Source organism: Schistocerca piceifrons, chromosome 11 (genome assembly GCF_021461385.2).
Source record: "Schistocerca piceifrons isolate TAMUIC-IGC-003096 chromosome 11, iqSchPice1.1, whole genome shotgun sequence".
NCBI classification, from domain to species: domain Eukaryota; kingdom Metazoa; phylum Arthropoda; class Insecta; order Orthoptera; family Acrididae; genus Schistocerca; species Schistocerca piceifrons.
Genome location: NC_060148.1, coordinates 40,739,667 through 40,811,755, shown reverse-complemented (window position 1 = coordinate 40,811,755; position 72,089 = coordinate 40,739,667). Strand labels below are relative to the sequence as shown.

Here is a 72,089-nt window from a genome sequence, read left to right as displayed (position 1 = left end):
CTTTGTTTTTAGAAATATTTATTATTTGTTACACAAACCAGTTTTCAGCTGTTACATCATCATCAGTTTCAAAGATCAGTATGTGGTGCAGTGAAATTTTGTTGGAGCAAAGATTTTAAACTAGTGCATGTGGAGTGTATCTCTACTTTCAAAGGTAATCTACAAAATATTCTAACAAGAGCTGATGGAACAATCAATCAATGCAAATAAATTTAAGTGTCAGGAAATCTTTACTGAAGGTATTTGTCTTGAATGTAGCCTTGTATGGAAGTGAAATGTGGATGGTAAGCAGTTCTGACAAGGAGAGAATAGAATCTTTGACAGAAGGATCTTGAAGATAGATGGGTAGATAGAGTAACTAATGAGGAGGTACTGAACACAATTTGGGAGGAAAAAAATTTTGACATGGTGAAAAGAAGTGATCAGTTGATGGGACATATTCTGAGACATCAAGGAACCCTCAAATTGTTAACATAGAGAAGTTCACGGGCCAAAAATTGTTGGGGCAGATCAAGAGATGAATTACAGTACACAGGTTGAAATGTATGAGTGGGTACGCAAAAGAACCAAACTGGGCAGAGCATTTATAGCACTGCATTTTGCTGCTAGGAGCAGCATTCCAGAGTCTGGAAGCCAAGTACTGTTGCTGAAGGAGGTCAGGGCTGGTTTTGACAGAGTTTATAGTGACAACTGTTTCGTGTGACTGTCGTTTTTGTAATTGCTGATTTTCGTGAACAACATGCAGCAGTGAAATTTTACTTTTTGCTGGGAAAAAGTGAAACAGAAATTCTTAAATTGTAAAAAGCAGTGTACAAGAATGATGCTATGTGGAAAACTCAATTGTGACTGGTTTTCCCATTTCAAAAACAGTGAAATGTCACTTGCTGACAAATCTCATTCTGGTCATGCTTCCACGGCTTTAACAAACGAAAAAGTTGAAAATATTCACGCAATTGTGATCAGAGATTGACGACAAACCCTCAAAAAAAAAAAAAAAAAAAAAAAAAAAAAAAAGTGGAGCTGTCAGGACTGACTTTAAGTTCACTGCAATGAACTGTGACAGAAAATTTGGGAACGAAAAGGATGGCTGCCAATTTTGCGTCACACTTTCTGACTGCCGAACAAAAATAAGGTCACATGGAAGCGTGCTGTGCTTTGAAAAAAGAGTCTCGAAATTATCCAAACATTTTTCAAAAATTATCACAGGGGATGAAACTCTGTGCTGTTAAAGTGTCAGGATTGGTGAGGAGGGGAAAGCAGTGGACACTCGTTGAGGTGAAGAAGTTAAACATTTGATAAGGGCGTGGTGATTAAATGCAGTAAAAAAGGAAGGTCTATAGAAGCCGCCGAAACTGAATGCGCTGCTGCCCGAGAGCACGAGAGGAGAGCATCTAGTCGGGTCGGAAGCTGCCAGCAGAAGAGAACGGACGGCGTGTTCGCTCCCGGCAACTGGCTGTGGCTCCATCCTCACATGACCACCTCCGACCCTCCCTATTCGACAGCCAAATTGTAGACACACAGTTCGATAGCATTACCTCGTCAGTGACACGTGAGTTTAGCTGCTGATGGTTCAACAAGTGAGTTTCATAGTGGTTCTGTCCGGTTTCACGCAACATGACTTACACGCTGAAACTAGCCGCCAGGTAGAAGGCACTGGTGAACATCGAGTGAAAAAAAAAAAATCAAATTTTTATAACATTAAATCCATTCAGTAATGGCCCCCACTGTAGAGTGTTATGCTTACAATCTCAAATCAAAGCAATAATCGAGCCAGTGGAAGATTTCAAGTTCACTTTGATCCGAGAAAACTGACAGGTAAAAACAGACATTAAAACAGTGATTGGGTTTTTTTATGTGGAAGGAGTCATCCATTCAGAGTTTGTTGTGCAGGATAAGACAGTTAACCAGACTTTCTACTTGGAAGTTTTGCAAAGATCGGGCAATTGTGTGTAGTGGAAGCAGCCTCGATTTGCGGCCAACTAGTTTTTCCGTCGTGACAGTGCCCCTCTCTGTACAACAATTCCTGACCAAAAGTACTATACTCTCGTTCCTCATCCCCCGTACTCACCCAACCTTGCCCTGTGAGACTTTTTTTTTCTCCCAGAATGATAAGAGACGTGAAAGGAAAACGTTTTGCTGAAACGAAAAAAAAAAACAATGGAGTTGCTGTCAGACGTAAAAAAAAAAAAAAAAACCAAAAAAAAAGTGGCTTTAAACAATGTCAAGATACAAACGAATTAATGATCTCTAGCTGCTAGTGGGCAGTGATTTAATCAATATCGGCCACAGTGGCCAAGCGGTTCTAGGTGCTTCAGTCTGGAACTGCGTGACCGCTATGGTCGCGGGTTCGAATCCTGCCTCGCGCATGGATGTGTGTGATGTCCTTAGGTTAGTTAGGCTTAAGTAGTTCTAAGTTCTAGGGGACTGATGACCTAAGATGTTAAGTCCTATAGTTCTCAGAGCCATTTGAACCATTTAATCAATGGGAAAAGTTGAAAATTTGTGCTGGACTGGGTTTGAACCTAGGTCTCTTGCCCACTAGGCAGATGCTCTGTCCACTTTTTTTTTTTTTCTTTTCTTTTCTTTTTTATACAGAGGGTGAGCAGCCCTCTGTCCGAACATGCTGGGCTACTGTGCCGGCCAAGCCATTCCGACACAGTGGTCATTGCAACTGCACAGATTTCCCTAGTACAGTTCCCATCAGATCGGAATTCTGCCCTACCCATCATTCTGATTACTTGCAGCATTTTGCTGATTCCCGTAACAGTTCAAGTTGGTGTGCATCTGCACTGAATGGATCTTTGGAAAGCCTTACCTTTACTATGGAGGGTGAACATTAATAAAACCGACAAACTGTAGGGGTGGATCCTTGACTGGAAATGGAAGAAAAAAAGGAAATGTATTTTTGCCACGGTAGATGATGCTGATGAATGAAAGTTCCTCTGACTGTGTGCCACATGTTCCTCACATGTTGAAGGCTGTGTGACTGATATAGCATACTGTAAGCAGCGAATGGTCTGGTATTGGTGTTGGCAATAAGCAGAAATGGTGTTTGTGTATGACCGAGCAGACAGAAACAGTTGAGGTGGGAACACAGCTATACCAAAAGAATTACCATCACAAACACCAACCGTATCACATATTTCGAGCCCTTTTCGGGCACTTGTGTGATCGTGGGTCCTTTCAGACAGATGAACATGTAGGGGGGCAGTGGACTGTGTGTACAACAAATTTGGAGGACCAGGTTTTATAGGATATTGATATGAACCATAGTACAAGCTTCAGGGAAGTGGCCCACCAACATGATGTAAGCCAAAGTACAATTATGTGCATCCCACATGACAACCACTACTATCCTTATCACCTGCAACGAGTTCAAGGATTATCACAGCGGATTTCCCTCTACATGAAGGATTTTGTAGACGGTTTCTGCACCACCCCATCACAATTATGAGATTTCTATCATTGGTCTTCTTTACTGACAAAGCAACCATTACCAGTTCTTTACCTTTACCAGCAGTTACACGAGTGTCGAGGGTCCACGGAACACGTCTAGTAGTGTCCATCCACCACTCCGGAGTCTGAAGATGACTCTTTCATAGAGTTGAAACAGGTCACTCATTCCAATAAAAAAATGTTTTATCAAGATTGTGATCAAGACTGTTTTAAATTTTAGCTTTAACCTTTACCAGAACTGGCATTATGGGTTCGCATAGTAGTCATCAGTGGGCTACAGACAGGACACGCGGTCAGAGGAACTTCCATTCGTCGGCCAGCTACCCTGACGACGGAGCATTTCTGGACACACGTTCGTAGGACCTTTTTTCATCCATTTTGTCAAGAATCTACCCTTGCAGTTTTTAGGTTTTATTAATGCCCTTTCCGACTTTGAATCCGGGTATGGCACAAATTTTCAACGTTTTCCATTGATTAAAAGTGCACTCACTAGCATCTAAACATCATAAATTCTTTTGTGCCTTGATTCATAATGGCTGCAGGATCAAAATGGTTTTTGTTCTTTCAGGCACACTCAAAAGAACAGACACCACATACAGGGTGTTACAAAAAGGTACAGCCAAACTTTCAGGAAACATTCCTCACACACAAAGAAAGAAAATATGTTATGTGGACATGTGTCCAGAAATGCTTACTTTCCATGCTAGAGCCCATTTTATTACTTCTCTTCAAATCACATTAATCATGGAATGGAAACACACAGCAACAGAATGTACCAGCATGACTTCAAACAGTTTGTTACAGGAAATGTTCAAAATGTCCTCCGTTAGTGAGGATACGTGCATCTACCCTCCGTCGCACGGAATCCCCGATGCGCTGATGCAGCCCTGGAGAATGGCGTATTGTATCACAGCCGTCCACAATACGAGCACGAAGAGTCTCTACATTTGGTACCGGTGTTGCGTAGACAAGAGCTTTCAAATGCCCCCATAAATGAAAGTCGAGAGTGTTGAGGTCAGGAGAGCGTGGAGGCCACGGAATTGGTCCGCCTCTACCGTTCCATCGGTCACCGAATCTGTTGTCGAGAACCATACAAACATTTCGACTGAAATGTGCAGGAGCTCCATCATACACGAACCACATGTTGTGTCGTACTTGTAAAGGCACATGTTCTAGCAGCACAGGTAGAGTATCACATATGAAATCATGATAACGTGCTCCATTGAGCGTAGGTGGAAGAACGTGGGGCCCAATCGAGATATCACCAACAATGCCTGCCCAAATGTTCACAGAAAATCTTTGTCGATGACATGATTGCACAATTTCATGCGATTTTTGTCAGCCCACACATGTCGATTGTGAAAATTTACAATTTGATCACGTTGGAATGAAGCCTCATCCGTAAACAGAACATTTGCACTGAAATGAGGATTGACACAATGTCGGATGAACCATTCGCAGAAGTGTACCCGTGGAGGCCAATCAGCTGCTGATAGTGCCTGCACACGCTGTACACGGTACGGAAACAACTGGTTCTCCCGTAGCACTCTCCATACAGTGACGTGGTCAACGTTACCTTGTACAGCAGCAACTTCTCTGACGCCGACATTAGGGTTATCGTCAACTGCACGAAGAATTGCCTTGTCCATTGCAGGTGTCCTCGTCGTTCTAGGTCTTCCCCAGTCGCGAGTCGTAGGCTGGAATGTTATGTTGACATTAATCTACATAGTCACCATGTGTGGGCTACAGAAAATTCTCGGTGAATTGTTGAAGTGGTTCAACAGCAATGATTGAGAATCATCATTTGAGAATTGATTCTTGGTGACCACATACTTGGACCAGTTTTTATTTCTCAATGCCTCAACAGAGGAATGTACCTGGACTTTCTCAAAAATGCTCTGGATGGACTGCTTGAGAATGTGCCTTTAACTGTACGACAGGTTCTGTAGTTTCTGCACGATGGAGTACCGCCATACTTCCGCATTGCAGTTTGCTCACATCTGCACAGCATCCTCCCCAGACACTGAATGGGAATGGGACACGGAGGCCTCGTAGCATTTCCTACTTTATCACTGGACTTAAACCTCCTGGATTTTTACCCCTGGGGGTATCTGAAAACCATTGTGTATGCTGCACCAGTTCCTGTCGAACAGACCCTTTGACAGCACGTTCACGATGCTCGTGACACGATTCGGAGAGAGGCCGGAACGCGCGAAAGGGTGTGGCAGTACACAGTGCGACATGTGAATTCGTCCCCTGCACCCCGTGGAGGCCATTTTGAACATCTGTTGTGATGTGGATGTTGTGCAGCTCTGCACTGTGTTGCAGAAGGATTTCTTGTCATTACAGGCACACTGTCCATTTCAGGACACACGTTCGTAGAACCTTTTTTCCTCCAATTCCAGTCAGGAATCCACCCGTGCAGTTCGTCAGTTTTATTATTGTCCATCCTGTATACTGCCGAAATATATAACAGCACGGCTTATGGTACTGATCCTCTGTGACAGCGGCAATCGAACTTAGCTGCTCGAGAGCCAGTGTAGGTACTGTGGAGCAATCATCAGGGCTGCATATGTACCAATCTTATTATTAACTGGTAACCTACAAAAATTAGTATGGCACGAGCTCCCAGTAGACTAGCTGCAGCAGGTTGGGGGCTGACGGCTTACTGTTGAAAGCCAGCACCATTTGGAAAACTTTGTGTGTACTGTTCTTTGAATTAATTTTCTTTCTTCTCACTGCATTGCATTGCATTGCAAAAGCCTTCATTTACTTTCATATTCGTAGTTACAATTATGTACACATTTACAAATCCATGTTTCTTCCATTTGAAAATTATACCATAGCAACTCATTGGTATGAGCTGCACACATCCTTGAGCTTTGAGTACTGGCTGGCAATAAAACATTCTCCCTCTCTCATCTTCCCCTGAGGTAAGAGGCCACCTTTACTAAGCCCGTGCTCGAATTTACAAACATTAATTAAAATTAAGCACATCTTAAAATAACACACTCTCTCTCTAAGTATTTTTATTTGTTACAGAGAGAACATTGCACTGTTAATTAGATCATAGCACTTGTTGACGTTGCAGGATTGGGCTGTTAACTGCTATACACATATTAATATAAAATACGACTGAGAACCACAGGCCACATTTGAGGAGCACGGCTGTACAATAATGTGTCCCCCTCTTTTTCAGGATTATATTATAGACTATTCAAGCATTGTGGAAAACGAAATCCGATTGTTATATGAACAATGTCTTTTCAACGTATATAAGGTGTTCCAAAATTCACCAATTCTTTGAGACATGAAGGAGCTAACTGGGCAGTTCAATAACCGCAACTGACCTCAGAAAGTGGGTTTAACAATCGACACACAAAAGAATATTACATCAGAAATCTCCTTATCAAAATTACAATACATATGTTTTTCAAATTTGTAGTTATATGAACTGGCCATTTGAAAATCCCCAAACAAAATATTTACATACAGTATAATGGAAGGAAACATTCCACATGGGAAAAATTATATATAAAAACAAAGATGAGGTGACTTACCGAACAAAAGCGCTGGCAGGTCTATAGACACACAAACAAACACAAACATACACACAAAATTCAAGCTTTCGCAACAAACTGTTGCCTCATCAGGAAAGAGGGAAGGAGAGGGGAAGACGAAAGGAAGTGTATGTGTGGATGGATATGTGTGTGTGTGCGAGTGTATACCTGTCCTTTTTTCCCCCTAAGGTAAGTCTTTCCGCTCCCGGGATTGGAAAAACCCACTTCCTTTCGTCTTCCCCTCTCCTTCCCTCTTTCCTGATGAGGCAACAGTTTGTTGCGAAAGCTTGAATTTTGTGTGTATGTTTGTGTTTGTTTGTGTGTCTATCGACCTGCCAGCGCTTTTGTTCGGTAAGTCACCTCATCTTTGTTTTTATATATAATATTTACATACAGTGTTATACAATGGCACAAAATATCCATTAGTTATATTTTTAATAAAAATTAGAGGTCTTCATTGTAAGTAATGTCCTTTTTGGATAAACAAAGTTTACATTCTAAAACACATATCACTTTGTACAAGTTCAGTCCTGCTTCAAACAATAAATCATCATGGGTTGCCAAAAGTTAAATTGCACTGCACATTGCAGTTAATTTTCAGACAGAAAATTTCAATGTTTAGTATTTTGCAAAAGCACTTTCACTCTTTTACAGAGTTGTAACACATTTTTTCACCAAGATGTTCATTCCTTCAACAGGTCCAAGTGGCACTTATTAAGGAAATGCACTGCTATCAGTTTCCTTGGAGGTGGTTCTTCTCAGCCACAGTACACAAAAAAGTAAGACAAATTACCATATTTTAGTACACTCACTTTTACTTCTAATTAAGTATAAGGAAAAAATGTTTCACACTTATAGAAAATAATGCTCATTACTTTGTAAATAAATACTGGCATTAAATTGACTGTAGTACAAAAGGTGGGGACTAGTAAAAATTTTAAAATCAAGCATACATTACACTGCAAAATGTTACTCTAGTTTATAACTCTGTCTGAAACTGGTTAAACTTGAAAGCTTTGGGTTTCTTTCCCATTTGCAAAATCACTTAAATGCCAAGTCCTGGTTTGAAATTCACTTCACTTGTGGACTCCTATCACCTTAATCTCCAAAATATGGACATTACCTCTAGCTAAAACTCAAGATTTGCAGTAGTTTAGATTTACTAATCATTACATTATGAAAAAAAATAGTCACCATCACGTAACTTAATTACTACTCAATTCAAAATTAAGAGAATAGAAGTTGTACCAAATCCTTGCCCTACTTCTCCACTCAACTATGAGAACTACTCTCATTCAACCAGAAAAATAAATCCTCACAAATTGTTACCAAATAGTTGGCCCGTCAGGATATTCACATCACTCTAGCACCACAGTAATCAGCTAACCAGCAAAATTACTTTTCTTCATTCCAGTATTACCTCTTTAAGCTCATAATTCCTCAGAACACAAATATGTTTTCAGATAACATACAGACCCAATAATGCAGCGTTATATGAACTGAACCTCACTGAAATACTGCTCTTTCTGCTAAGCTCTCATTGCCAGCTGCAGCATCATGAATTTCACAATATACGCAGTTCCCTATGTTGCCTAGTTCAAAATTAGATTGTCAATATAGTTACACGCATTCGTTTTTATACAGTTACCTTTTTCATTAATCAATAATGTCTGTCAGCTCCATTATTTTACTGTGGAAATCTTATCTACTAACCATCCAACAGAAAGTGTGCGATAGACTGAGAGTACTAATTGGCCAAACATGGAGATTGCAGCCCTCCACTGTCCTTCACGCATGCAAAACCCTAATCCAACCTATCCTTTACCAAGCAAATGTTACACAGATACTTGCTGCCCGAGTTCTGTAAGTTCCTTCATATCCTCGAACTCCGTGCCCTCAACCTTGCTTCTTTCTACCTTCTCTGACACGGATCCCTTACCAACTCATCAAATTCCCACCTCTTCTCACTCACACAGATCAACCCTGAACAAACTACACCATCTGCAAACTTTACTCAAATAATCCTATAGTTTCTCATACACTTTCCAACCATAGTGTGCTGCTGCACCTCTACCAACACATCCCACCAACCCTACCCTACACACCCTCCACATACTTCCCCAGAGTAACTTCAACTGTTTTACCCTCCCAAATTATGAACTGTGTCCAGATAGTTACCCCTCCTACCAACTTTAAACCCACCCTACCCATTCCACATCATCAAGGCTTCCTCTCCTCCCTTTCTCATACTTCTCCTACCCCCTTCTTCCCCTTCCACCCATCCTCACCAAGCCGGAGTGTGTGGAGGTGAAGAGAGGTAGGGATATAGCAACAGAGGTACGGCAATGCGCGGGGGGTGGAGGGGACAGAGGACACCAGGGGGTAGGGAGCATCGAGCCTGCGGACAGTGTAAAGGATGCAGAGATGTTGGAGGAAAAGGAGGAGGTGTGGGAAGGGGATGAAGTCATACAGGAGTTGTGTGGGGACAGAAGGCAGATACGGAAGGCAATGCGGAGCGTGTGGTGTTCTAGAATTTGGAGAGCCTTACAAAAGTGGGAGGATAGGAGATCCAGGTAGCGCTGGGATGACAGGGGATAGCACGGATGAGGGATTTGTAGGTGTGGGGGATGGTGGAAGGGTGAAACCCCATTTCCGGCCAGACAGGAGTTTCAGAAGACAGAGGTGGGAATGGGCTTTCTGCTGGATGTTCGGGAGATGGGGGGTCTAGGTGAGGTGGTGGTCAAGGTGAGGCCAAGCTATCTCAGGGTGAGGCTGAGCTGGATGAGATGACCATGAACGATTAGGTTGAAATTGTGGAGATGGAAGTAGCGAGTGGTGCGGCCTGGGTTTTGGAGGGGTTGATACAATGGAAACACTGGTTGCACCAGGTGGTGAAGTGGTCAGTGTGGGTTTGGAGGGTGTGTTGTTACCATTGAAGGGTGGGATAGAGAGCCAGGAAGGTGGTGTCATCAGCAGGTGAACAGGTGGGGGTGGCTTGGGCATATCTGCGGTGTGCTAGAGATAGAGGAGAGGGGAGAGGACTGAGCCGTGGGGGATGCCAGCAGTGGGGTAAAAGATACGGGTGTTGGTATCATGGAGGGTGACATAGGCAGGATGGCATGAGAGGAAGGCAGTGACCAGACAAACAAAATTGATAGGCAGGGCATAGGTCTGGGGTGGATGTCATACCCAGCCGAAAGGAAATGTGATAAATAGTCCTATATATAGAAGACTCTACCACAAATACTGCTAGCTCTGATGTATTCTCGTCATAAATAATTGGAAGAAATATGCATTTATAGCAGCAGACCAAAAACACTTGGAGCGAAGGTATTGTTTATTACTTGCAGCGTCTGCCTGCAGAACGAATTGCAAACAGAAATTGAATTTTTTAGCATGCAGCTCTGCAACACAGTGTTGCAAGATGTCACCGACATATGGTAGCAAGATACTATTCCTGAGGAAGTGTGGCGGGTCTCTCATTTGTTTTGCTTACAGCACGCAGCAGTCGGCAGCACCCCAATATTTCTAGCCACGCGAGTCTTATACTTTGCTTGTTTAAAACTCAGCGATGTGAAGTATTTTGGTAAGTTTCATGTTCGCTAAACCAAAGGAACTGCGCTTTTGACACTATATGCCTCAGCTCTCTGAAAGTGAGAAATGCCTTAAGTTACAGTCTGGCCGACAGAAATATGCCTCTCCTCAACAATCCTGCAGAGCATCTCACCCTCAGCCCCTTCTTCCCCACCCTTACCGTCACATGTGCCACCATCTACATCCGCCCTTGTACCCCCCCCCCCCCCCGCCCCCCACACACACACGATTTCCTGGCCCACATTGACCGCACCTTTCCACCTGTGTGATTGCTGCAGACCTCAATATCCACAGCCGCGTTCCTGACGAACTTCAGCGGTTCCATCGTTTTCTCACCACCCTACAGGGACACCTGGTTACCCTCCCCATCACACCCGACCAGAGTCCCACACCCCTGCTGACGTGATCCTAGTTTCTCCCAACCTCCTTGGGTACATCACTGCGGAAGTCCCTGACATAACTGGCAGCAACCACGCCCCGGTCCTCCTCACTATCTGTGACGATCGCCGTCCCCGTCCTGTTCCTCCCCTGACGTTCCATCTAAACTTGTCCACGATTACTCCCACACCAGCTGGGATGCCTACCGATACTCCGTACACACCCAGGTCAAACGCGATGACCCTACCCTCCAATCTCCCGATGACATCTCACGATCTGCTGTCCTCCACTGGACCTCGTCTGACGCTGTAACCACCTGTATCCCTACCAGAGCCATTCAAACTCACCGGCCAGCCCTGCCCTCACAGACCATCCTTCTCCTTTGTAAATCTCGTCGCCTCTACCGATCCTTCCTCCGCACACTCGTGACCGAGACACACTCACCCGCCACTGGAAATTATGACGTATCTGCAACGTGCTCACTGCGAAGAAACGCCGTGCCTGGCGACAGACCTGTGTACAACTCAATGCCGTGCTCTCAATAATCTCTTCCAAGTACTGTTCTGATTTCCACTGCCTTACTGGGAACCGCCCTACCCCGCACTACCTTCTCCTCCGTGATGACCGTCCCTTTCCTGACAACCTCAGTAAGGCCAACCACTTTGCCTCTCACGTATCCGAATGATTTTTGGTTCCTGTTGTTCCACAATTTGGTTTTCCCTCCTCCCCAACATCATCAAATGTCTGGATACCACCGCTCCTCCCCGTGCTCCTACCTTCCATTACTTGGGACACACACCACCATCAGAACTTAACACCCCATCACTACACTGGACATCAGCCTCACACTCCACACTAAATGCAACACCACCCCTGGCCGTGACCACATTACCTACTGCCATGTCAAACACTGCCCTCCCTCCATCCTTGCAGTCCTCGCCACACTCTACAACGTAATCCTTGCCACCAGCTTCTACCCCGACCTGTGGAAAACCTCCCGTATCCTTATGTTCTCCAAACCCAAAAAGCCTTTATCTGATGCCTTTTCCTATCACCCTAAATGTGTCACCTCCGTTGTCAGCAAGCTCTCGGAATCCATCCTCACCCAGCACAGCCGTCACCACCTCCACCAACATCACCTACTTCCCAACACCCAGTTTGTCTTTCGACCTTCCACCTCTGCCGACGACCGAGTTCTACGTCTCACTCGTCACCTCTCCCTCCAGTTTAATTCGCGTCGCACTGTCATTTCTGTCTCTCCAGAGCTCGAAAATGCCTACGACCCTGTTTGGCCTCCCACTCTCCCATTTAAACTCCAGACCTACACCCTTCCTATCATCTGTATCCATCTGAATGCCTCCTTCCTCTCCTGCCGCCCCTCCTACTTCAACTGTCCAAACATCTTCTCCAGAATCACCTTGACCTTTTTGCCACATAGTGTAGCCAGTGGCTCCTCTAAATCAATCCTTGCATGGCCTAGGCAATCATTGTAGGTCAAACCGCTCACTCCTTCCGGCTCCTTGATTTTCCCCTTACCATCTCTGCCCATCCTGTCTGTCTCTTAACCCCCCCACTCACCTACCTTGGACTCACCATTGACCATCATCTTACCTGGATCCCTCATCTCTGCCCTATCCAATCCAAAGCCCACAACAGCCTTAAACTCCTCTCTGGTTGGACGTGGGCATTGAACCCCTCTACCACCCTCCACACGTACAAATCCTTAATCCGTCCCATTCTCTGTTATGCCAGTCCCGCCTGAATAACCCCCCCCCCTAAAAAAACAAAAAAAAACTCGAGCACCATGCACTTTGCCTCGCCTTCCGTATACGCCTCCCATCCTCCACGTGGATCCCCTATGACTTGATTCTTTTCCCCCATCTGCTGCTTTTACTTGACCATATCCAAGGCCTCTTTACCTCCCACTGACTTGATGTCCCCCATCCCCTGGTTGCTCCTCTCCTCTCCAACCTCTGCCCGCTGCTGCGCCTCCACCCTTGTGTTGCCCCTACCCTTCACCCCTACATCTTTTTTTCCCCAAGTGGCTTCTGTAAACTCCCCCTCCTGAATGATGCTCTCTCTCCCTCCATTTGTCCCTCCTATCAACTCTGGCTGTCCCCTCCCCCCCCTCCCACTGTCCTTTTCCTTGTCTCCTTCACCCCCTCCCCTTCCATCCTGTTCCCTTTTGCCCACCTACCCTCTCTTTGACTCCTTTCTCTCCCCCGAGTACTTTTGCTTTCCCCTTCACTGCTTTCCCCACTCCTTCTCGCATTCGCCATGCCCCCTTCCCCCCCTCTTTTACTGTGTCCTCTCCCTCCATTGGCTCCTCCCTTTTTGCTATTCCTCTCCTTCTGCCTTCTCTTTTGAAAGGGTCCACCCCCCCCCCCCCCCCCCCAATCAGCCTTCGTGTCTGCTTTATAGTGCAGTGTTTAAGTGTTGTACGTGCCGCTTTTTTTTTTTTATGTGCTCTGAACAGATACCATACTGTCACTAGATGTGTTTTTTAACTCTTGCGAACAGAAACAAGACTGTCACCAGGTTTTTGAATTGTGCCTGTCTAATTACTATGTGGTTTAAACATAATAATAACAATAATAATAATATAATAATAATAATAATAATAATAAAGATTTTATTGTCTTTAGGCCATTACAGCAATTGACAACGTCAAATGAAGTTACAATTTATAATACAGTGTGATAAGGTATTGACTACTTAAATATTTTAGCTTATATTACAATCAATGTACAGTGGGTCATCTGTTAGATTACTGCATTTTACAGTTGAAGAATTCATTGATATCATAGAATGGGTGGGCAATAAACCATTCATGCAGTCTTTCTTTGAATGTATGTTCAGGAAGATCCTGTATGGCATGTGGCAGCTTATTAAATAGCTTGTGCCCTGTGACTTCATAGCTATTTATTGATTTTGATAGTCTGTGGTAAGGCGTGTATATGTGTTTGATGCTTCTTGTGTTGTAACAATGTACATTTTCTCTACGTTTCACATCTTGTAGGTTCTTCTTCGTAAAGATTAAGACATTGTATATATAGAGGTTTGTTACAGTCATAATTTTTTGTTTAGTAAATAAGGGTTTGCAGTGAGCCTTATGTGAAGAATTTGTAATTATCCTAATGGCTTTCTTCTGCAATAATAGGATGTCATGTATATGACTACAGTTACCCCACAAGATAATGCCATAGGATATTATACTCTGGAAAAATGCAAAATAAGATGATCTGATGTATGTTTCAGGTACACAATTTCTGAGTTGTCTCAATAAATAAATTACTCTAGATAGTTTACTACTAATATAGTTTACATGTTGGCCCCAGGATAACTTTTCGTCTAAATAAACTCCCAGGAATTTAACAGAACCAGGGTCATCAGATAGTGGCTTGTCTCTTAGAGTGAAGATTATCTGCTGAGTTTTATTTTCATTTAGCAGGAAACTATTTGCTCTGAACCAATATGCTGCATGAGTGAGTGTATTTTCAGCACAGGTTTTAAGATCATTAAGACTGTTACTGCTATGGAGAAAAGTCGTATCATCTGCATACAATACAGTGGTGGATCTAATAAACGAGGGGAGGTCATTGATCATTATCAGAAACAGGAAGGGCCCCAGTACAGATCCCTGAGGCACACCTACTCTAACATTTTCTATGTTTGACATTTCCTTACCAACACAAACTACCTGTTTACGGTTGTTGAGATAAGCTTTTAATAGTCTGAGACTGTTTTCTTTGATGCCGTAGAATTCTAGTTTCTCTAGTAGTGGTATGTGCTCAACACAGTCGAAGGCTTTGCTTAGGTCACAGAATGAGACCTGAGCAAAGCCTTTGTTCTCAAAAACTTTGAGGATGTAACTGACTACCGTGTTGATCGCATCAATGGTCGACAGATTCTTCCTAAACCCGTATTGTGTAGCATTAATTATTCCTAGATTCTCAAAGTGAGATGATAATTGTTGGTACATGATGCATTCTATTACCTTGGAGAATGTGGGTACTATTGAAATAGGCCTGTAGCTAGATGGAGAGTCTTTATCTCCCTTTTTGTATACTGGGACGATCCTAGACAGTTTTAACTCATCAGGAAAATATCCCTCAAGTAAGCACTTGTTTATACAATGGGTTAAGGGGTAGAGAATGCAGTCACACACTTTTTTTAGCAGGTTGGATGATATGCCATATATATCTAAGCTATCAGATGATTTCAGTTGTTTTATGACCCCTTGTACATATCTAGGCGATACTTCGGAGAAGGTTACCATGCTTGTATTTAGTGACTGTCTACCCCAATTTTGGGAGAGTAACTCTGATGGACTAATGTCTGGTTTGATAATTGTGTCTCCTATTTCTTTCACTGAATTAATAAAAAACTCATTGAGTGTTTGTGGTGGGATATTAATTTTGTCTTTTTTAGTATCTCTGGCAGCACTGTTAATTACTTTCCACGCAGTTTTGCATTTATTGGTGGAATTATGTATGCTGTTGGCATTGTAGGTTTTTTTGGCTTGCAGGATGGCTTTTTTGTATTCATTCCTGCATTCCACATAGGCTGATTTGGCACAGTCAGACTTCATACTATTGTATATATTGTACAGTAACAAAACTTGTTTCTTTAGATCTGTCAGCTGTTTAGTGTACCATATATTTTGTCTGTTTTGAGATCTGGATTTGTGGCTGCTGTCCATTATTTTTATTTTCTTTATGGGAATACTATGGTTAAATAGGGTCAAGAATGCATTAAAAAATCTATCAAATATTATTTTGGCTGGTAGATCATTACTTGATGTGTAATGTCCATCAACACTACAATGGCCAAACCAGTCTCTGTCAGCAAGGGAATTACGAAATGTTTTAATTTTATCCTCAGTTATGGGTCTGGTAATCACAACTGTTGGGACAGGTCTGTTTGCATTGCACCTATTGAGGGGAATTTTACTTGCATAATTTAGAGATACGGAGTCATGGTCAGAGAATGGGAACACTACAACTTCGCATGTGTTTTCAGTGGTCTTGAAGTTTACAAAGATGTTATCTAAACATGCTTTGTTTCTTGTGGGCCTGTTATTAACATGATGTAAATTGTATTGTCTTAGCAAGTTTTCCAGATCTGCAACACTACCCTTACATTTAGTAACATCAAAATCAGCATTCAAATCACCTCCTATTGCAATATCATAATGTAGCCATTTAATATTACTTAATTCACTCAATAGCATGTCCATTTTTTCTAAAAATATGTTAATGCTTCCCTTTGGTGATCTGTACATGGATACTACTATTAGCTTATGACTATTAATGATTATACCCGTAACTTCAAAGTGCTGTTCATCACACAAGGAATTTAGGTCTAGTTTGGTTATTGTACAATTGAGTGACTGGTTGGAATAAATTGCCACACCACCTCTAATGTGCTTTTTCCTACAGTAGCTATTTACTATACTAAAATTGTCAAATTTGGCAACTGCAAGTTCATTCTCATTAGCCCAGTGTTCACTCAGACAAAAAATATCAAACTGGTTATCAAGTCCAAACTCATTTATGATAAGTTCTTTATCTTTCAGTCCTTGAACGTTAAGGTAACATATTTTAAGATCCATGCTCTTATTGCTAACACACTGAACACTATGGTGATTGGTTTTCAAACGTTTTTCAGGGCTTATCTTTTGGATTTCTGCCTCTTGTTGCCTTTTACTAAAAAATTGTTCACTTGGAGTGGTAGCACATCTACTGTTGTATACCTACTCTTCCCTCCTTGTGATGATATTGTAGATGAAGCTGCTACTAGAGGAGTTGATGTAACTGCTGTTATGGTGTCTGGAGGCACTGTTGTGGCACCTGGTGACTGAGAAGATAAGGTGGTTGCTTCTTCTTCTCCTGCTGTTGAATCTTGCTGGTGAAGTGTGATAGGTACTGCTGCTGCTGCTGCTGTAGGCATTGTTGTGGCAACTGGTGACAGTGGAGATTTGGATGTTGCTTCATCTTCTGCTGCTGTTGAATCCTGTTGATGAAGTGTGGTAGGTATTGCTGCTGCAGCATTTGTTATGTGTGTAGGTACAATTGCTGCTTCCACCTCTACTTCTACTGCTGCAATAGAAGTAAACATTTCTTCAGGCTCTGCTTGCGTCAAGCAAGGAACTGGAAGAGCAGCAATTACTTCTTGGTTGTCAGATGCTTTCAGTATCATGCCGATGTTTTGGCACAGAATCTTCTTGCCTCTGTTATTAAGGTGCATGCCATGTCTCGTGTAACAGTCTCTTTGCAAGGAGTCCATACTTATAAAATATGCATTTTGGTAGGCCCTGCAAATCTTTGAGTATTGCCTGTTTGCTTTTATGATTTCCACGTTCACACATGACCATTCCGAAAGGTCATGCCTATGTGGAATTCCGACTACAAAAACTGATTTCTCTCCTGTTGAATTTAGTATTGCTTTAAGGTTTCGTGTTGCACTGTGGAGGTCGTTTTTATATACATTATTGGCTCCTGCTATGACGACAATATGACGATCATTTTCAGTTTCTATGTTTCTAACGAGTTCTTGGATGGGTGCACCTGGTTTGACAATACTAGTTGCTTGTATACAATGACTGTAACGTAGTATTTTTGCGATCTCACGTCCATGGCTATCAGAGAATATTTTCACTTTGAGTTTGTCTTCACGTTTATTGCGGAAGTTTCTGCTCATGTGCTTGTCACTATATAGATTCGGCGTGTTGTTGTCGTCACAGTTTTCCGTGGATTCCACATTTATATCTGAATCTAGTGTATGAAAACGGTTTTTTGTTACCACAGTAATTCTACAGTCACTGAATTTCACACGACCAACCCTTTTTGGCCTAGTAAACATATGTTGCCTTGTTGTTTCTGCCTTTAGGCCTATATCCACTTCAGAGCACTCATTTATTGTAGGTAGGACACTGAAACTGCTTTTATTGCCGCGGTTCGTTCCATTCGTTGTATTTATCACCTTTTCGCTTCTTTCTTCCGTGATCATGCTAGTCCTGTGCTCCCAGTTACGTGTTTTACTTGCTTTGGCGATCGGGATATTACGCGCCTTTTTCAGTTCGGCATTTTCATTTTCTAAATGCGCAATGTCCCGCCTTAGTACATCTACAATTAATTGCAGGCTTGATACACGTTCATTTAGCTTCACTATTTCACTGTTATAATTTATGTATGTTCCGTTTTTCACCACACAACTATAACTTTTGTTCACTTTCTCACTATAAACAACTGTACCGGACGCCATGTTGCTCATGTTTATCGCCTGTTTTTATTGTTTATACTGTACTCTGTACTCATTATGTTTTTAAGACTCTTCTGCAGGCAGCAAATTTAGTCGCGAGAAGTTGTTGGAATGATACTAACAGTAACGCATGTGACTGGACCAACACATGGTAAAGTACCTAGTCCCTGAAATATGCTTTTATTATCTGTTTATTTGCGTGTACTGTATTATTACAGGACACGTGGAATTGTAACAAGACATGAAAACTATAACAGACGTGCAAATGTAATGTAAATAATATTATCGATTTTTTTTTTAATTTCTCGTTATTTTATAGCTGTTTTCATACTACAGTAAAATGTGTCAAGTGCAAATAGTAGTGCAACACGCATGTACAATGTTCATGAAACTTATCAAAATGGATCACATCTCCTATTTTAAACAAGCGAAGTATAAGACTTGTGCGGCTACAAATATTAGGTAACTGCCGATTGCTGTGTTAGTAAAGCAAATGAGAACCGCCACACTTTCTCAGCCAGCGTATCAGGGTGCCATCTGTCGGTGGTGTCTAGCAACACTGCTGTCGAGAGCTTCACTCTAAATCATTTGAATTCTTCATATTTGATTTCAGTTCACAATTAGAAGCTCTACAGGCAAGTGTTGGATAAGCTATTAACTCGTTTCGTCTGTTTTTATTCTGCTCTTATAAACGCATTTATCTTCCAATTCTTTATGACGAGAATCATCATACTTAACAATATTTGTGGTAAAATGTTCTACATAGTCAACCATTCGGAGTCCTTCTTTCGTATGTCATTAAATAGTTGTAGATCAATTTTTGGATGGTGCGGGCCTTGTTGCCCGCACTATTGTATATAATATGAGTTTAGGTTACATTGATTGATTGATATTCAGTAAGTTATTTAATGATTGGTGTCGCAGTTCACGAATTCGCTAACAACTTTTATCCCTGTCCTATTTCGGCGATTTCTGCTATTAATCACGGTAGATGTTACACGGTCATTTGCCGCCAATGAGACTTGCCCACAGGCAAAATTTCAACGAAACAGTCATTATGAAGTATGTATTACTTACGCCCTTCCTTTGGCTTTACTTTAAATTGTTAGTTTAATTTAAATTAATAGTGTTATGTCGAGAATCATAACAGCAATTACCACACTGGTCCATAGGAGTTCATGTTTAGAATGTGTTCTGAACACGTTTTTACGCCTTCACAAGTACCTGAGCCACAAGTAAGTCAGTCGATGTAGCGATAATTCAAAATATCAGTGATAACAGAACTGGAAAAGTTGTCACGTCTGCTTTACACCATCTTCGACAGAAGTAAGGTTAGTTTCTGTGTTTGTGAATGAACTTACACATCATTTGTGCAAAGTGTGAAACCTCCCCACACTAAAGTGCTTTCATTACCAGAAATATTAGCAGTTGTATAATGTGAATTATATTGCTAGTGATTAGTAGAAGTTTAATAATCCTCGTGGATTTCCAGACACAGTTCCCATTTCGATTAGTGGATGCTCTATGTACCCAGCCACATCTAAAAGAGATAATCACGAAGATTCAAAATGACTCGTCAAGAATTCCCAGCCTAAAAGAGCCATAGTTGATAATAAACTGTGCAAAATGAGTATTGGTACAGTGCGTAACTGAAGACGTTATGTGATAAGAAAGGGATGCTAAATAAATGTGAACTATACTGTAATTGAATAACGAAAATTCCATTCTGATCTTTCATCCTATTCCCCAAAATTTTCTGCCATATATTTAATGATAAAGGCCTGCTAGATTCTCGTACTCATCACTGTATCCCTCCCACCTTTAATGTTGGTTGTGATGACAGACTGACCTGTAGCTAAGCCCAAGGTCTAGGTTAGGTCGAAAACTTGCGTGTTTTAAGATTGATGATGTGCACGTCAAAACAGTGGAATGTACTGATCTTACTGTTACAGGTTGAAATTGGAAATTGTACTAATGGAAAATTTTGAGATACAGACAAAAGTTTAGCTGAGTATTGTACTGTTGCAAAAAATATCCGCCTTTTGAATACAGCTGTTAAACATTTGGTAAAAGTTACATAGTAGACACCAGATTGAATATTTTTGTAGTTAATGGATGGTATATGTGTGTAATATGCGTGAAAATACTCATAAGAGGCTTATCTATAATCTGTTTTCGAAATGACCGTGCAATTTTAGCCTTTATGATGGAGTGTGTTTAAATATCTGTCTATAACCACAACCTTTTTATTTTTCTTTTATTCGGTTTCAAATCCCCCCGGAATGGGTCGGGCTGGCAGTAGCTTTGTACGCTGCTCTACAACCTACAGAATATGTAAAACATAATAAGAACATAATAAGTAATAAAAGCAGGCGATTAAAACAGGTGACTTTTCAATTGTAAAATGGCAGAAAGTTGTGGAAGTTAAAATATAAAACAAAGGGTTGGTGCTGCTAATTAAATACACTGGAAGAAGACAGGTACACTAGTAGACTGACAGTTGAGAAACACTGTGACAGTCTGGTTTCTGTTCGCAAGAGAGAGAAAAATCACACCCAGCAACAGTACGGTTTCTGTTCGCAACACTTCGGAAAAGACACACAACAGTTATCACCCGTTTAAAACACTGCACTAAAAATTAGGCACGAAGAAGACACTGCACAGTCTCGGGCAGATGGGGTTGGCATGGACAGAAGAGGGGAGGGGGGGGGGGGGGGATGAAGCATCTGATGGAGGGAGAGTACTCATAAGGGGTGGGGCGGCAATGTCTTTGCAGAACTAGCTTATCATATTAATTGTAAATATATTCTTAGACAACTTACATGCGAGTGTGTCAACATGTGTGTCCCACTTTAGATTGCTTTGAATTGTTAAATCAAGGAATTTTACACTACAGTCTTTTTTACCAATTCATTGCATATGTATTGTTTAATTTCATCATTAAAACTAATGTTGTTAAACTACGTGAGTCATGTTTTACTACCACTTAAATTTGATGGCTTTCGTTAAAGTACTGTGCAATTTCATTTGTCACGTTGTTACAATGGGTCTCTAGTTCATTAAATGATTCCTTTTTCCACACAATGGATGTATAAGCTGCATACAGAACTATTTTGGAATTCTGAGTGCAATATCTTGTGTCATTTACTTAAATTAAAAACAGAAGAGGATCCCATACTGAGCCCCGGGCACTTCATTTTTATATTAGTTATTTTGGATTTTTGAACATCTCTTTCAACTTTAAGCAGTACAAACTGTTTTCGGTTACTCATGCAAGATTTTACTATGTAATGAGAAGTGCCTCTGATTCCAATATTCCACGCTTTTCTAACAGGATTGTGGTGCTCACACAGTTGAAAGCTTTCTCAACATAGAGGTATATACCTGCAACATGTTGCTTGTTCTCGGTGTCACTTGTTATGTCTTCAATTAATTGAGCAGCTGCTGTGGTGGTTGATTTACATATTAAGAGACAATTTTGATTTTCAAACAATAGGTAGTGCATCCAGAGAGAGCTTATAATTCTGCTGTATATGACTTTTTCAACTATTTGGAAAAGACTGGAAGTATTGAGGTGGGTCTGTAGTTTTAAATTTTGAGTTTGTCCCCTTTTTTAAAGATTGGTGTTACTTGAGCTATTTTTAGTCTGTCTGGGAAGGTGCCTGATTCTATTACATTATTTACTGCTACAGACACAGTTTGTCTGCATGCTTTTAATACATTAATACTGAGGCCATCATGCCTGTGAAATGGGAAGACTTTAGAGAGCTAATGATGTTGATTATTTCTTTGCAGTTTGTGGGGGCTGGATGTATGTTATGCTCAGATGGATTTCCTTTAAAATTATACTGCGGGTTGTTATTTTTGTCATTGATAGCTTCCCCCACTGAAGAAATATATTCATTGAATATGTCAGCAATTTCAAGTTCATCTTTTACTATCATCCCATTGTGGTCAATATTAAATTCTATACGGCATTTGCCCTGCCTGCTATAAAATAGTTTGTCACTCCCAAGACACCAGTGGTAACACTGTGTGAAGCCTGGAGCTTGTTTGCAACATAGCTGCTCCTGATCTGTATCAATAAAGGTTTATAATATTCATGATAAGTTTTGAAAACGTCGTTTAGCTTGAGATTCAGTCTATTATTCAACATCGCACTATGGAATAATTTTAAATTTTCCCTTGCTTCAATGACATCATTATTTTTCCAGATACTTCTGTTTATAGTTTTAGTTTGTTCAACTTTTGTGGCTGCAAGGGGGCATGTAGCATCAAAACAATAGTAGAAGTCAGAAGCAAAGCTATCATAGGGAAACCTATTGTTCTAAAAATCATGATATGTGTGCTAACGTGCAGGTCAGTCTGTTGATGTTTTCATTATACATAATTCTTTTTCTTACATACAGTTTCTTTTAGTGGCAAAGGGCATCTCATTTGCCCCCAGTTGAAGCTGTGCTGCATTTTGATCATAGATGGCTAGTTTTAGAACAGCTGTTCTGTAGGTAAGATGGGTCACATTTATTATTATATTATCCAGACATGTTTTGCTGTTGCTAATCTCACTAGTTGTCTCATGGATAACTCCCGTCAGACTGAATCTATCGTATAGAAGGTGTAGCTTTTTGGTGTTGGCATCAATCTGTATTTGTATCCCCTTCTATTATAGCATTTACATGGCTGTGTGATACAAAAAATGTACAGTCTGTGTATATCAGCAAGTCAGAGAGATTTTTGAAAACTGTATCCATACATGCCCCAGGTGGCCTATACACACCGACAATTGCTGTATTTTCTCTGCCACCCCATTTTAGATTTATTGCAGCAAATTCTGTGATTCCTTTTGCACAGAATGTACAGGGTGACACAGAAAAATCGGAACATTTCCACATTCCAATAAAACAAGAAGCGATGAAGGAAAGAAATTGCATTCATAGTAATTGAAATCTTACAACTTTGCCATTTACAAAAAATAGATGGCATTTCTCATTTTTTAGAAATTATATCCTTTAGATTGCGTCATTATGTACGAATACATTCGTGAAATCTGCTGTTGGGATTACTCATTGACCGCTGCAATATCACAGCCGAGATACTGTGAACTGCATACCGAATACTCTGTTTTAACTCATCCTGGGTTCTTGGTCGAGTCATGTAGACTTTGCTCTCGAGGTAACCTCACAAGAAAAAATCACAAACAGCTAAATTTGGCCATCTAGGTGGCCAGGGAATGTTACCGAATCGTGAGATAGATCACACGGTTGCCAAACAATTCTCGCCCATATGCCATTGATTGCCGTGCAATGTGTGATGTCACTCCGTCCTGTTGAAACCAGGAAAGTAGTTCAGTGCAGGCGTAACGAAAGTTCATGACATTCCACGTAACAGTAATGGAATCAGTGGCCAGATAAACCACCAAAACATGCCTTATTTGCCTCTTGACATTCCCTGTTGGCTTCCTCTGGAGGAACGTCGTCATCCATGGAGTCACTACTAACGTCGATATTAAAGCCATTTCAGATAATTCTAGACGAGTAAGATTTACACTAAACTTTTTACTTACCTTCTTTTCTCACACAGTTTGCTTGAGTTCTTCTTGTCTAGGGTTCTGATTCTTGAAGCAGAAATTTTCACATTTTAGGTTCTCATGGTTCCAATTGATGTAAATAATTTTGAAAAATGCCTGCACAGAATTTTCTTTCTTTTTGCAATTTATTGGCGTCACATTTTACTATATCACACTGTCTTTTGAATTTTCACGTTAACAAAGCCGAATTACATTGTTCCTCCAAAATACAGAAACCCGTCTGATCACATGAGCGGAATGCCCACTACTATCTTCTCACCCTGTGGTAATAACAATATTCCAAATGGTTTATAAATTTTTTTGACAAATGAATTTCTACTAATTTATAAATGAATCCTGAAATAAACATAATAAACAGTTCTAAATTGAGTAATTAACAATAGAAATTTTAACTGTGCCAAATATTTCATACGAGGGCATTTCAAAAAGTAAAGATACAATGGCTCGCAGTCCTTGAATAGAACATTCATTTAGAAAACGTCAGTTACATCTTTTTAACTGGATTATTTGTTATTTTTAGACATAATCTCCCCCGTTATCCAAACATTAGTTAAGTCAAGCTTTTGTATCCCACAGTCGTAGAAGGTTGCCGCCTGTTATCAGAACCACATTTCAACTTCATCTTTGATTTTCCAGCAAGATGTGACTTCAGGTAACGGAAGACACGGAAGTCGGTGGGCGCAATGTCCGGGCTGTATGGCGGATGGTCCAATACGTCCCATTTGAATTGTTTGAGTAGTGTTTTGGTTAGGAGCGCTGTGTGAGGCCGAGCATTGCCATGAAGCAAGCGGACTCCACTTGTCAGCATTCCCCTGCGTTGCCCTTCGAAGACATTTCAAAGTCTGGCAATATGCAGCAGCATTAATTGTCGTTCCAGGAGGCATAAATTCCAACAGAAAAATGCCTTGTCTGTCCCAAAAAACAGAAGCCATGATTTTCTTCACTGATATCGACGTTTTGCATTACTTAGCTTTTGGTGAATTCGAATGGCGCCATTGCATCGATTGTTGCTTGGATTTAGGTGTATGGTGATAAATCCACGTCTCGTCATCTGTCACAATGTTATCGAGGAACTCATCACCTGCTTCAGCATAGCGTGTGAGGAAGTAGCGTGCAAAGCCTATCCTTTTCTTTTTGTGTTCTTCTGCTAACAGTTTTGGAACCCAGTGTGCACACAATTTCCTGTACCCTAACTTGACAGTAACAACATCATAAACAGTTGTCATTGACACGTCCGGTACAATCTGAAGCAATTCTTTCAATGTGAGAAGTCTATTCGCAGGAATTGCTTCCTCCGTTCTCCGAAGAAGGGCATCAGAGATCACAGATGGCCGACCTGTTCTTTGTTCATCACGAACATCGGTCCTACCTTCAGAGAAATGGTGACACCATTTCATTACATTTTGTAGATTCATAATGTTCCCATAAACAGAAACAATTTCTTTGTGAATATTTGCTGGTCGCTGACCTTTTGCACGAAGAAAACATTTGACGGAGCGCACGTCGCATTTGGCGGGATTCTGAATCGGCGCAGCCATCTTAAACGTGACCTACTCCAACCAGAAGCAACATTCATCAGTACCCCTCCTCAGTGCAGCACTCCGTGAAGAATGGGCAGCCATTCCCCTGGAAACCTTTCAGCACCTGATTGAACATATGTGGTATGTGTTTTATTCATCTCATTACGTACAATTTTCAAATCATTTGATTTGATGTACAGGAGACATGTCAAGGTTTTTTTTTAAGAGAAATACAAAAGTTTACATTATATTTTACATTTCTAAGTTACAGCTACACATGTACATAAAATAATACATGTAATACAATCCCTGTGTTCAGATTGTGAAGCTGTCCTCAATGAATTCATCGACAGAATAATAACACTTTTCCACCAGAAGAGTAAAGAGCAATATTTTCAGTGAACCAATCTCCATTTTAAATATATGCCTGTAAGAATGGAAGCTGTCATCAAGGCTAAAGGTGGGCCATCGCCATATTGGATTCCAGCATTACCGATAGAGGGCACCACGAACTTATAAGTCATTTTCAGCCAGGTGTCCTGGTACTTTTGATCATATGGTGTAAGTTCTATTGTAATCCTCCAGATGATATCTGTAGATGGCATTAGTTTGAAGACAGCAAATGTCTTTGCAAAGGGAAGAGTGTGGGACAACGAAGAGTGACTGCGGAACAATGTGAATCAGTGAGAGAGTCTTCCATACAGAGATGTTTAACAAACTCAAGTGGCAGACTCTGCAAGAGAGGCGCTCTGCATCGTGGTGTAGCTTGCTGCCCAGGTTTCGAGAGGGTGCGTTTCTGGATGAGGTATCGAATATATTGCTTCCCCCTACTTATACCTCCCGAGGAGATCACGAATGTAAAATTAGAGAGATTAGAGCGCGCACGGAGGCTTTCCTGCAGTCATTCTTCCCGCGAACCATACGCGACTGGAACAGGAAAGGTAAGTAATGACAGTGGCACGTTAAGTGCCCTCCGCCACACACCGTTGGGTGGCTTGGGAAGTATAAATGTAGATGTAGATGTAGCCCCAAAACGTCAGTGTGGAAGGCTGGTGTTGAATTAACAGTTCCAGTGAAGTCTGTGTGGAAACTTCTAACGAGACACTTACAACTATAGCCTTATCATTTGCAGTTGTTACAAGCTCTATACTCCTCAGACTGGGGTTTATATGCTAACATTGCAAACAAAATGCTGTTCCATGATGGTGAGAATTTTCCGGATTGTGACTTCTTCAGTGATGAATTGACATTTCACCTAAGTGGAAATGTGAACACACAGAAGATGTGCATCTGGGGATCAGTTATATGCGCAGCCATAAGAAGGCTCCCCTAAATTGAATGTGACTCTTGCCACGACAGTAACTCTTGCGAGAACAGTAACGGTGACAAGGACATTTACAGATATTTCATATATGACTTATTCAGTTGAAAAATTGAACATGTTACTTTGAAATAAAAACAGTAGAAGTCATATTTCATTGTCATATTGTGACTTTAGCATTTAACATGCTTCTGTAACAATGGCTAAACTCGTCCAGTCCTGTGTTAAACAGTGTAGCTTATTTCATCTACATTCAGAATTATCCATTACAACAGTCTTTGCACCTTAATGTAACTTCCAATTACTGATAATTGAAAACTGTTCATTTTGAAATAATAACTAAATCGAGACCCTAAGGTGTCGACAGGCGTTGATATACACCAGCGGGGACAGGTGAAAATGTGTGCCGCAACCGGGACTCGAAACAGGGAACTTTTGCTGACATGGCAGATGCTCTATCCATCTGAGCCATCGAAGGCACAGAGGATAGTGCGACTGCAGGGATTTATCCCTCGCACATTCCCCGTGAGACCCACATTCCCAGCTTAACGTCCACACACTTCATTTGTAGTGCCCTTGCCCATTACACTCATTACTCGTGGCATACAATCTTACCGAGTCCCGAAAGAGTTCGGGCAGTGCGTGTGCATCCAGCACAGGAGGAGGAGGTCAATGGCCGGTTAGCCTTAACTATACGAAAATGGTATCTGTTCTTTCAGACATGTCCGAAAGGACACATGAAGATGGTAATCTTCATATACTGTTCATTTTCACTATGCACAAAAGTTACTGATTCAGAAACACAGCACAGTAAATATCAAAAGTAATCCCACACACCTTTACATGAATTAACTGAATTACTCACACTTATCTCCTATGAACTGAAGTAACACTTTCGACTCTTAATCATCGTTTCTAGCAAATTCTGCATACTATTTTCTCAGCAACACAACTGTGGTTGTCTGCTCTGTGCTGAAGTCCTACAAGGGCCTTACATCCACTCTGACTTAGTATATAAGCAGTAGTGCTGCAGCATTTTTGACATTATACAGCAAAACACCACCACTTCCAGGAAAAAAATAGGCTTTCAGCCTCAAAAATTCCAGAGCCAGCTGTAAGAAAAGAGTACAATATCACTACATCATAACATAAAAGCTAGCAGTGCCCTTAGAAGTTATACAGAACAAATAGTGTATTAAAAAGACATTATAAGATGAATGTCATCAAAAGTAAAGCAAGTGTATTGGCATGTAGTTGAATTAAATTAGGCGGTGCTGAGGGAATTTGATTAGAAACTGAGGCACTAAAAATAACAATTGTTCCATTGTTTGAGGCACTAAAAATATTAGACAAGTTCTATTATTTGTGCAGACCAAGGTGGAGGGGATATAAAATGCTCACTGGATTTAGCAATGCAAGAATTTTTCAAAATGATGCATTTGTTAATATTTTATGTAAACTTAAATGTCAAGAAGTCTTTTCTGATTGTCTGGGTTGTTCCTTTTTACAGATGTGTAATGTGGATGATGGAACATAAGCATTTTAAATGTCGTGATACAAAAGAATACTGAAGATTTGGTGGGTATACCGAACGACTGATGAGGAGATACTGAAACGAACTAGGGAAAAGAAAGAAACTTTTGGCAAAACCTGACTAAAAGAAACAATTAGTTAATGGGACACACAGTAAGACATTCGGTTATTCGAGGAAGTGTCGGAAGTAAAAATTGTAGGGAGAGGGAGAGACTGAGGCTTTACTGCAGTAAGCAGGTTCAAATGGATGGAGGTTGCAGTAGTTTTGTGGTGATGAAGGGGCTTCCACGGAGCAGACAAGTGTGGAGAGCTGTGCCAGAACCTCATTCAGGCTGAAAACTACAATCATTTATTCTCCATTTGTTGATACTTGTGTTGTGGTTACTTCTTAGAACACATGGTTTACATAATATTGTTAAGGGTTTTGCTAGCATAAGCAAGAATACTCAGTCATGGATTTCATATTTATTTAAAAGCTAAAACATCTTTGTGGTATTAGCACAGCTCCACACAGGCTGGTATTACAATATCTTTGTCAAATATCTTTGTAAACGAAATTTGATGGTGTAATAGGAAACTTTGTCAAATGTTGTCAAATATTTGATCAAATCTAGGGCCTCACTATAGATTTGATCAAAGAAGTCGCTTGTCTTCTGTTCACTGCAATGTGATATGTTACCACGTGGAGCGCCTAGCATCGATGCAGCGTTCTGTCATCTGTAGTGCGTTTGTAAACATGACGGGAAAATACAATTGGTGTGTGGCATCTACCACAGAATTAAGAGAGATGTATGAAGCTGAGGGAATTAGATTAGGAATGAGACACTTAAAGTAATTTTGCTATTTGGGGAGCAAAATAACTGATGATGGTTGAAGTAGGGAGGGTATAAAATGTAGACTGGCAATGGCAAGGAAAGCGTTTCTGAAGAAGAGAAATTCGTTAACATCGAGTATAGATTTAAGTGTCAGGAAGTCGTTTCTGAAAGTATTTGTATGGAGTGTAGCCATGTATGGAATGAAACGTGGACGATAAATAGTTTGGACAAGAAGAGAATAGAAGCTTTCGAAATGTGGTGCTACAGATGAATGCTGAAGATTAAATGGGTAGATCACATAACTAATGAGGAAATATTGAATAGGATTGGGGAGAAGAGAAGTTTGTGGCACAACTTGACCACAAGAAGGGACCAGTTGGTAGGACATGTTCTGAGGCATCAAGGGATCACCAATTTAGTACTGGAGGGCAGCGTGGAGGGTAAAAATCGTAGAGGGAGACCGAGAGATGAATACACTAAGCAGTTTCAAAAGGATGTAGGTTGCAGTAGGTACTGGGAGGTGAAGAAGCTTGCACAGGACAGAGTAGCATGGAGAGCTGCATCAAACCAGTCTCAGGACTGAAGACCACAACAACAACATGAAGCTGATAAGGTGATTTACAATGTGAGGCACCCTGAATATAAAAATAGATTACGAAGATTGGAGATCTACAAAAATATTGCGGAGGTTATTAGCCGTGACATACGGCCTGGGTGTACAGCTGACTACAATAAAAAGAAAATTAATGGCCTCAGCACAAGTTACTCCTACGAGAAATCAAAAGTACGTCTCGACGTATTTCTTTCTTTTTATTTATGCAAGTAAAGTTCACATGTTATACAAATGATTAGCGTTAATTTGTTCACTGCAGCACCTTGAAGCATACTCAGAGAAGCATCGTCTGCCAGTACAACCATTGGAGTTGTAATGTGTGTGTTTGCAAGCTTCCTGCCTTCAGGAATGTTTTGAATAGATCGGTCAATGAGAGACTCCCGTAGTTTGCTTTTTGAAAACACTCTGGCATCACCAACGTGCCCATTAGTTCCTACATCAACATAGAAAAATTTGTAGGAAGCATCTACCATGGCAAATAAAACGATACTGTTGAAGGATTTGTAATTGAAAAAGTGAGATCCAGTAGCTTGTGGGCATTTAGTACGAATATGCTTTCCATCCATTGCTCCTATAGTATTATAACAGTTCCAATTTGTCTCAAAATCCTCTGCCATTTGCCCCCACCTTTCTCTGCTTGTGGGTACCTGTAAATAAGATTTATGTATGTGCAAGCAAGTATGTAGCTAATGGCTTTCATGTCTTATTTTATAGCACGAGATGCGAGAGCCTTCTGTTGCATGCCGTGAGCCACAGCCACAGCCACAGCCCCAGCATCAAGAGCGGCCTCCCACAAAAAGAAGGAATGGCACAACAGACGTCATTGTGGAGGCTACCAGGACATGAAGGCTGTGGCTGATATGGCCGGAACTCTGCCCCAGCCTGTCCGAGGAGACCAATACAGTGCCCTTGCCACCCACATCGCAGCTGAACTGCGTGAGATGGATAATGTGGGTAGTAAGATATTTACAACTGCCGGAAGTCACGGTTTGCAGTGGTATTTGATGGACAGGTGGGATTTGCTGCATTTGACAACACAAGAAGCACGACCATCCACCTCTGGGTATATCCAGGCTGCCTTGCAGCAGGCTGGTATAGAAGAGAATACCGTATAATTTTTTTGTAGCTCTCCAATCTTCTTAATTTATTTTTGTACTCAGGATGCCTCATGTTGTAAAACACCTAATCGGCCTCATACATCTCTATTAATTTTGTAGTTTCGGACACCAATTGGTACATGCTGTGTTAATAAAATAAAATGAAATAAAAATTGATCTTAATGAACATAAAGTGTATTGAACATTTATTTGCCTTCAGAGCTTGGCCCTTTAGTGCTTTATATGTTGCTTCACACGTTTCAGTTATTATTTTACTTAATGTGCACTGTGGAATTCGAGTGCTGTACTGTAAGCTAGAGTAACTGTCTCCTGTAGCAAGGAATCGGAGTGTTACAGTGAGCCTGTCTTCTGCAGATATAGCAGTTCTTAAGTGAGTATTGCACTTTCAGATATGAGGAATCACTTCACTGAGCACATACTGAAATGTATGCTCAACCATTCTTAAGTAATTGATGTACGACTTGACATCCTCCACTATAAGCTCAAATAACAAGTTTTGTCGAATGCTTCTATCGTCTCGCCGTGAAACACACGGCTTCACCCAGGTACGTTTCCTTTTTTTCACCCACATCTGTATCACGTGTGCACACAGTGCAATTGTGGTACGTGCAACTGTTGCGGTTAATAACAAGTTGTTGTTGTTGTCAGCCATCTTGAACTTTGACAAAAAATGTGACGACAGCGTAGTAACTTTTTTTTAGTGCCGTATCAAAGATCTTTGTCAAATATATTTGACGAATATTTGATCACCTCTTTGATCAAATCTTTGACAAAGTAATTTGATATTGTAATACCGGCCTATCCCTTTAATACTATAAAGGTTACAAGAAGACAAAATAAGAAACTAAAAAAATGGTTCAAATGGCTCTGAGCACTATGGGACTCAACTGCTGAAGTCATTAGTCTCCTAGAACTTAGAACTAGTTAAACCTAACTAACCAAAGGACATCACAAACATCCATGCCCGAGGCAGGATTCGAACCTGCGACCGTAGCGGTCTTGCGGTTCCAGACTGCAGCGCCTTTAACCGCACGGCCATTTCGGCCGGCTAAGAAGCTAAAAGCTGCAAAAAATGTGGGGAACCAGATTACTGTCTTCAAACAAGTCAGGAGTATGTGAAAGATAATTAACCCTTGCACTGCGCACTTGAATTGAATTACCTTGCACCTCACACTGGGGTCCACAGGACCCCAGTTAAATGTTATCATATACCATGCATTTGAAGCTCATTAATATATATATTGGACTGTCTTATGTATATGGGACGTTGTAAATACTATTTCGTTACCTTTAGTGTTTTTTTATTATTACAACAACGAGTAACACATGATGTATATAAAATGAGTGTAGTATTGTTAATAAATAACATTTTGTATTTCTTTATGTTTAACTTTCTCATATCTGAATGTGTATAATGCAACACAATGTCTTACTTGACTTTATTTAGTTAATTTCCCTTTTACAATCTTAGCAACATTTTTGTTTTTCTGTTCCTTTTCTTTGAAAGTAGTGAACATCTCAGTTTGCTGGTTAGAGGCTCTGGTCCGTCTGGTGCCACAGTATCTATTTTCAGTATTTCTTCTAGAGTTCTCTTCACATTCCTTCATTGTGTAGGTATAATCCAATGTAGCCCTTAGGTGAGGTGCAATTAAGTTCCATGCCAGTTCATGCAGAAATTTCCTTCGTGGCTTCTTTACGTCAGTGCTGGAAAGGGTAAAGAGAATCATGGCGTTTCTCCCACTTTGACTGAGAATGCCACAGAAAACCAACATAGGCCATCTTCTTGTTGCATGTGCAGTGGTGTAAGTTTTGTATAGCTGATCAAAAGTGTCAGTAACACCTTTTGTTTTATTGTATGAAATTATCATTTCAGGTTTTCCTGTTGTTTTGTTGATGTTGTTTGAGTAGAGTATGGTATACAGCAAGAGAACAACTTTATTCCTCTTTGGGACATATGACAGTAGCGACTTATTCACATCAAAAGCAAATTGTGGTTTTCTTACATTTTAAGAACTTAAAAATGATTGTGGTATTACGGGTTTATTTTTTCTTACAGTTCCCAACATCGTCAAACGAAAGTTTTCAGTCATTGTCTGATAAAGAGGAACTGACAAAAACCAGTTGTCAACAGTTAGGTTCCTATTAATACTATGAATGAATGGGTTTTGATAACTTTCTCACATAATAAGATGGGACAGCTTCATTTTTTCTGTTACTTCTTTGCCAATGCTTGGAATAGCGTTTAGCATGTACTAAGACTTGCAATCATTGAACATCAAAATCTTAATTCCATATTTGCCGATTTCGAAGACATGTATATTCTGAATGGGCACCTGCCATGGAAGCCCATTAGCTGCTTGTCTGTTGTGCAGTAATCGAAAGGGGTCTATAGGGACTTGCAGTTGTCAATAAATTTAGTCCAGATGTACCAAATGGGTGAAAATATTTCTTCTTGTTTTCTTTGCATGCTGGTTGCTTTGTCATCAAATCTTAGGCAACTAGTCGAAGACTGAAATCCCCTTGGTGATGTTGTATCGTGAAACGGCATTGCCAAATTTAGCAGACCAGAGTTCTTCTACACTGGTGTGAGCTGCCTTGTTTACGCCACAGAGATACGAGAGTCCAATGGCAGCTCTTAGCTCTACAGAATTTTTGTAGTGTTATGATAACTTTCCGCATTTCCAGTTGAAGAACATTTGCAAGTAATTTTGGTGTTTGTGTAAGTGACAATCTTGTCTAGCATTTCATCTGTCACTAATAACTGCCATGCTTCAATTGGACTAGAAATAGATCTTGTTTGATCCTTTGGTCTTGGGAGGTGAGTAACTAAATTTCTGGATTTAATTCTTCCTGTTTTAGATGGTACAGTTGAAGACCACTTACAGCCATTCTTACCTAGAAGGATGGAACGATGTTTGCGTTGGAAGAACTAGCATGGGTATCATCGCCCCCTTCTCCAGCCTCTTCCGTACCTAATAGTTCCTGTATTTTGACAAAATCAGGATCTTCATCAGAATCTATGCCTCCAAATGAATCGTCTTCGTGGTCCAACTCGTCCATAAATGTATTATGTAGATCGTCGTCTGTAACGAGTCCATTTACTCATTGTAACTGAAAAAAAATTAGGGCAACATTGAAAGGAAACAGTTATAAGTTACATTCAATATATATTTCAATATTGTATACTTACCAATTTATTATTTTCAATATGCATGAATGAGCTACACGGAATGCACTCTGGGGTAATGTAAACACTATGGACATTCAAAAATCTTTATAGCTTTACACTGTAATGTAGACCCTACGGACATTCAACAATCTTTACAGCTTTACACTGCCACAACAACAATGCAAATGTTTGAGTTAACATCGCATATGTGTAGGCAGTGTTACCAACTTAATATACACTATTTTCAATAAACTGTTGCTAACATACTCTTTGTAATACACAATAAAAAATACGCTGGGGTCTGTAGGATCTTAGCTAAAAGTAATTAACAGAGTATCAGAAGGTCTCATAGCTGTTAGTAGCATTGTCAATACATGTTTTACGAACATATGACAGATGTACACAAAATGACAAAATTGATCCCCTGCAGGAATTAAAGCACTCCTCAATGAACTCGTGTGATTTCTATCCTACGACAGATCAAGAGATTTAAAACATTGCCACATAGTTTATTCATCTCTGATAAAAGGCAGTTTTCTGGATAGAATGATATTAGCCATAGACTTGCCACTATACAAAAATAGAGATCCAATGTGCTGTGTCAACCGCAAACCATTTTCTCAAAAGTTCCTGAGAAAATAAAGTACTTCAGATTTATGCCATATTTTGAAGAAGAAAAGAATGGCATCATAAATAGCAGATGATTTGAACGGCAGAAAGGAAAATCAATAGTTTCTGTGTATTTGAATGTGTAAATCATTCACAGGGATTAAATCATTGGCAAAATCCTCATGATATATTTTATGACTACTGTGTGACTTGCGGAAAGCTTTTGATCTATTTGATCACAATGTTTCAGTAAGGAGACTTCATTAATTTGGGATTAGAGGAACAGCTCTTAGTACTGTTAAGTGATACCTGCAAAATAGAAAACAGTAGAAACACAATTAGAACAATAACAATAATTACTTGGATTTTAACAAATGAGTCATTCCGTACCACAAGGCAGCGTGTTAGGATCCCTAATGTTTCTGAGATAAATATGCAGAGATAAACATACTTAGCTCTTAATACTGAAAGTGACATTATTGTATTTGCAGGTGGTACCACCAGCATAACCAGTGCCGCATTTTAGTTGATGCCATAACAAAAAGCAAAATGATATTTGATTCTATAACGCAGTGACTTGGAATCAATAGACTAATTCTCAGTAAAGAGAAAACTAAAACAATGTTTGAGGACAACAGAAGAAGACTACCGGAGTCATCTCAGTAACAAGTATGCTTCAAAAAACAAAATTCTTAGGCCTCACCATGGATAACAGTTTACTGTGGAAAGACTTAATCGGTATCATAACAAGCAAACTGAGTTCAGCTATATTTGTTCTTGAGAACAATAAACAGCTAGTAACTGATGATGCTATGTGAATGCTGTTGATGTTATCGTGACCTATGGAATTGAAATATGAGGTCAGTCAAGTGATGCAAAAGAAATATTCAAACTGAAAAATGTAACCATTAGAATGACCACCAATGCAAGAAGATCAAACAGCTGTAGGCAACAGTTGAAAAAATTAAAATTTCAACTTTCTGCAATATTTATGTACTCAAAATACTATTGTTTGCATAGGAACATAGAAACAAGTTCAATAAAAATGAAGTTATACATAACCATCCTAGCAGAAACTGCATAAATTTAAGGTTTCTTTCACATAACATGGCTTAGCTTCAGAAGAAGCCAATAAAACTGTACAGTTCATTTCATGTTCCAAATACCAGCTTGTGAGCAAAGTGTAAACAAAAATAAAACCATTCCTTGTAAGGATACCTTTCTATTTTGTCAATGAATACATACCATACGCAAAAAGAAATTGGAAATAGGCACACAGCGTAGTATGAAACATAACAGCTATGCCGTTACTGGTTCATTAAGGTTTGTTACCAGCAGTTTCAGTCACATTAATTAATAGAACAGCTAATAGCAAGTCAACAACAATCCTAAGGATTGCCAAATATGGGCAATATCAGTAATGATACACTTTGGAAAATGTGATCATGATGTAAAGCTACAGAACATATTCCTTATACCTTAAGTGACTGTTTATTTCTCTATTGTATGGCATACATTGGTATTCTTATACAATTTAATCACAAATTGGCATCCAGGCATTGAATATAATTGATAGCCTCCTCTGTTGCAGCAAGGAAGTCGATGAAGGTTCGCTCGTGAGCTCGAACTAGCCATTCTTCCACTATGTTCTGGGTTGTTATATTTACATGTCTATTTTCATTGTGAATGAGACTACTCTGCAACAAAATTAATATGTTATTTAATGTACAAAATTCATTGCAATTCTTTAATTTTCTGTTTTTCACTATTGTGTTATTGTTGCAAAGTGTACATAAGACCCTTGAGGAATCACTGTTGTACTCCCAGTTGTGCTTGAAGTATCTATGTGGCACCTGTGCTGATCAGTTTAGTAAATCAATTCTAAAAGGCACACATTGTGCCAACTTTGTACAGTTTACCTGGAAATAAGTAAGACAGAAACTCAAGACTGTGTGTGGCATGAATTAATGTGGGCATTACTACCTACTTGTCAGTATTTGTAACACCAGAGCCTTTGTTTATTCTTGTTTTCTACAGCGGATCAACTCTTTGCAGCAGATAACATGGGTTAAGTACTTGATCTCAGCCAAAGACTTCCCAGATAAAACTAAAATGTGCGTATTGAGATGGGCAGTAAATTCAAGATATGTTCTTATGTATTGTGAATTGAAATACAATGTGTGTAAATAGACTGCAGAGTAGGTAAAAAATATGTAATTATGTATGAAGCTATAGTGTATAAAGTCACTCCTGTGATAATTAGCTAGAATATGTGATTGTTATTGTGTATAACTGGCATATGAAATATGTACTTGGATCTGATCCACATATCAGCTAAATAAATAAACACAAATGGTTTATAGTTTCATTTTTCCTACATTGTATGGATGCCACAAATATTAACCATCACATCTGGAATTCTTATGTCTGTCTCCAGATTATCCCTGAAATACAATCAGTTTCTCTGTAACAGTGGAGTGATGTAGCCTACATATGTTAAGTAGAGGCTTGAAAAAGTAAGGGTGCTTATGATCTCACCATTTAGCCCCATAATACACCAATCATATCTCATTCAAAGTAAGTTAGGACCAGCAAACTTACTTTGTGTCCAAATGGTACATTTCTCAGCATGGGTTATTTGTCAAAACTTCATCTACTTGTCTCCTCCAGAGCACCTGGAAGTATATAACAGGACTTGTGAAACACACTGTATAGAGCCTATTTACCTGATATATTGAGGCTTTTCTTTCTAAATACCCAATAATGCCAAAAATGACAACAGTTTTTTTTCCCTTCAGTAGGTGTGAATTTTTCACTGATAAATGCTCTCACACAGTCAATATTTATTATGCAATACTTGTATTGACCACCTGAGAGTGGTTTTGACACTTTGCACAATATTTGAGTATTGAAGGAGTTGGCAGAGCTTTAGTAATATTGACTCTTGCTCAGTATCGCAGTATACTTCGGAATATATTGTACCATGTAAAGGTGATACTGTGTTAAGCAGTTTCTGCCGGGTCTTGGTGATATGCAGACAGCCAATACAACATTGCCATGTGAGTGAATACATCAGCAAAGACAGATGACAGCAATCATCCGCTCAAGTATATTCAGGACAGTAGTTTTATTAGATATTTAATGCTTATTCAGCAATTAACTGTTGAAACTAGATAAAAGTATGTAAATGCAGGGAAATAACACTGCAGCTGCTTGTGCATTCATTTCACAAACTTGTATTATACAGGTTGAACACTTCTAAAACTGATACACTGCAGGGACAGGTTCCTGACTGAAATGGAGGAAGAGAGGTCATATGAACATGTGTCTGGAAATGCATTATTGACATGATAAATTGTGCTGATGAATGAAAGTTCCTGTGTCCACATGCCATGTGTTCCTTGTGTGTTCCAGGCAGCACGATTGATGCAGAGAACTGTAAGCAGCAGAGTAGTTTGGTATTTATGTCGAGAACAAACTGAGGTGGTCCAGAGGCAGCACGACTGTACCAAACAAAGTGTCCTCACAGACACCAACCACATCACACAACATTTCAAGACCTTTTTGGGAATTTGTGTGATGATGGGCCCTCTCAGACAGATTAACATACAGGGAGGTAGTGGCATGTGTGTTCATCAGATTTGGATGACTGGGTTCTACGGGATACTGAGACAAACCCTAATACAAGCTCCAGGCAAGTGGCCCACCAACACCGTTTAAACCAAAGTACAATTATGTGTATCCTGCATGACAACCCCTATTATCCCTATCACCTGCAGTGAGTGAAAGGATTGTCAACAGTGGATTTCCCCCTGTGGGAAGGATTTGGTTGATGGTTGTTGCGTCAGATCACCGCAATTATGGGATTTCCTTCAGCAGTCTTCTTTACTGACGAAGCAACCTTTATCAAAAGTGGCATCATTAATTAATCTACATAGTCACCATGTGTGGGCTACAGAAAATTCTCGGTGAATTGTTGAAGTGGTTCAACAGCAATGATTGAGAATCATCATTTGAGAATTGATTCTTGGTGACCACATACTTGGACCAGTTTTTATTTCTCAATGCCTCAACAGAGGAATGTACCTGGACTTTCTCAAAAATGCTCTGGATGGACTGCTTGAGAATGTGCCTTTAACTGTACGACAGGTTCTGTAGTTTCTGCACGATGGAGTACCGCCATACTTCCGCATTACAGTTTGCTCACATCTGCACAGCATCCTCCCCAGACACTGAATGGGAATGGGACACGGAGGCCTCGTAGCATTTCCTACTTTATCACTGGACTTAAACCTCCTGGATTTTTACCCCTGGGGGTATCTGAAAACCATTGTGTATGCTGCACCAGTTCCTGTCGAACAGACCCTTTGACAGCACGTTCACGATGCTCGTGACACGATTCGGAGAGAGGCCGGAACGCGCGAAAGGATGTGGCAGTACACAGTGCGACATGTGAATTCGTCCCCTGCACCCCGTGGAGGCCATTTTGAACATCTGTTGTGATGTGGATGTTGTGCAGCTCTGCACTGTGTTCCAGAAGGATTTCTTGTCATTACAGGCACACTGTCCATTTCAGGACACACGTTTGTAGAACCTTTTTTCCTCCAATTCCAGTCAGGAATCCACCCGTGCAGTTCGTCAGTTTTATTATTGTCCATCCTGTATACTGCCGAAATAAATAACAGCACGGCTTACGGTACTGATCCTCTGTGACAGCGGCAATCGAACTTAGCTGCTCGAGAGCCAGTGTAGGTACTGTGGAGCAATCATCAGGGCTGCATATGTACCAATCTTATTATTAACTGGTAACCTACAAAAATTAGTATGTCACGAGCTCCCAGTAGACTAGCTGCAGCAAGTTGGGGGCTGACGGCTTACTGTTGAAAGCCAGCACCATTTGGAAAACTTTGTGTGTACTGTTCTTTGAATTAATTTTCTTTCTTCTCACTGCATTGCATTGCATTGCAAAAGCCTTCATTTACTTTCATATTCATAGTTACAATTATGTACACATTTACAAATCCATGTTTCTTCCATTTGAAAATTATACCATAGCAACTCATTGGTATGAGCTGCACACATCCTTGAGCTTTGAGTACTGGCTGGCAATAAAACATTCTCCCTCTCTCATCTTCCCCTGAGGTAAGAGGCCACCTTTACTAAGCCCGTGTTCGAATTTACAAACATTAATTAAAATTAAGCACATCTTAAAATAACACACTCTCTCTCTAAGTATTTTTATTTGTTACAGAGAGAACATTGCACTGTTAATTAGATCATAGCACTTGTTGACGTTGTAGGATTGGGCTGTTAACTGCTATACACATATTAATATAAAATACGACTGAGAACCACAGGCCACATTTGAGGAGCACGGCTGTACAATAATGTGTCCCCCTCTTTTTCAGGATTATATTATAGACTATTCAAGCATTGTGGAAAACGAAATCTGATTGTTATATGAACAATGTCTTTTCAACGTATATAAGGTGTTCCAAAATTCACCAATTCTTTGAGACATGAAGGAGCTAACTGGGCAGTTCAATAACCGCAACTGACCTCAGAAAGTGGGTCTAACAATCGACACACAAAAGAATATTACATCAGAAATCTCCTTATCAAAATTACAATACATATGTTTTTCAAATTTGTAGTTATATGAACTGGCCATTTGAAAATCCCCAAACAAAATATTTACATACAGTATAATGGAAGGAAACATTCCACATGGGAAAAATTATATATAAAAACAAAGATGAGGTGACTTACCGTACAAAAGCGCTGGCAGGTCGGTAGACACACAAACAAACACAAACATACACACAAAATTCAAGCTTTTGCAACAAACTGTTGCCTCATCAGGAAAGAGGGAAGGAGAGGGGAAGACAAAAGGAAGTGTATGTGTGGATGGATATGTGTGTGTGTGCGAGTGTATACCTGTCCTTTTTTCCCCCTAAGGTAAGTCTTTCCGCTCCCGGGATTGGAAAAACCCACTTCCTTTCGTCTTCCCCTCTCCTTCCCTCTTTCCTGATGAGGCAACAGTTTGTTGCGAAAGCTTGAATTTTGTGTGTATGTTTGTGTTTGTTTGTGTGTCTATCGACCTGCCAGCGCTTTTGTTCGGTAAGTCACCTCATCTTTGTTTTTATATATAATATTTACATACAGTGTTATACAATGGCACAAAATATCCATTAGTTATATTTTTAATAAAAATTAGAGGTCTTCATTGTAAGTAATGTCCTTTTTGGATAAACAAAGTTTACATTCTAAAACACATATCACTTTGTACAAGTTCAGTCCTGCTTCAAACAATAAATCATCATGGGTTGCCAAAAGTTAAATTGCACTGCACATTGCAGTTAATTTTCAGACAGAAAATTTCAATGTTTAGTATTTTGCAAAAGCACTTTCACTCTTTTACAGAGTTGTAACACATTTTTTCACCAAGATGTTCATTCCTTCAACAGGTCCAAGTGGCACTTATTAAGGAAATGCACTGCTATCAGTTTCCTTGGAGGTGGTTCTTCTCAGCCACAGTACACAAAAAAGTAAGACAAATTACCATATTTTAGTACACTCACTTTTACTTCTAATTAAGTATAAGGAAAAAATGTTTCACACTTATAGAAAATAATGCTCATTACTTTGTAAATAAATACTGGCATTAAATTGACTGTAGTACAAAAGGTGGGGACTAGTAAAAATTTTAAAATCAAGTATACATTACACTGCAAAATGTTACTCTAGTTTGTAACTCTGTCTGAAACTGGTTAAACTTGAAAGCTTTGGGTTTCTTTCCCATTTGCAAAATCACTTAAATGCCAAGTCCTGGTTTGAAATTCACTTCACTTGTGGACTCCTATCACCTTAATCTCCAAAATATGGACATTACCTCTAGCTAAAACTCAAGATTTGCAGTAGTGTAGATTTACTAATCATTCATCATCATCATCATCTTGGACAGTTTCCAGCCACTGGCTGGGTCTGTCGGGAACACAAGCCTCTCCACCGTGTTCTGTCTTTCCACCATTCCCCCTCTTCCACCTTCGTCCAGTTCTCTCCTCTTCTCATCACACATTCCTTCACTCCCTTCACCCATCTATCTCTTGGTCTTCCTCTGGGCCTCTTCCCCTCCAGTTGCAGATCAAACATCCTCTTTGGAATTCTTCCCTCATCCATTCTCTTCATGTGTCCATACCACTGCAGTCTTGATTTTTCTATCCTGTCCTGTACTGGTTCCTCCTTTAGTCTTTCCCTCACATACAAATTTCGCAATCTGTCTCGTCTTGTTACACCCAACCTGCTCCTCTGGAACTTCATTTCACTAGCCTGTATTCTACTTTTGTCGCTTTTGTGCATTACCCATGTCTCACTTCCGTATGTCAATATGGGGACAAAGTAGGTTCGGTATATAATTCCCTTGGATTTCTGTGGCACCTCCTTGCTCCAAATAAGCCCCCTAATGCATTTGTAGAACTGCCCTGCTTTTCTGCATCTTTCATTTATTTCCATTGCGTTTCCCCCCTTACTTTCAATCACGCTTCCCAGGTACTTGAAGTTCTCTACCACTTGTAGTTTTTCCCCTCCACAAGTTATATCCACATTTGGCCTATTCTTCTTCCTTGTTGTGACGATTATTTCACTTTTCTTTGCAGAGAAATGCATTCCATATTGTGCTGCCGTTGCCTCCCATGCATCTAACTGCTCTTGCACCTCCTTCACGCAATTTCCCCATAACATCAGGTCATCGGCAAAAAGCACTGCTTTCATTTTATGATCTCCAATTGCATCTGATACTTGCTGTAGGATTTCATCCATAACAATAATAAACAATAAAGGCGAAAGTGCACTTCCCTGTCGCAGCCCATTTTCCAGCTTGAACCATGCAGTACGTTCCCTCCCCACTTTCACACAACTCTCACTTCCCTCATACATTTTTCTGACTTTTCGTGTAATCTCTTCATCTATCCCTTTTGCGTTCAGCACATCCCAGAGCTTGTCCCTACAGATACTGTCATACGCCTTCTCAATATCCAAAAAGGCCATGATTAAGTCCTTCCCGTACTCATAGTGCCTTTCCTGCAGTTGCCTTACCGCAAATATGAGGTCCGTTGTTGATCTTCCCGGTCTGAAACCGTACTGCTCCTCTTGCAGTCTACTTTCAATACTGCTTCTTATTCTCTTCTCCAGCATCTTTTCATAGATTTTTCCACAGTGGCATAGCAGGGTGATTCCTCTGTAGTTCTCACATCTCCTTTTATCCCCTTTCTTGAAGATCGGGACTATAATTCCTTTCTTCCAATCCTCAGGAATTCTGTTCTCCTTCCACACCACCCTCAGCACTCTGTATAGCCACTGGGTTCCTACTTCTCCTGCTGCTCGTATCATATCCACTGTTACTTCGTCCCAACCTGGTGCCTTGCCCCCTTTCATCCTCTTTATGGCTTCTTCCACTTCATTCCAAGTTAGATCATCAATTTCCCCACTATTATAATCGTCTGCTGCCTTAGGCTCTCCATCGCTGTTAGTTACCTGCTTGGCAGCATTCAACAGATCTTCAAAGTACTCCTTCCAAATCTTTTTGAGCTCATGCATTTCCTCCACAACTCTTCCATTATTATCCATGATCCTCAGGCACTCGCTTCTGTCATTCCTCTTATTTCTTACCATGGTGTAAAGTACTTTTTTGTTCCCTTCACTGTCCTCTTCTAACATTCTTGTCCATTTTTCCATCCACTTCTTCTTCTCCGCCCTTACTATGGTCTGTGCCGCTTTCTTGCTTTCCTTATATTTTACCCTAGCTTCCTCTGTTCGGGTCTGGAACCATTCTCTGAAGGCTTTGTTCTTTCGAAGTACTGCCTCTTTACATATGTTGTTCCACCATGGGGTTTCCCTACTTCTCCTCTTTGTGCTAGTTCTTCCGCACACAGTCTCAGCTGCCTCAACTAGAGCCCTCTTAAAATCGCCCCATTCTTCTTCCACTGTTCTCTGATCTTCCTTTGGGAGCTTCTTCCTGATCAGTGTCTGGTACTGGGTCCTCCGTTCATCCTCTTTCAGCATCCATGTCTTCAACCTTTTCTCCTGTATATCTGTTGCCCTCCTATCTTTTTTCTCTCTTAGGGTGGCTACCAACAGCCGATGGTCGCTGTCTAAGGCCTCAGATGGTATGACCTTAACATCTGTGAGGCTGCTCATCATCTGCCTATCCACTAGTACATAGTCTACTACTGAAGTTTGGGACCAGTCCCCACTGTACCAAGTTATTTTGTGACTACTCCTCTTCTTGTACCACGAATTTGCGATCGCCAGCCCATTCCTCTTGCAGAATTCCAGCAACAATTTTCCTTCTCTATTTCGGTTCCCCCAGCCCTCTGGTCCCATTATCTCCTCGAATCCTTTCCTGTCTGTGCCAACATGTGCATTGAGGTCCCCTATTATAATCTGATTTCCTCCATTTAGCTGCTTTTGCATGTCATCTTCAAATTCCTCCTTCTCCTTTTTTGTACACCCCACCTGTGGGGCATATGCTTGGATGATTTCAATGCTTTTTCCTTTCACCCGTACTCTGGCTTTTATCATTCGATCATTGATACCTTCCACCTCCTCCTGCAGACCCTCTCTGACCACTATTGCCACTCCATTTCTTCCCCTCTCATTCCCTATCCAGTACAGTTTACATCCTTTACTTAGTGGTTTTTCACCAACTCCTCTCCACCTAGTCTCAGCAAGTCCCAAGATGTCCAATTTCCTCCTTTCCATCATTTCTACAATTTCTTCTAACTTCCCAGTTAGAGTCCTTACGTTTAAGGTGCCCAGCCGTAAACCATCTCGTAATCCTTTTCCATTGCTTGGTCCGTTTCCTTTAAATCCGTTCCGTGATCCGAGGCATGTTCCCTTTTTGAAAGCAGTTGATTTATCCACTACTGGCTTGCTAGGCCTATCGCAGCTTCACCAGAGCCCCGTTAGCCGTCACGTTTCAGGGTTCCCATAGGGCCTTCTCAGCTACCGTAGCGGTCCTGGGGCACACGAAGTCCCCGCTGTACATCGCCCCTAAAGGCAATCCCCTACTTTGTGCCGTTGCCCATCTCCCACGACTTGGACGAGGGGTTGGACTTAAAAAAAATAGTCACCATCACGTAACTTAATTACTACTCAATTCAAAATTAAGGGAACAGAAGTTGTACCAAATCCTTGCCCTACTTCTCCACTCAACTATGAGAACTACTCACATTCAACCAGAAAAATAAATCCTCACAAATTGTTACCAAATAGTTGGCCCGTCAGGATATTCACATCACTCTAGCACCACAGTAATCAGCTAACCAGCAAAATTACTTTTCTTCATTCCAGTATTACCTCTTTAAGCTCATAATTCCTCAGAACACAAATATAAGTTTTCAGATAACATACAGACCCAATAATGCAGCGTTATATGAACTGAACCTCACTGAAATACTGCTCTTTCTGCTAAGCTCTCATTGCCAGCTGCAGCATCATGAATTTCACAATATACGCAGTTCCCTATGTTGCCTAGTTCAAAATTAGATTGTCAATATAGTTACACACATTCGTTTTTATACAGTTATCTTTTTCATTAATCAATAATGTCTGTCAGCTCCATTATTTTACTGTGGAAATCTTATCTACTAACCATCCAACAGAAAGTGTGCGATAGACTGAGAGTACTAATTGGCCAAACATGGAGATTGCAGCCCTCCACTGTCCTTCACGCATACAAAACCCTAATCCAACCTATCCTTTACCAAGCAAATGTTACACAGATACTTGCTGCCCGAGTTCTGTAAGTTCCTTCATATCCTCGAACTCCGTGCCCTCAACCTTGCTTCTTTCTACCTTCTCTGACACGGATCCCTTACCAACTCATCAAATTCCCACCTCTTCTCACTCACACAGATCAACCCTGAACAAACTACACCATCTGCAAACTTTACTCAAATAATCCTATAGTTTCTCATACACTTTCCAACCATAGTGTGCTGCTGCACCTCTACCAACACATCCCACCAACCCTACCCTACACACCCTCCACATACTTCCCCAGAGTAACTTCAACTGTTTTACCCTCCCAAATTATGAACTGTGTCCAGATAGTTACCCCTCCTACCAACTTTAAACCCACCCTACCCATTCCACATCATCAAGGCTTCCTCTCCTCCCTTTCTCATACTTCTCCTACCCCCTTCTTCCCCTTCCACTCATCCTCACCAAGCCGGAGTGTGTGGAGGTGAAGAGAGGTAGGGATATAGCAAAAGAGGTGCGGCAATGCGCGGGGGGTGGAGGGGACAGAGGACACCAGGGGGTAGGGAGCATCGAGCCTGCGGACAGTGTAAAGGATGCAGAGATGTTGGAGGAAAAGGAGGAGGTGTGGGAAGGGGATGAAGTCATACAGGAGTTGTGTGGGGACAGAAGGCAGATACGGAAGGCAATGCGGAGCGTGTGGTGTTCTAGAATTTGGAGAGCCTTACAAAAGTGGGAGGATAGGAGATCCAGGTAGCGCTGGGATGACAGGGGATAGCACGGATGAGGGATTTGTAGGTGTGGGGGATGGTGGAAGGGTGAAACCCCATTTCCGGCCAGACAGGAGTTTCAGAAGACAGAGGTGGGAATGGGCTTTCTGCTGGATGTTCGGGAGATGGGGGGTCTAGGTGAGGTGGTGGTCAAGGTGAGGCCAAGCTATCTCAGGGTGAGGCTGAGCTGGATGAGATGACCATGAACGATTAGGTTGAAATTGTGGAGATGGAAGTAGCGAGTGGTGCGGCCTGGGTTTTGGAGGGGTTGATACAATGGAAACACTGGTTGCACCAGGTGGTGAAGTGGTCAGTGTGGGTTTGGAGGGTGTGTTGTTACCATTGAAGGGTGGGATAGAGAGCCAGGAAGGTGGTGTCATCAGCAGGTGAACAGGTGGGGGTGGCTTGGGCATATCTGCGGTGTGCTAGAGATAGAGGAGAGGGGAGAGGACTGAGCCGTGGGGGATGCCAGCAGTGGGGTAAAAGATACGGGTGTTGGTATCATGGAGGGTGACATAGGCAGGATGGCATGAGAGGAAGGCAGTGACCAGACAAACAAAATTGATAGGCAGGGCATAAGTCTGGGGTCGATGTCATACCCAGCCATAAGGAAATGTGATAAATAGTCCTATATATAGAAGACTCTACCACAAATACTGCTAGCTCTGAAGTATTCTCGTCATAAATAATTGGAAGAAATATGCATTTATAGCAGCAGACCAAAAACACTTGGAGCGAAGGTATTGTTTATTACTTGCAGCGTCTGCCTGCAGAACGAATTGCAAACAGAAATTGAATTTTTTAGCATGCAGCTCTGCAACACAGTGTTGCAAGATGTCACCGACATATGGTAGCAAGATACTATTCCTGAGGAAGTGTGGCGGGTCTCTCATTTGTTTTGCTTACAGCACGCAGCAGTCGGCAGCACCCCAATATTTCTAGCCACGCGAGTCTTATACTTTGCTTGTTTAAAACTCAGAGATGTGAAGTATTTTGGTAAGTTTCATGTTCGCTAAACCAAAGGAACTGCGCTTTTGACACTATATGCCTCAGCTCTCTGAAAGTGAGAAATGCCTTAAGTTACAGTCTGGCCGACAGAAATATGCCTCTCCTCAACAATCCTGCAGAGCATCTCACCCTCAGCCTCTTCTTCCCCACCCTTACCGTCACATGTGCCACCATCTACATCCGCCATTGTACCCCCCCCCTTCCGCCCCCCACACACACACGATTTCCTGGCCCACATTGACCGCACCTTTCCACCTGTGTGATTGCTGCAGACCTCAATATCCACAGCCGCGTTCCTGACGAACTTCAGCGGTTCCATCGTTTTCTCACCACCCTACAGGGACACCTGGTTACCCTCCCCATCACACCCGACCAGAGTCCCACACCCCTGCTGACGTGATCCTAGTTTCTCCCAACCTCCTTGGGTACATCACTGCGGAAGTCCCTGACATAACTGGCGGCAACCACGCCCCGGTCCTCCTCACTATCTGTGACGATCGCCGTCCCCGTCCTGTTCCTCCCCTGACGTTCCATCTAAACTTGTCCACGATTACTCCCACACCAGCTGGGATGCCTACCGATACTCCGTACACACCCAGGTCAAACGCGATGACCCTACCCTCCAATCTCCCGATGACATCTCACGATCTGCTGTCCTCCACTGGACCTCGTCTGACGCTGTAACCACCTGTATCCCTACCAGAGCCATTCAAACTCACCGGCCAGCCCTGCCCTCACAGACCATCCTTCTCCTTTGTAAATCTCGTCGCCTCTACCGATCCTTCCTCCGCACACTCGTGACCGAGACACACTCACCCGCCACTGGAAATTATGACGTATCTGCAACGTGCTCACTGCGAAGAAACGCCGTGCCTGGCGACAGACCTGTCTACAACTCAATGCCGTGCTCTCAATAATCTCTTCCAAGTACTGTTCTGATTTCCACTGCCTTACTGGGAACCGCTCTACCCCGCACTACCTTCTCCTCCGTGATGACCGTCCCTTTCCTGACAACCTCAGTAAGGCCAACCACTTTGCCTCTCACGTATCCGAATGATTTTTGGTTCCTGTTGTTCCACAATTTGGTTTTCCCTCCTCCCCAACATCATCAAATGTCTGGATACCACCGCTCCTCCCCGTGCTCCTACCTTCCATTACTTGGGACACACACCACCATCAGAACTTAACACCCCATCACTACACTGGACATCAGCCTCACACTCCACACTAAATGCAACACCACCCCTGGCCGTGACCACATTACCTACTGCCATGTCAAACACTGCCCTCCCTCCATCCTTGCAGTCCTCGCCACACTCTACAACGTAATCCTTGCCACCAGCTTCTACCCCGACCTGTGGAAAACCTCCCGTATCCTTATGTTCTCCAAACCCAAAAAGCCTTTATCTGATGCCTTTTCCTATCACCCTAAATGTGTCACCTCCGTTGTCAGCAAGCTCTCGGAATCCATCCTCACCCAGCACAGCCGTCACCACCTCCACCAACATCACCTCCTTCCCAACACCCAGTTTGTCTTTCGACCTTCCACCTCTGCCGACGACCGAGTTCTACGTCTCACTCGTCACCTCTCCCTCCAGTTTAATTCGCGTCGCACTGTCATTTCTGTCTCTCCAGAGCTCGAAAATGCCTACGACCCTGTTTGGCCTCCCACTCTCCCATTTAAACTCCAGACCTGCACCCTTCCTATCATCTGTATCCATCTGAATGCCTCCTTCCTCTCCTGCCGCCCCTCCTACTTCAACTGTCCAAACATCTTCTCCAGAATCACCTTGACCTTTTTGCCACATAGTGTAGCCAGTGGCTCCTCTAAATCAATCCTTGCATGGCCTAGGCAATCATTGTAGGTCAAACCGCTCACTCCTTCCGGCTCCTTGATTTTCCCCTTACCATCTCTGCCCATCCTGTCCGTCTCTTAACCCCCCACTCACCTACCTTGGACTCACCATTGACCATCATCTTACCTGGATCCCTCATCTCTGCCCTATCCAATCCAAAGCCCACAACAGCCTTAAACTCCTCTCTGGTTGGACGTGGGCATTGAACCCCTCTACCACCCTCCACACGTACAAATCCTTAATCTGTCCCATTCTCTGTTATGCCAGTCCCGCCTGAATAACCCCCCCCCCCCAAAAAAAAAAACCTCGAGCACCATGCACTTTGCCTCGCCTTCCGTATACGCCTCCCATCCTCCACGTGGATCCCCTATGACTTGATTCTTTTCCCCCATCTGCTGCTTTTACTTGACCATATCCAAGGCCTCTTTACCTCCCACTGACTTGATGTCCCCCATCCCCTGGTTGCTCCTCTCCTCTCCAACCTCTGCCCGCTGCTGCGCCTCCACCCTTGTGTTGCCCCTACCCTTCACCCCTACATCTTTTTTCCCCAAGTGGCTTCTGTAAACTCCCCCTCCTGGATGATGCTCTCTCTCCCTCCATTTGTCCCTCCTATCAACTCTGGCTGTCCCCTCCCACTGTCCTTTTCCTTGTCTCCTTCACCCCCTCCCCTTCCATCCTGTTCCCTTCTGCCCACCTACCCTCTCTTTGACTCCTTTCTCTCCCCCGAGTACTTTTGCTTTCCCCTTCACTGCTTTCCCCACTCCTTCTCGCATTCGCCATGCCCCCTTCCCCCCCTCTTTTACTGTGTCCTCTCCCTCCATTGGCTCCTCCCTTTTTGCTATTCCTCTCCTTCTGCCTTCTCTTTTGAAAGGGTCCACCCCCCCCCCCCCCCCCAATCAGCCTTCGTGTCTGCTTTATAGTGCAGTGTTTAAGTGTTGTACGTGCCGCTTTTTTTTTTATGTGCTGTGAACAGATAGATACCATACTGTCACTAGATGTGTTTTTTAACTCTTGCGAACAGAAACAAGACTGTCACCAGGTTTTTGAATTGTGCCTGTCTAATTACTATGTGGTTTAAACAGCCGGTTTATCGCCTGTTTTTATTGTTTATACTGTACTCTGTACTCATTATGTTTTTAAGACTCTTCTGCAGGCAGCAAAGCGCCATATTACGCTGCTGCCAGTCCCCCCCCCCCCCCCCCCCTTTGGGGGTAAATCAAAATCAAATAAAGAAAAAGAAAAAAATAAAAAAAACGTAAATACGGGGAACATACAACAGAAGCTGCATCAACGAAGAATTTTTAACTTGAACTAACATGTGATGAAAATTGCCGCATAGTGTTGTGTTGATGAGTCGTCGCATTTAGTCGCGAGAAGTTGTTGGAATGATACTAACAGTAACGCATGTGACTGGACCAACACATGGTAAAGTACCTAGTCCCTGAAATATGCTTTTATTATCTGTTTATTTGCGTGTACTGTATTATTACAGGACACGTGGAATTGTAACAAGACATGAAAACTATAACAGACGTGCAAATGTAATGTAAATAATATTATCGATTTTTTTTTTTAATTTCTCGTTATTTTATAGCTGTTTTCATACTACAGTAAAATGTGTCAAGTGCAAATAGTAGTGCAACACGCATGTACAATGTTCATGAAACTTATCAAAATGGATCACATCTTCTATTTTAAACAAGCGAAGTATAAGACTTGTGCGGCTACAAATATCAGGTAACAGCCGATTGCTGTGTTAGTAAAGCAAATGAGAACCGCCACACTTTCTCAGCCAGCGTATCAGGGTGCCATCTGTCGGTGGTGTCTAGCAACACTGCTGTCGAGAGCTTCACTCTAAATCATTTGAATTCTTCATATTTGATTTCAGTTCACAATTAGAAGCTCTACAGGCAAGTGTTGGATAAGCAATTAACTCGTTTCATCTGTTTTTATTCTGCTCTTATAAACGCATTTATCTTCCAATTATTTATGACGAGAATCATCATACTTAACAATATTTGTGGTAAAATGTTCTACATAGTGAACCATTCGGAGTTCTTGTTTCGTATGTCATTAAATAGTTGTAGATCAATTTTTGAATGGTGCGGGCCTTGTTGCCCGCACTACCGTATTTAATATAAGTTTAGGTTACATTGATTGATTGATATTCAGTAAGTTATTCAATGATTGGTGTCGCAGTTCACGAATTCGCTAACAACATTTATCCCTGTCCTATTTCGGCGATTTCTGCTATTAATCACGGTAGATGTTACACGGTCATTTGCTGCCAATGAGACTCGCCCACAGGCAAAATTTCAACGAAACAGTCATTATGAAGTATGTATTACTTACGTCCTTCCTTTGGCTTTACTTTAAATTGTTAGTTTAATTTAAATTAATAGTGTTATGTCGAGAATCATACCAGCAATTACCACACTGGTCCATAGGAGTTCATGTTTAGAATGTGTTCTGAACACGTTTTTACGCCTTCACAAGTACCTGAACCACAATGTAAGTCAGTCGATGTAGCGGTAATTCAAAATATCAGTGATAACAGAACTGGAAAAGTTGTCACGTCGGCTTTACACCATCTTCGACAGAAGTAAGGTTAGTTTCTGTGTTTGTGAATGAACCTACACATCATTTGTGCAAAGTGTGAAACCTCCCCACACTAAAGTGCTTTCATTATCAGAAATATTAGCAGTTGTATAATGTGAATTATATTGCTAGTGATTAGTAGAAGTTTAATAATCCTCGTGGATTTCCAGACACAGTTCCCATTTCGATTAGTGGATGCTCTATGTACCCAGCCACATCTAAAAGAGATAATCACGAAGATTCAAAATGACTCGTCAAGAATTCCCAGCCTAAAAGAGCCATAGTTGATAATAAACTGTGCAAAATGAGTATTGGTACAGTGCGTAACTGAAGACGTTATGTGATAAGAAAGGGATGCTAAATAAATGTGAACTATACTGTAATTGAATAACGAAAATTCCATTCTGATCTTTCATCCTATTCCCCAAAATTTTCTGCCATATATTTAATGATAAAGGCCTGCTAGATTCTCGTACTCATCACTGTATCCCTCCCACCTTTAATGTTGGTTGTGATGACAGACTGACCTGTAGCTAAGCCCAAGGTCTAGGTTAGGTCGGAAACTTGCGTGTTTTAAGATTGATGATGTGCACGTCAAAACAGTGGAATGTACTGATCTTACTGTTACAGGTTGAAATTGGAAATTGTACTAACGGAAAATTTTGAGATACAGACAAAAGTTTAGCTGAGTATTGTACTGTTGCAAAAAATATCCGCCTTTTGAATACAGCTGTTAAACATTTGGTAAAAGTTACATAGTAGACACCAGATTGAATATTTTTGTAGTAATGGATGGTATATGTGTGTAATACGCATGAAAATACTCATAAGAGGCCTATCTATAATCTGTTTTCGAAATGACCGTGCAATTTTAGCCTTTATGATGGCGTGTGTTTAAATATCTGTCTATAACCACAACCTTTTTATTTTTCTTTTATTCGGTTTCAAATCCCCCGGAATGGGTCGGGCTGGCAGTAGCTTTGTACGCTGCTCTACAACCTACAGAATTTGTAAAACATAATAAGAAGATAATAAGTAATAAAAGCAGGCGATTAAAACAGGTGACTTTTCAATTGTAAAATGGCAGAAAGTTGTGGAAGTTAAAATATAAAACAAAGGGTTGGTGCTGCTAATTAAATACACTGGAAGAAGACAGGTACACTAGTAGACAGACAATTGAGAAACACTGTGACAGTCTGGTTTCTGTTCTCAAGAGAGAGAAAAATCACACCCAGCAACAGTACGGTTTCTGTTCGCAACACTTCGGAAAAGACACACAACAGTTATCACCCGTTTAAAACACTGCACTAAAAATTAGGCACGAAGAAGACACTGCACAGTCTCGGGCAGATGGGGTTGGCATGGACAGAAGAGGGGAGGGGGGGGGGATGAAGCATCTGATGGAGGGAGAGTACTCATAAGGGGTGGGGCGGCAATGTCTTTGCAGAACTAGCTTATCATATTAATTGTAAATATATTCTTAGACAACTTACATGCGAGTGTGTCAACATGTGTGTCCCACTTTAGATTGCTTTGAATTGTTAAATCAAGGAATTTTACACTACAGTCTTTTTTACCAATTCATTGCATATGTATTGTTTAATTTCATCATTAAAACTAATGTTGTTAAACTACGTGAGTCATGTTTTACTACCACTTACATTTGATGGCTTTCGTTAAAGTACTGTGCAATTTCATTTGTCACGTTGTTACAATGGGTCTCTAGTTCATTAAATGATTCCTTTTTCCACACAATGGATGTATAAGCTGCATACAGAACTATTTTGGAATTCTGAGTGCAATATCTTGTGTCATTTACTTAAATTAAAAACAGAAGAGGATCCCATACTGAGCCCCGGGCACTTCATTTTTATATTAGTTATTTTGGATTTTTGAACATCTCTTTCAACTTTAAGCAGTACAAACTTTTTTGGGTTACTCATGCAAGATTTTACTATGTAATGAGAAGTGCCTCTGATTCCAATATTCTGCGCTTTTCTAACAGGATTGTGGCGCTCACACAGTTGAAAGCTTTCTCAACGTAGAGGTATATACCTGCAACATGTTGCTTGTTCTCGGTGTCACTTGTTATGTCTTCAATTAATTGAGCAGCTGCTGTGGTAGTTGATTTACATATTAAGAAACAATTTTGATTTACAAACATTGGGTAGTGCATCCGGAGAGAGCTCATAATTCTGCTGTATATTTCAACTATTTTGGAAAAGACTGGAAGTATTGAGGTGGGTCTGTAGTTTTGAATTTTGAGTTTGTCCCCTTTTTAAAGATTTGTGTTACTTGAGCTATTTTTAGTCTGTCTGGGAAGGTGCCTGATTCTATTACATTATTTACTGCTACAGACACAGTTTGTCTGCATGCTTTTAATACATTAATACTAAGGCCATCATGCCTGTGAAATGGGAAGATTTTGGAGAGCTAATGATGTTAATTATTTCTTTGCAGTTTGTGGGGCTAGATGTGTGTTATGCTCAGATGGATTTCCTTTAAAATTATACTGCAGGTTATTATGTTTGTCATTGATAGCTGCCCCCACTGAAGAAGTATGTTCATAGAATATGTTAGCAATTCCAAGTTCGTCTTTTGTTACCATCCCATTGTGGTCAATATTAAAGTCTATGCAGCTTTTGCCCTGCCTGTTATAAAATAGTTTGTCACTCCCAAGACACCAGTAGTAACATTGTGTGAAGCCTGAAGCTTGTTTGCAACATAGCTGCTCCTGGTCTGTATCAATAAGTCTTTATAGTATTCTTGATAAGTTTTGAAAGCCTCCTTTAGCTTGAAATTTAGTCTGTTATTCAACATTGCTCTATGGAATAATTTTAATTTTTCCCTTGCTTCAATGACATCATTATTTTCCCATGTACTTCTGTTTATAGTTTTAGTTTGTTCAACTTCTGTGGCTGCAGGGGGGCATGTGGCACCAAAACAACAGTAGAAGTGAGAAACAAAGCTCTCGTAGGGAAACCTATTGTTCTAAAAATCATGATATGTGTGCTAACATGCAGGTCAGTCTATTGGTGTTTTCATTATACATATTTCTTTTTCTTACATATAGTTTCTTTTTAGTGGCAAAGGGCATCTCATTTGCCTCCAATTGAAGCTGTACTGCATTTTGATCATAGATGGCTAGTTTTAGAACAGCTGTTCTGTAGGTAAGATGGGTCATGTTTATTATTATACACTACTGGCCATTAAAATTGCTACGCCAAGAAGAAATGCAGATTATAAACAGGTATTCATTGCACAAACATATTATATTAGAACTGATGTGTGATTACATTTTCACACAATTTGGGTGCATAGATCCTGAGAAATCAGTACCCAGAACAACCACCTCTGGCCATAATAAAGGCCTTGATATGCCTGGGCATTGAGTCAAACAGAGCTTGGATGGTGTGTACAGGTACAGCTGTGCATGCAGCTTCAACACGATACCACAGTTCATCAAGAGTAGTGACTGGCATATTGTAACGAGCCAGTTGCTCAGCCACCATTGACCAGATGTTTTCAATTGGTGAGAGATCTGGAGAATGTGCTGGCCAGGGCAGCAGTCGAACATTTTCTGTATCCAGAAAGGCCTGTACAGGACCTGCAGCATGTGGTCGTGCATTGTCCTGCTGATATGTAGCGTTTCCCAGGGATCGAATGAAGGGTAGAGCCACAGGTCGTAACACATCTGAAATGTAGTGTCCACTGTTCAAAGTGCCGTCAATGCGAACAAGAGGTGACCGAGACGTGTAACCAATGCCACCTCATACCATCACGCCAGGGTGATACCCTAGTATGGCGATGACGACTACACGCTTCCAGTGTGAGTTCACGGCAATGCCAACAAACATGGTTGCGGCAATCATGATGCTGTAAACAGAACCTGGATTCATCCGAAAAAATGACGTTTTGCTATTCGTGCACCCAGGTTCGTCGTCGAGTACACCATCATAGGCACTCCTGTATGTGATGCAGCATCAAGGGTAACCGCAGCCACGGTCTCCGAGCTGATAGTCCGTGCTGCTGCAAGCATCGTCAAACTGTTCGTACAGATGGTTGTTGTCTTGCAAACTTCCCCATCTATTGATTCAGGAATCGAGATGTGGCTGCATGATCCATTACAACCATGTGGATAAGATGCCTGTCATCCCGACTGCTAGTGATACGAGGCCTTTGGGATCCAGCACGGCATTCTGTATTACCCTCCCGAACCCACAGATTCCATATTCTGCTAACAGTCATTGGATCTCAACCATCGTGAGCAGCAATGTAGCGATATGATAAACTGCAATCGCGATAGGCTACAAAGTCGGAAACGTGATGGTACGCATTTCTCTTCTTTAAACGAGGCATCACAGCAATGTTTCACCAGGCAATGCCTGTCAACTGCTGTTTGTGTATGAGAAATGTCAGCACATTGTAGGTGTCGCGACCAGCACCAAACTTATGTGCATCCTCTGAAAAGCTCATTTGCATATCACTGCATCTTCTTCCTGTCGGTTAAGTTTCGCGTCTGTAGAACGTCATATTCGTGGTGTAGCTATTTTAATGGCCAGTAGTGTATTAACCAGACATGTTTTGGTGTTGCTAATCTCTCTAGTTGGCTCATGGATAACTCGTGTCAAACTGAATCTGTCGAGTAGGAGGTGTAGCTTTTTGGTGTTGGCATCATTAGTTATAAGTCTGTGTTTATATCCCCTTATATTATAGTATCTACATGGCCATTTAATACAAAAAATGTACAGTCTGTATATACCAGCAAGTTAGAGAGATTTTTGAAAGATGTATCCATACATGCCCTGGGTGAAGTATACACACTGACAATTGCTGTATTTTCTCTGCCACCCCATTTTAGATTTATTGCAGCAAATTCTGCAATTACTTTTGCGCAGAATGTACAGGGTGACACAGAAAAATGGGAACATTTCCACATTCCAATAAAACAAGAAGTGGTGAAGGAAAGGAATTGCATTCATAGTAATTGAAACCTTACAACTTTGCCATTTACAAAACATTGATGGCATTTATCATTTTTTTAGAAATTATATCTTTTAGATCGTGTCATTCCATACAAATACGTTCGTGAAATCTGCTGTTGAGATTACTCATTGACTGCTGCAATATCACAGCTGGGATACTGTGAATAGCATCCCGAAAATTCTGTTTTAACTCACCAGGGCTCTTGGTCAAGTTGTATAGACGTTGTTCTTGAGGTAGCCACAAAAGAAAAAAATCACAAATCGGTAAATCTGGCCATCTAGGTGGCCAGAGAATGTTACCAAATCGTAAGATCACACGGTTGCCAAACAATTCTTGCCCATATGCCATTGATTGCCGTGCAATGTGTGATGTCACTCCGTCCTGTTGAAACCAGGCATCTTGAACATTTGGAAAGTAATTCAATGCAGGTGTAATGAAAGTTAATGTCATTCCACGTAACGGTAATGGAATCAGTATCCAGATAAACCACCAAAACATGCCTTATTTGCCTCTTGACATTCCCTGTTGGCTTCCTCTGGTGGAACGTCGTCATCCATGGAGTCACTACTATCGTCAATATTAAAGCCATTTCAGATAATTCTAGACGAGTAAAATTTACACTAAATTTTTTACTTACCTTCTTTTCTCACACAGTTTGCTCCAGTTCTTCATGTCTAGGGTTCTGATTCTTGAAGCAGAAATTTTCACATTTTAGGTTCTCATGGTTCCAATTGATGTAACTAATTTTGAAAAATGCCTGCACAGAATTTTGTTTCTTTTTGGGGTTTATTTGCTTCACATTTTACTATATCACACTGTCTTTTGAATTGTAACATTAACAAAGCTGAAATTACGTTATTCCTCCAAAATGCAGAAACACGTCCGATCACATTAGAGGCATGCCCACTACTGCCTCCTCACTCTGCGGTAATAACAATACTCCATATGGTTTATAAATTTTCTTGGCAAATGAATTTCTATTAATGTATAGATGAATCCTGAAATAAACACAATAAACAGTACTAAATTGCGTAATTAACAATAGAAATTTTAACTGAGCCAAATTTTTCATAATTTCAAATGTTTCTAAAAAAAATTTAACTTTAAATACAGAGCTATTACATACTGATTGTAACAATGAACAGCGTTTTATACGGAGGAAACTCAACATTCTCAGAAATAAAGTAAGGCTGGTCTAGTATTAAACATGATTTCAAATTGTGAAAAACCTGTTGAAGAATTTTGTAAGCTCTTCATAATATCCCCAAAATCACTGTCATAACTTATGCAACTGGTATGATTCTTACAACATGTTCTAAACTGTCCACCAATCTCTCTGGTATATCTTTCTGCAAGATTACTCGATGGATGGTACACTGAATTTAGAATATGGCTTACTTTTGTGTGATCAACAAAATCTTTCCAAGCTTGTGATGTAAATTGTGAACTATTGTCAGATAAAATTGTTTTAGGAATACCCAAGTGAAGAAAACATCTTTTTAAACTTAAAGATGATTTTCTTACTGGTAGCTTTCTTAAGAGGAAACGGCTTTCTGAACTTTGAAAGTATATCAGCCACAACAAAATCCATTTTTAGATTTAGACAAAGGTCCATAAGTGTCCACAGATACGATATCGAAGATAAAATACTGTAATGTCACATAACATGTTTTAATACAGTCATTCGATTTAGAACATTGGTGACTTGTCAGTCTTTAACCTAAGTTGTTACAGTATTTTATATGCTACAGGAAATATGTAATACATTCATTGCTTATTATAATAAAAATACAACATTATAATCTCAATCTTTTCGTAACTCATCGAATCATTACCATAGACTTCACACACCTATATGAAGTATGGATGTACTGAACGGAACACAAACCGCCATTCAAACTATAATTCTATATATAAACATGAATATACAGTGAACGTGTATACTTTGTATCTACATGGCTTCAAAAGTATACCATTTGTACCTGTATCCTTACTCCCTATTCCTATTTATAAATTCTTCTAAACTATAACATTTGCTTTTTATTCATTTAGAAAGTCTTCTAGACTATAATAACATTTGCTTTTTGGGTAAGTGCCAATGGTCTCCAATGTGGATTCCCCAAATATTGACCTTATCTTATTTCTGATCTTCAGAGCCATGTAACATGGAGTATTTTCATATAGTGTGAGTCTGTGACAAGGTAGCATTTATTTCAATTTATGTCTAGTTTCATAGGCATGTGTGAATGTATTTCCTTCAGACAGATGCGAGTTTTTATGTTCAAAGAGAAGTATTTCATATATGGAAATGGAAGGGATTGTCATGAAGTCCAGGCCAGGCTTTCAAATAGTGGTTTGCATGAATGTCTACTATTAGTTCCTGTCATTGCCCTGTTTTTTTTTTTAGAAGATTCGAAGGAGGTTTGTCTTTTCAGCACCCCAAAAAATATTCCATATCTTATAACTGTTATGAAATATGCGTGGTATACAAATTTCTTCACCGTTAAATCCGTTACTTTGTGTAGCACCCTCATTGCATAAACTAAACTATTTAATCTCTTCAGAAAACTGTCCACATGGGCATTCCATTGCAAGTTTTTATTTAAAGCTATCCCAAGAAATTTTACAGAATCAACTATGGTCAGTTCTTTACCCGAATATTCTATTTGTGATATACATTCAGTATACTGGCAGAAGTAAAGCTGTGAGTACCGGGCGTGAGTCGTGCTTCGGTAGCTCAGTTGGTAGAGCACTTGCCCGCGAAAGGCAAAGGTCCCGAGTTCGAGTCTCGGTCGGGCACACAGTTTTAATCTGCCAGGAAGTTTCATACATTCAGTAGTTTGTTTAGTCCTCAAGTGCATGATTTGGGTTATTTCAAGATTTAATTTCATAGCATTATTTTTTATCCATTGTTCAAGTTCCTGTAGAGTTTGTTTCGTGGTCCATACTAATTCTTCACTGTTTTTGCAGCAGACTACAGCAGTTAAGTCATCTGGAAAGCAGCCCCCAGCAAATGATTGGTTTATTATTTTACAGAGTTGAGGTGCAATGGTGTCGCTTCCTGCCTTTATGATATTTGTTGGAATTTCATCCCAGCCCTCAGATTTAAGATTTTGTAGGGATTGTAGGATATTAGCTACTTCCTATGAATTTTGTTTGTGGTTATGATGTACTTATTAAATTCTTCACAGATGTGCCGAGCGTTAGTAACAGTATTCCCACCAATTTCTAGTTTGTAATTAAAATGTTTTGTTTCTTCAGTACCTGTTCCTTTCTTGACAACCTGCCATACTGCTTTTGATTTATTTGAGGCATTAGCTATATATTTACTGTTTGCCATTTGTTTTGCTTGTTTAACTACCCGATCAAATATTTTTTGTATTTGATTTTGTATCTAATAAAGTCAGCATCATGGTTAGTTTTCGCTTCCTTACGCATTTCTCTCTTTCTAATACTAGAGATCCTGATACCTTCTGTAATCTATGTCTTACTTTTATTGTATTTATCATGTGTTAATACGAGGGGAAAGAATTTGTTGAAAATGTTCTTGAATTCAGATATGAAAGGGTTGTAATTATTGTTTACTGAACACTGGTTGCTGAAGGTCCAGTGGGTTTCCTTTAATTTCAAGATAAATGTTTTTATATTTGGCTGGCTGAAATTTCTGACCAATTATACTATGGGCCTATATATTTTGTCTATGTATGGCAATGACATAAAAAGTGCTGCTCACTATATTATCAATGCTTGTGGCAGAAGTGGCTATTACCCTGGTGTACTCAGTGAAATTTAGTATTAAGCCATTTGTAGCCAACAAATCCTTCAGAGTGGTAACAAATCTGTTTTTGTCTCTCATATCTATATTAAAATCAGAACAAATTACAATCTTTTTATATGGTTTCCCTACCTGCAACCTACTTAGCAGAGTTTCAAATTTCTCTAGAAATACCCAAGTAGCCCAATATTCAGGGATATGATATGTGCTTGTGATTAGTAAACCGTATTCAGACAGCTCAAAGCAACAGCATTCAAATACCTGTTCCTAATTTAAACCATCAAAAGTTGTTTTGGCTTCAAAGTTTTGTGTCTGTTCAACTAATATACATGATCTCCCATGCCCATTTTTCTGCAAAAGCTCGATGCTAACTTGTATCCTGAGAGTGAATGTAGTAGCTTGACATTGTCCGATTTAAGCCAATGTTCATTCTAACATATGACTTTTACAGAGTTTATTTGCCCTAAGAGTATTTATAAGTCATATAGTTTGTTCATAATTTCTCCCAACACACCACCTATATTTAATTGCATTATGAAGCTATTTTTACTAACTAAAGAACTTACAGTACCTATTAAACTGTTGGCAAAGGTTACACCTTTGTGTGTCTGTACTGCTAATTTACAGTCCCTCACTTTGTTAGTTCTTTGGGACCTAATTCCATAGGACTTGGTCCTCCATATTACTTTCCCTGTGAAGGAGCTTCCATTGCGATAACAGGTCTGTTTCCGTTATCGTGAGATATCTGTTCACCTACATCGTTAATGCTCGCAGCTAATCTTTTCCTACCATGTTTGTTGTGATGCATTCCACGGTGTGTAAAATAGTTTCTTTCACATGTATCAATATCCATGAGCTTTACATTTACAAATTTGGCACAAAAGCTGTTTAACTTATAATTCATTCATCTAATTTCTCTGTTAACGCATGACCAGTCTGGAAGATCATACCTTTGTGAAAGTGTTATTACAATTACGTTTGTGAAATGCAGGAACCGCAGCACTGCGATCAGCTTCTTAACAAAAGCAGTGGCTTCATTTCTGTAAACATTGTTTGCACTTCCTATTATCACTATACTGTCGTTAACACTTTTAACCGGGAGGACGCCATCATCATTTAACCATACAGTAAAGCTGCATGCCCTCGGGGAAAAATTAATGCCGTAGTTTCCCCTTGCTTTCAGCCGTTTGCAGTACCGGCACAGAAAGGCCATTTTGGTTAGTGTTAAAAGTCCAGATCAGTCAATCATGTAGACAGTGGCCCCTGCAGCTACTGAAAAGGCTGCTGACCCTCTTCAGGAACCATGCCTGTCAACAGATATCCCTCCGTTGTGGTTGGACCTACGGTATGGCTATCTGTATCACTGAGGCACACAACCCTCCCCACCAATGGCAAGGTCCATGGTTGATGGGGGGGGGGGGGGGGTGAGTAGTATTAACAAAAGCAAATGACGTGTGGCATTATCACTAACTGGATATTGCGAACACACTGTAAATGAAGTGACATAAGTTTTCCACATGTAACAATTGCTGGTGAGCCATTCATATTTACAGAAAGCTGCTGTGTGGATAGTAGGACTACATGGAACTCTTTCAACAATGTGTTGTGGGTTACTGAACTGCACAATCAGAAGAAAAATGGGAATTTGGAAGAATACATGTTTTTGCACAGTTTCCTGAAAACTCTGGCACACACACTATACAATCGGGAATTTGAAGTGTCGGAAAGCCACAATTGTATCCTTCGACTGCAGCAGGAGCACTAAAATCGCAGAAGCTGTAAATATATACCACATCTGTGCATTCATTGTCTGTGTAGATACGTTGTATTTTAGCAAGCGTGTGACCGACGATTGTCCCTCACACTACTTCACACACATCGCACCGTGGATAATTGCATTGTTCGATGCTTTGTTTAATGGCAGAAAGACATCGTGTGCAGAGAGGTTGAAAGCAGTGAGATACATTGGGCTAGAATGTAATGTCAAGGAGGACAGCTGGGTAAGACATGTATGTGCACACAACTCGCCTAAAAACAAAGGTACATTAAATGTGCTATTCTGAGTATAGAAAATGCCAGTATGAAGTTTTTTGTTTCAAATAAACATTGCTGTCATATCCCTGAAAACTGACACTCTTCCTCATGAGACACACTATACATATTAGGCTATTGAAGATGTTTCTATAAATTGATGCCACAACCTTATAGCATTTCAGGTGTTTTCAATGTAACTGTTTCTTCAAACGTGGGGTTATTATATCTGTATGAAAACTGACCATGTACTTTCTATGCTACTATTCTAGACTTTGTCACGAAAACTGTAAGAACTCTCTTAATTCAAAAGATATTATCTCATTTACATCACATTTTAGAAATAGATTTGCACATCATTTACTATTGGTTTTGTGATATATTTACTTCTTCTCTCAACACTTCAGTAATTGAAACTAATTTACTGTGTCAAGCTTCCCCATGCAATATCAATATGCATCTTAAAAATTCATTAGCTTCAATTCCACCACTTTTCTTTTATTGTTACAACTGTTCTGTGCACGGAGAGGGCAGTACGGTGAATGCTCTGAATACTTATTGTCACATCCAACCAGGTATTTCCTCTCGCTAAGTCACCGGATCAGTGTCCTGTGGTAGATGTGTGTATCATTCTTCAGTACACTTCACCACACGCACAGCAGAAATAAAACCACCACATAGAACCTGCCAATTCACATTAGGCATATTATTTGATATTATTATTTACTCACTATATGAATTACTTTCGTTGCAAGTATCATTCGTCAGTAAGGAGAGGTAGGTATACCCACCACTCACCTGGAGTGGTACGTGTGCTCTTATGTAACCAGTTTACAAAGATTCAATGACTGTAACCACAATGGACATTGTTGATGGGAGACAAAACTCGGCAAATCATCCGTTGGAAAATGGAGGGTGTAAATATTAAGGCTGCGGGCAATGACATAACTAAACGCAACAGTTTTCTTGATGATGCCTGTCTGAATTACAAGAAAATGAAATGTAAAAAGTAAATATGTAGTACATGGAACACTGATACATTTGGAATTTCAAGTAGTAGTTCAATTAGTTTGGCACAAAACTCTGTACCAAGCAAGGTGGCTTATTGTTTAGGACACTGTGTTCATATTCTGAATGTCAACAGTTCAAATCTGTGTCTGGCCTTCCCTGTTTAGGTATTTTGCGATTTTCCTGAACTGCTCCGACAAGTGCTGCGATGCTTCCTTCGAAAGGACACAGCTGATTTCTTTTCCGTAGTTCAAATGAGCTCAACTTACGCTCTGTCTCTACTGATCTCATTACTGATGGGACACTAAAACTAAATCTTCCTTCCTCTTTAACTTTTACGAAACACTGTAGATGAGACATCGAACGCCAATCAGAAATGAAACAGACAATTGGGAATAACAGTGTGTCTGGTTGTGTGGAAGTTATAAATGTCGTGTAAATGCTTTCTTGTGTGGCCAATCAGAGCTTATAATGATATGCAGATTGAAATTTGAGACATAAAACTATTAGCAATCTCTACCTAAACTACAGTCGAGAAAGCACTGGAGCTGACATTGGCTCACATTTGAAAACGTACAGCCATCATGTTGTTTATGAGCAGCAGTTACCCATTAGGTCACTCCACTGAGCACATGAGCAAATGCTGTAGGGCAGTGGTCGAAATGTGCACAAAAGTGGAATTGTCAAGTGGGTAAGTCACCCGGTAACACACGGAGACTTGTATGTGTTTTTATCACTACACACCTGTAACTAGAACGTTTGCCAGACAAAATTGAGAATTATGGAATATTATGAATTCCATGTCATACAACTGAAATCTGTGCAGGATTTTTACTCTGACTTGAGGGGTTCATATTATACTTGGCCCATCATTTCCCTCCGCGCAGTCATTTTACAAATGTCATTGTTTTTATGCCTTGCTTTTACCACATTCTGTGTAGATTATTGCTGAAATTCTGTCTCAAAGTAAGTTCATGGGGCTACTGTATATCTACCCTTTCACATTATGTCTGGAATGGACTTTCAGATTGAGCTGGAACTGTTACTTTACTCATCCACAGGAGTATTTTTTGTTATCACTTCAGTTAATGCATTAAGACCATACTTGTGGTGCTTCCTGAACTGCTCCAACTTACTGCCCTTTTGTCTGACGGAAAACTGCTCAGCACCAGTTGGGAGTAGGATACAGAGTTTTAAAGGGGATACATTTGTTGAAAATAATAACCTTCTCATAACAACTGAACCTTGTAAATTTAGCATTTTTCTCCATATGAAAAGCACACTTTCTAAATCACTTTACACTAGAGTGATCAGATTGAATGTTAAGGAAAAAGGATCTGTATTCTAGTGGTCACATTTTCAGACTATGTTTCTCACGCGGAGCACATCATGTTTTATTATTATTATTGTTATTATTATTATTTCCTTCACTTTCTCAGACGTTAAGTCCGGTTAAAAATGGAGTGACGCGGGCCTTGATGAAGCGTGACTTCCTTTTAACTGTACAGTATGTGTTATATTGCATTTAGGAACTTTCGGGTAATTGAACATGTATCAATAATTACGGATTTCTGTAGTTGTATATATATGTTTGGATGTAGCTGTATTGCATTGATGTACTGGTGGATATTGTGTGGTATGACTCCTGTAGTTGATAGTATAATTGGTATAATGCCACATGTCCTTGACTTCCTCAGCCAGTTGGATGTATTTTTCAATTTTTTCTCCTGTTTTCTTTTGTATATTTGTTGTATTGGGTATGGATATTTCGATTAGTTGTGTTAATTTCTTCTTTTTATTGGTGAGTATGATGTCAGGTTTGTTATGTGGCGTTGTTTTATCTGTTATAATGGTTCTGTTCCAGTATAATTTGTATTCATCATTCTCCAGTACATTTTGTGGTGTATACTTGTATGTAGGAACGTGTTGTTTTAAAAGTTTATGTTGTAAGGCAAGCTGTTGATGTATTATTTTTGCGACATTGTCATGTCTTCTGGGGTATTCTGTATTTGCTAGTATTGTACATCCGCTTGTGATGTGATCTACTGTTTCTATTTGTTGTTTACAAAGTCTGCATTTATCCGTTGTGGTATTGGGATCTTTAATAATGTGCTTGCTGTAATACCTGGTGTTTATTGTTTGATCCTGTTTTGCAATCATGAATCCTTCTGTCTCACTGTATATATTGCCTTTTCTTAGCCATGTGTTGGATGCGTCTTGATCGATGTGTGGCTGTGTTAGATGATACGGGTGCTTGCCATGAAGTGTTTTCTTTTTCCAATTTACTATCTTCGTATCTGTTGATGTTATGTGATCTAAAGGGTTGTAGAAGTGGTTATGAAATTGCAGTGGTGTAGCCGATGTATTTATATGAGTGATTGCCTTGTGTATTTTGCTACTTTCTGCTCGTTCTAGAAAGAATTTTCTTAAATTGTCTACCTGTCCATAATGTAGGTTTTTTTATGTCGATAAATCCCCTTCCTCCTTCCTTTCTGCTTAATGTGAATCTTTCTGTTGCTGAATGTATGTGATGTATTCTATATTTGTGGCATTGTGATCGTGTAAGTGTATTGAGTGCTTCTAGGTCTGTGTTACTCCATTTCACTACTCCAAATGAGTAGGTCAGTATTGGTATGGCATAAGTATTTATAGCTTTTGTCTTGTTTCTTGCTGTCAATTCTGTTTTCAGTATTTTTGTTAGTCTTTGTCTATATTTTTCTTTTAGTTCTTCTTTAATATTTGTATTATCTATTCCTATTTTTTGTCTGTATCCTAGATATTTATAGGCATCCGTTTTTTCCATCGCTTCTATGCAGTCGCTGTGGTTATCCAATATGTAATCTTCTTGTTTAGTGTGTTTTCCCTTGACTATGCTATTTTTCTTACATTTGTCTGTTCCAAAAGCCATACTTATATCATTGCTGAATCCTTCTGTTATCTTTAGTAGTTGGTTGAGTTGTTGATTTGTTGCTGCCAGTAGTTTTAGATCATCCATGTATAGCAAATGTGTGATTTTGTGTGGGTATGTTCCAGTAATATTGTATCCATAATTTGTATTATTTAGCATGTTGGACAGTGGGTTCAGAGCAAGGCAGAACCAGAAAGGACTTAATGAGTCTCCTTGGTATATTCCACGCTTAATCTGTATTGGCTGTGATGTGATATTATTTGAATTTGTTTGGATATTAAGTGTGGTTTTCCAATTTTTCATTACTATGTTTAGGAACTGTATCAATTTAGGATCTACTTTGTATATTTCCAATATTTGTAGTAACCATGAGTGGGGTACACTATCAAAAGCTTTTTGGTAATCAATGTATGTTTAGTGTAGCGAACTTTGTTTAGTTTTAGCTTGATATGTCACCTCCGCATCTATAATCAGTTGCTCTTTACATCCTCGTGCTCCTTTGCAATAGCCTTTTTGTTCTTCATTTATAATTTTGTTCTGTGTTGTATGTGTCATTAATTTCTGTTTAATGACTGAAGTTAATATTTTGTATATTGTTGGTAGGCATGTTATGGGGCGATATTTAGCTGGGTTCGCTGTGTCTGCTTGATCTTTAGGTTTCAGATATGTTATTCCGTGTGTAAGTGTATCAGGGAATGTGTATGGGTCTGCAATGTAACTGTTAAATACACTCATGGAAATTGAAATAAGAACACCGTGAATTCATTGTCCCAGGAAGGGGAAACTTTATTGACACATTCCTGGGGTCAGATACATCACATGATCACACTGACAGAACCACAGGCACATAGACACAGGCAACAGAGCATGCACAATGTCGGCACTAGTACAGTGTATATACACCTTTCGCAGCAATGCAGGCTGCTATTCTCCCATGGAGACGATCGTAGAGATGCTGGATGTAGTCCTGTGGAACGGCTTGCCATGCCATTTCCACCTGGCGCCTCAGTTGGACCAGCGTTCGTGCTGGACGTGCAGACCACCTGAGACGACGCTTCATCCAGTCCCAAACATGCTCAATGGGGGACAGATCCGGAGATCTTGCTGGCCAGGGTAGTTGACTTACACCTTCTAGAGCACGTTGGGTGGCACGGGATACATGCGGACGTGCATTGTCCTGTTGGAACAGCAAGTTCCCTTGCCGGTCTAGGAATGGTAGAACGATGGGTTCGATGACGGTTTGGATGTACCGTGCACTATTCAGTGTCCCCTCGACGATCACCAGTGGTGTACGGCCAGTGTAGGAGATCGCTCCCCACACCATGATGCCGGGTGTTGGCCCTGTGTGCCTCAGTCGTATGCAGTCCTGATTGTGGCGCTCACCCGCACGGCGCCAAACACGCATATGACCATCATTGGCACCAAGGCAGAAGCGACTCTCATCGCTGAAGACGACACGTCTTCATTCGTCCCTCCATTCACGCCTGTCGCGACACCACTGGAGGCGGGCTGCACGATGTTGGGGCGTGAGCGGAAGACGGCCTAACGGAGTGCGGGACCGTAGCCCAGCTTCATGGAGACGGTTGCGAATGGTCCTCGCCGATACCCCAGGAGCAACAGTGTCCCTAATTTGCTGGGAAGTGGCGGTGCGGTCCCCTACGGCACTGCGTAGGATCCTACGGTCTTGGCGTGCATCCGTGCGTCGCTGCGGTCCGGTCCCAGGTCGACGGGCACGTGCACCTTCCGCTGACCACTGGCGACAACATCGATGTACTGTGGAGACCCCACGCCCCACGTGTTGAGCAATTCGGCGGTACGTCCACCCGGCCTCCCGCATGCCCACTGTACGCCCTCGCTCAAAGTCCGTCAACTGCACATACGGTTCACGTCCACGCTGTCGCGGCATGCTACCAGTGTTAAAGTCTGCGATGGAGCTCCGTATGCCACGGCAAACTGGCTGACATTGACGGCGGCGGTGCACAAATGCTGCGCAGCTAGCGCCATTCGATGGCCAACACCGCGGGTCCTGGTGTGTCCGCTGTGCCGTGCGTGTGATCATTGCTTGTACAGCCCTCTCGCAGTGTCCAGAGCAAGTATGGTGGGTCTGACACACCGGTGTCAATGTGTTCTTTTTCCATTTCCAGGAGTGTAATTTAGTTAGATGTGAATGTGTTGAGGTGAATTTCTTTAACCAGAAATTTGCTGTTTTATCATTTCCAGGGGCTTTCCAATTGTGAGTAGAATTAATTGCTTGGGTGATTTCATGTTGCAAAATTATCACTTCAGGCATTTGTGGTATCATCTTGTATGTGTCTGTTTCTGCTTGTATCCACTGTGCATGCCTGTTATGTTGTACCGGGTTTGACCATATGTTGCTCCAGAAATGTTCCATGTCTGTAATTTTTGGTGGATTGTTTATTTTAATATGTGTGTTATCTATCGTCTGGTAAAATTTCTTTTGGTTTGTGTTGAATGTTTGGTTTTATTTCCTTCTATTTTCACTTTTTTTTGTATCTTCTGAGTCGTTTGGCTAATGCTTGTAATTTCTGCTTCTTTTCGTCTAATTGCTCTGTCGCTTCTTGTTGTGAGATTTTACCTAACCTTTTTCATTTTTTTTTCCGAGATTTCATTTCTTATAAATTGTGTTAGCTGTCCGATGTCTTTTCTCAGTTTTTCTATTTTGATCTGTAGCCTGTGTTGCCATGCTGGTTTTGTGGGTTTCTTCTGTGTGTTGGTTGGTTCTGATCTCTGCCTAGTGTGTATATTTAGTGTAGTGAGTGCTCCTACATAAACCAGTAGTTGTAACTCTTCCATAGTTGTGTTTTCATTTATTTTGTTGTGTATGATTTTGTTGATAGTTTTTATTGTTGTTTCGACTTGTGGGTTATTTGGTGGTCTATGCAAGAATGGTCTAATGTCTGTATTTGTGTGTTTGTATTCTATATATGTTAGCTGAAATTTTTCTTCTATATCTAACATCTGTGTCACTTCGTGTTCTATTTGTGCTTGTTCTGGTGGCTGTCTTAAGATTTCGTTTTCCTCTGATTGTTTAATTGGTGCGTGTTGTTCTTTGTTTGTTTGCTCCATTACTGTATTTTCTTCTTCTTCTGATTGCGCATTATTTTGTTCCAGTATTTGTTGTACTTGTTGTTTGATGTTTTCTAATTCTGACTGCGGTATCCTGTTATTTTTTATTATTACACGGATCTGATCAGCTAGTCGTTGTTCTGTTAAAAATTTTAATTCTGGGTATCTGGTAATAAATGTTGTGTATACTTGTGATCTGTATCCAGTTGTGTTGGTTCCTAGGTTTGTTGCTTGGTAATAACAGAACATGAGGTGTCAATTAACTTCATCTGACCATCTCATCCTCTGTCTTTGTTTTCCTTCTAGGGTGGTTGCAAAACACCTCTATTTGGATTTAAATCATTTTCCAGTTGGCTAGCAGTGTCATTACGATTGTGGGCGGGCATAGGGTTCAAGCGTCGTCCCCGACCATGACGGCACTTGTCCGAGGCTTCTTTAGTTCTGTCCTGAACCAACTAATCACACTAAAAGGGGGGTTAGCCCTATTAGTGGTTTGTTCTTTTCGTCGCCTTTTACGACTGGCAGAACACACCGGAGGCCTATTCTTTTCCCGGGCCTCCACGGGGATTATTGTTATTGTTGTTATTATTATTATTACTACTACTACTACTACTACTACTACTACTAGCTTAGCGCCGCTGCTTTGCCCATGTAGACTGTATGGCCTGCAGAGAATTTTAGTTTTTATTTAATCAAATTTTTATGTTGTTCAGAAATTGCAACAATTTCTAAGCTTTCTTTCCACACTAATGAAGACCATATAAGCATGCTCTTTTCCAAATGTAATGGTGACGAAAACGTGATTCTGGTAGCTGGAGTCCAAATTTTTTGTTAATCGTGCCTTTTACTTTGTTGTGGACGTATGTCTGTAGCATTTATAATCCCCTAACAGATATTTACTTACATCTAACCGAGAAGTGAAACACCAATTTTCGTAAAACTGACTTCATATTTTTTTTATTGTAAAAACATATTTTCTTAAAAATATTCACCCCCTGTTGTATTCCCTAAGGAGTTAAATTTCCAGAAACAATGAAAACTTTATTTTTTTTAATTTCTAACCAGTTGTCACAGATATAGCCTTAAAAATCTGTTAGTAGTTATTTATTTTCAAAAATAACTTTCACCCACTATATTACCCCCATAGTGGTTGAATTCCCATAGAGTTGAAACATGATTTTTTTTTTTGCAACAGAGAAATCAAATGTCAGTTTTCATAGTCCCTTAATAGTGACGTACTTTCAAAAATGCTTTCATCCCCCATTTCACCTCCTTAGAGTCGAATTTTGGACAGTCCATTCTTCAACGGTGTCAACAGTAAAAGATCCACATCCTCTTCCCTTTTCTACTCTTGGCAGTTTGGGTTGGGCTATGAGTAGTTAGTCATGACATTGCCTTTTGTGTATAGAGATTATTATTAATTGAAAGAAGCTTTTTAGCATTCTTTAACAAACTTTATTGTTATTGTATGACTTAGGTTTTGGCTTATAATGCATTTTTTTAGTGCACAATTAATCACACTTTGGAATCAGTGGGGTACCACAAGGGGCATCCAATAAGTAAGTTTCCTTGTTTTATATTAAAAAAACCTTACTGATTTTGTCATGTTGAAACAATTTTAGTGACATAATGGAAAGCATTTGCAACTTTTCTACATAATTGCCATTTTTCTATAAGCATTCTTGGTAACGTGACACAAACCAGTGGATGCTGGGTCGAGTCCTGTGCTCGTAAGTAGCTGTTCACTGGTGATGTGACTTCAGATTTCAGTGTTGACTCTGAAGGACTTAGCTCCAAAATGACATTTGAAGGGGTGGAACAAGTAAAACTCACTTGGGACAATATTTGGTGAATATGGAGAATGCAGGAAGACTTCACAGCTGAATTTTCCAAGCCAGCATTGAACCATCTGAATGCTCATTCAGCCTTCCGCATAGACAGAGGTGAACTCCTGGTGGACATCAGCAGTAGACAGCTCTTTTGGTGCAAAAAGATGGATGTGAGAGCTGAACCCGCAAGTGGACACATTTTGTAGCAGTATCACCGTGCTAGCTGGCAATAGTGTGTATTCGACTGACCCTAAACCACCGCCAATTTTGACGCGAGTGGTGTCGAGTGAAAACTCGCTGGAGGGCGGGGTGAATCACTGTTGTGTTCTCGATGGAGGCCGGCTGTGCCTCGGGGCCAGCGATAGCCACTTGTTTGTTATGAGGACAGTCGGGCGTCTGCAACCAGTGTGTCTGTGTGCTAGACCCAGATTTCTTGTGACAGCAGGAGCACTCTCTCTCTTATCCCGGGCACCATGGCTGCAAAATATTATGTCAGCCTAGTGATTCCATCTGTTGTGCTGCCATCGGTGGACTGCATTCCAGGACATGTTTTCCAACAGTATAACACTTGCCCACATACTGGTGTGGTAACGCAACATTCTCGATGACAAGATCTGTCTGCAGTTGAGCACATTTATGACGACAATTCCGGCATCGTCCACAAACATCGTTAACCATCCCTGTACTGACCGACCGAGTGCAACAGGCACAAACTGACATATGGCACCAGTGCAAGACAATCGTGCACTGTGCAGTGGAGGACCAAACTAGTAGGAACGTGCAGGACTGAGACGAGTCCGCTCTGCACCTCGCACTTGCCCTCTGTCGGCCACTGCCCTTACTACGTGCGGCTACGGTGCTCACCACTGTTAGCAGCTGCTGCCCTCTCATGTCACTCTCTTTCACTACGTGGAGATGGTGGAGTGTCCCCACCATTAA

The 72,089-nt window shown here is 40.7% G+C and overlaps 1 long non-coding RNA gene across 1 annotated transcript; it reads left to right on the top strand.

The window, feature by feature from the left end:
- Positions 1-19,123: 19,123 nt before the first annotated feature.
- On the top strand, positions 19,124-30,926 carry LOC124720247. The gene is made up of 2 exons (XR_007006095.1): positions 19,124-19,313; positions 30,355-30,926. It is a non-coding gene; the product is annotated as an uncharacterized LOC124720247 (long non-coding RNA).
- Positions 30,927-72,089: the final 41,163 nt, after the last annotated feature.